The 67,032-nt window shown below is 42.3% G+C and overlaps 2 protein-coding genes and 1 long non-coding RNA gene across 7 annotated transcripts; all 3 read right to left on the bottom strand.

Annotated features, from left to right (window-relative positions):
- Window positions 1–6,332: 6,332 nt before the first annotated feature.
- Window positions 6,333–8,917, bottom strand: LOC107278788 (uncharacterized). Of its 3 annotated transcripts, XR_003238420.2 has the most exons (5): window positions 8,591–8,895; window positions 8,370–8,505; window positions 7,897–7,956; window positions 6,940–7,075; window positions 6,333–6,594 (listed from the first exon to the last, which is right to left on the bottom strand). It is a non-coding gene; the product is annotated as an uncharacterized lncRNA (long non-coding RNA). The 3 variants fall into 3 exon arrangements; XR_001539693.3 differs by lacking the exon at window positions 7,897–7,956 and having other exon boundaries at window positions 8,591–8,917; XR_001539695.3 differs by lacking the exons at window positions 7,897–7,956; window positions 8,370–8,505 and having other exon boundaries at window positions 8,591–8,909.
- A 4,313-nt stretch (window positions 8,918–13,230) lies between these two features.
- On the bottom strand, window positions 13,231–15,994 carry LOC4346523 (protein NOI4). The gene is made up of 3 exons (XM_015795786.3): window positions 15,873–15,994; window positions 14,399–14,593; window positions 13,231–13,494 (listed from the first exon to the last, which is right to left on the bottom strand). The coding sequence occupies exons 1-3, from the start codon at window positions 15,879–15,881 to the stop codon at window positions 13,450–13,452; spliced, it is 249 nt and encodes an 82-aa protein (XP_015651272.1). The 5' UTR covers window positions 15,882–15,994; the 3' UTR covers window positions 13,231–13,449.
- Window positions 15,995–23,064: 7,070 nt separating this feature from the next.
- On the bottom strand, window positions 23,065–42,395 carry LOC4346522 (E3 ubiquitin-protein ligase UPL1). Of its 3 annotated transcripts, XM_015756022.3 has the most exons (17): window positions 42,123–42,395; window positions 39,164–39,259; window positions 38,880–39,086; window positions 32,038–38,709; window positions 30,874–31,929; window positions 30,471–30,788; window positions 29,690–29,888; window positions 29,251–29,516; window positions 28,879–29,165; window positions 26,635–27,739; window positions 26,407–26,553; window positions 26,227–26,307; window positions 25,913–26,138; window positions 25,692–25,831; window positions 24,808–24,914; window positions 24,551–24,714; window positions 23,065–23,397 (listed from the first exon to the last, which is right to left on the bottom strand). In XM_015756022.3, the coding sequence occupies exons 1-16, from the start codon at window positions 42,153–42,155 to the stop codon at window positions 24,612–24,614; spliced, it is 11,043 nt and encodes a 3,680-aa protein (XP_015611508.1). In that variant the 5' UTR covers window positions 42,156–42,395; the 3' UTR covers window positions 23,065–23,397; window positions 24,551–24,611. The 3 variants fall into 3 exon arrangements, with proteins under 3 accessions (XP_015611508.1, XP_015611506.1, XP_015611507.1); XM_015756020.3 differs by having other exon boundaries at window positions 30,874–38,709; XM_015756021.3 differs by having other exon boundaries at window positions 30,874–38,706.
- Between the last annotated feature and the right edge of the window lie 24,637 nt (window positions 42,396–67,032).

The raw sequence follows: 67,032 nt of genomic DNA, 5'->3' as shown, positions 1-67,032 counted from the left end.
TGGACCACAATTCATAATAATAAAAAAAAGTGGTTTTCAAGCAAAATTGAATAAAAAGAATTTTAGTCAGAAGAAGGTTTTGAACCAAATCAAGAAATACCTCAATTTAACCAAATATATTTTTAAATGAAAACCACAAAAGAGATTAAATACCATAGAGGCTTTTATACAAGTCAGTTTTAGGAGGTCCCGCTAATTATACTTTCCTAGGTTTAGAAGGTTGTTAAGAACATAAGAATCAGCATGATGCAAAATTAGAAAATAGTTAAATTTTCAGGCTGTTACACTTGGTCTCTTGAAACATGGTTCCCCTCGTGGAAGAGAAAACACAAATTAGTCAAGCTACTCCTCGAAAGTGTTGCTAGATTTTATTAGCGCCAAAACACTCTCTGAACGTTGGACGAGTCTTTAAAAAAAGTTTTTCTTTATGTACCACAAGGTTAATTGTAGGGTCATTAGTCTACCTATAATGATCACTAAAGTTTCATATTAACTCAAACCAACAGTTTGGGAAAATGGTTTCAATTTCTACCCATCTTTTTTATACACAAATGAACGAATGAGGTTTTGAACCCAAATAGCTTTAAAACTTCCAACTTTTACTTAGGATATACCCCGATTTCCACTTAAGTTGATTAATTAAAATTTCAGGATGTTACAAAGCCTCTTGCAATTCAGCTCATGCTTCAAGTGTGTGTGAATGAGGGAGAGGAGAGGGGTATTTATAGGCCTAGAGGTGCCTTGGGAATGTGGAGATGCTTAAGCATCCAAAGAGCATCTCTTCTCTCCTCTTGACAAGTGTCTATTACGGTTTCTTCAGGTATAAAACTCACAACCGTCATTGGGAGGTCATAATCCCATGTAAAGGTTAAGGATTAATGTGGAATAAAATATTCCAAGATAAAATAAAAGTACACAAATTATTCTAAGCCATACTTGTACCTGTGAACTTTGCAGTGTCTAACTTACCATCTCGGGTAATTGATGAATGGAATGGTCGTGACTGTTGACGGTCGTTATCGATCAGTTTCGACCGTCAATATTACTAAAACAGGACAGAACTAGTGATGCTTGCAATGCATAAATATGTTAGAATAATAATATTCCACTAGCATTAGGTCTACTAACCTTTTGCAGAGAATGACAATAAAGTGAAGGAGAATCGACATCAACTCAGACGATAAATCAATCGGACGATGTCGAGAACCAGACTTGTGTATGGATGGGCCAAGAACGCAGACTTGACACAATGAATCAGGCCAAAATTCACAAGTCTACGAAGTGAAGCAGCAGAGGAGGCCGCCAACCGAAATTGGGCTGGATTGGGCCAGCCCCAGGTTCGGCCGAACCTCCCTCGCCTCCGTTGGATCCAGGTTTTGGCTGGACGGTGGAGATGAAGCCCCAATGACGATTGGAGGGTATTACCGACCATTCCAACCATGACAACCGTCATAGTTCAGCTATAAAAGGACTTCACCTTCTCACTTCACTCACACACCTCAAGCAATAGCTCTCTCATTCCTCTCAAGTTTAGTTTAGTAGTATCTAGCTGGTGGAATACAATTAGAATAGGAATCAGGAGTCCGGAAGCCTTCGGAAGAGTTCGGGTATGGCTCCAGTAGCTTTCCTTTCCTCTTTCGTAAGCTTTGTACTTTTATTAGAATACTCTACTATATACATTTATGGTATTGGAATACAATCCGAGTATACGAGTACCAACTTTACATTATGTTCATGTTATACTGAATATACTGCTAGCTTATCTGGGAGATGTTTTGGTGCGGGTATAGTGTTTCCATATGCAATTACTCTATGTCATAACGATGATATTAGAGTAGTATCTGGTAGTTTAGACGTGGTGTCTAGATTACGGGATATCATTATTTGGGGATATATATTGTGGATGAGAGGTGGGCCGCTGATGGTGACAGCTCAGTACGGGTATTCCTCCGCGTCTATATATAATCCTAAGTTAATTTCCTGATGAGGGTATTCCTCCATATTTAGCCCCGGTTGGATGGTCATGATGGACTGTCGTAAGGAACTCGGCAGTCAGGGGTGGCTTCCCGAAGTACCAGGAGGGCATCGGATAGAGGGTATTAGCTAGTATATCAGTTAACTAGAATGTATGTATACTATGTATATTAGAAGTATAGGAATATATTCTCTTTCTCTTTTCTTTCCACCTAGCTTAGATTATTTATTATGAGGATGAGTAGTTGAATGCTTGTGTGTCACTCTACCCTTGGATTATCTTACTTAGAATATGATTATCATATAAATTATTAGTTGAGTTCTCTCTACATGATCTTCCCATGGGATAAAATAAATATGATACCCTTCGAATACTCTCGGGTGAAATGCTACAATGGTATATCCGTGCGCTTGCGGATGAACTCTGTAACCATAATATACCAGAAGTATTTCCGTGCCATTGCTGGGAATTATATTTCTAGTAATGTCATTAAGAAATACCAACAGTGACTTAAGTGAGAATCCTAATTCGCGCCCGCGTATTACCAGCGACCACTTCCGGCCCACACGGCCCAGCACGCGCGCGCGTTCTTTTCTTTTTTTTCGCGCCGTTTCTTCTCTTTTCTTTTTTCGCTTTCTGTGATTTTTGTTCCTTTTCTTTTTTTGATTAATTTTAATTTTTTTTCGCTTTCTTTTTTCCGTGATTTTTTTTGCTTTTTTAATCTTCCAACAACATGTGTTTTTCAAATGTTTTGTGTTGAAAGTTTTTAAATCTTAACTTATAAAATTTAAATTTGGACTTGAAAGTTTTCAAATCTCGAGTTAAAAATTTTCAAATCTTAAGTTGAAAGTTTTGAAAATTTTCAAATCTGGACTTAAAAGTTTTCGAATTTTGAGTTGAAAGTTTTCAAATCTCAAGTTGAAAGTTTTCAAAATTTTCAAATCTGGACTTGAAAGTTTTCGAATCTCGATTCTCGAGTTGAAAGTTTTTGAATCTAAGTTGAAAGTTTTCAAATCTCAAGTTGAAAGTTTTCAAATCTAGTTTGATAGTTTTCAAACTTGAGTTGAAAGTTTTTCAAATTTGAGATGAAAAGTTGAAAGTTTTCAAAACTTGATTTAAAAATTCAAATTTTTGAGTTAAAATTTTTAAATCTAGATTTAAAATTTTGAAAATTTGACTTCAAATATAGATTTCTTTTCAATTTGTTAGTTAAAAATAATCTCGTGGAAAAAAAATTCTTACTTCTACCATTATTATCCCAAACAGTAATTATCTAAAACTAATTGATTAGTTAACTGTACGTATAGTCCCAGAAACGAGTGTCGGGGACGCACACGCGCCAACTAGGCGCTCCCGTGACTTAAGTCCTTTTTGTTCCTCTTGTAAATCTCTAGGGGTTTTCATATATTTTCGCAAATTAGCTTTACTCCTCAAATGACTCTTTCTCAAATCACTCTTGTGGTTTGATTTGTGGATCCTCACTAAGGCATATTTTGCAGAAATGTCCCTATTTAAAAGGCTGTATAAGTGGAGCTCGGTAGGGATCAATCGGGGTATACCTGCATCACATATTTTGCAAAGCCAAAAGACTGGACCCAAGGAGATGACAAGTCATACTCTAATGTGCATGTGTGTGTATGTGTATGGTTATTCTGTGGGTGGAGAACGGAAATAAAAGATAGCAACTCCTTTAGTATACCTCCTCCTCCATATTTCTCTCTTTGGAAATCTGAAAAACACTTCTTCTTTTTTTATCATGCCCCATACATTGTATGAGCAAGATTTTTTTTCTATTTTCTCTCTTTTTTTCATCAATGCTCCATGCTTGTATGAGCAAGACTTTGTTTTTCCTTCTTTTGCATAGCCATGCCTCACTCTCTTTTTTTTTCTTTGAAAGAATTTTGGAGGAAAAGGCATAAATGACTTGGAGTATTTATTTTGTGGATAATGGATAAAATAAAATAAATGATGGATGAGAGATGCTAGCTTCTAGTGTAGAAGTTTTCCATACATGTGTGTATGTGGAGTGTGCGTGTGATCTTGATCATGAAAGTATGAAAAGCATCTTACACGGGTCACAATAATTTAACAAGGCTCAATGTAATGCTAAGCAGCCTAAACATATACCAGGATTTTGCAATGAGAATCATATATGGCCTTGGTAGCTAATAATATATTCAGTGAGGAGTATTGCTCAAAAAGATTTTTTTATTTTCACAAAATAAAATCCCAAGTATCATGACAGTTGGACATGAATTTCTTTTGTCAAAACCATATCACATATATCAATTACTTAGATGAGTAAGGTTCCCTATCATAGATGGTTGTTCACAAGTGACGAGTGTTAGCAAAGAATAAAAAGTATACATCATTAATCATAGGAAAATTTTATTTGTTGAAAGTTAATGCTTTTTTTTATTTGGAGCCAAACTAAATTGTATTTGAATCTTTCATGCAGGTTTGACTCACAAACATGGGAGGATAAGGAAGAAGACGCGCAAACCTGACCATACGGCGAAGGATGACAGAATCGGGCCAGAAAAAGGTCGAGTAAACACTTGGTTCGGCCGACCCAATCAGGACTTGGTTCTAGCTGCTGAATTTTGTGCACAGGCGTGGGCTGGTGTTCATCATATTTATGTGTCAAGTTGATGTTGTTGCACGTCGGGAGTTCCGGAAAGACTCCCCCACACTTGTTTTGTACCTTGTGTTTATTCAATAAAAAACATAAAAAGCAAATGGGCTTCCACCGGGGTGAAATACCGGTGAGCCAAATCTTATTCAAATAACTCTAGGCGCATGAAGTGCCTAAATTTATTTTATTTTATTTTATTTTTATCTAATTAATTTTTTTAATGGCAACAAGGAGCATGATGAGTATCCTAGCAGGGCGGATATATGAGGCGACGATACACTAGGTGTTTGGGATTCTTACTAGATGGATCTTACCAAGATCAGAACCAAATTTAATGCAACAAAGCCTTGCATTTGTTCTACTTGGTTCCCTGAGCATCCATTGTCCCATGAGACCAAGGAGCGTTATCCGAATCTTGGAGTTATTGTACACTGCTCTCTAGTTATCAATTTATTCCATGCAAAAGGTTAATGGACAACAAATAGGCGAGGGGCTACAATGATTTGAAAAGGTTTTATCGTAGCCTCAAGATTAGTTGTTCACATCCACACTAAAAAAGAATTGGATTCAAAACTTAAGAAGCGTGGATCCCACAAGTTTGCCAATTATTATTATCGTGTTTTTCGAGAGACATATCTTTTATTCTTAAAAACATTTTTTATTCACCAAATTGTTAATTAAGCACAACTTATACAGGGCTTAAGATAAAATTGCACTATCGTAACAAAGGAGCAATTGACAACATATTTATCGTGCACCTTGAAAGGTGATGCGTTACTCCGTTGCATGTTTGCAATTTATTGATTCATTTCCTGGGCCCTGTCTTACCTCCAGTGTGAATTGAACTTGAGGACTCACCCATGAATTTGAAAATCTAGTTCACATGGGATATATATCCAATGTCTATGAACATACTAGCTCTGAGAGTTCATTAATCAAACTCAACTCCATGTCTAATCTGATTAAAGCAAACTATCTTAACCTAAGCACCATGCTTAATTTAAAAAGCCTATAGATGTCTCGTGCAAACACCCAAACCAGAGCATATGCAAATAGACACAAGAAACATAACCATGTATGCTCATGTCTCAATCATATAAAGATAAGTATGAGTAAAAGATGTGGTGAATCTTTTGCTGCCTTTCGTATACCTGAGTGTACTTACCACCAACATGATGTATATGTTGAAACCTCTGAAGCAGTGGCATGATCACATGTGATTGTCGATCTCTCCTCTGTCTTGATGCGAATTGTGGCGGAGGAAGGCACTTTGACCAAACCAACTCAAGCGAGTGAACCAAATCTTTGAACCAATCACGGAGGGCGACGCGACCCCGCACGCACAAACCTGACACCCAATAAAACCACAACTGCTGCACGGTCAGACCTAACCGAAATGGACCCACGCGTAAGGCAAACAGTTGTGTACTGAGCCGGTTACACAGATAACAAAGGTGGTATCACAAAAGGAACCACTCAACGTACATAAACCATAGGCACACAAACGATACACAACGATATCCACTGAGTCTGGGGGCCTATGCACCGTGGGCCCCTACAGCAGCTGCACGACCCCAACATCATGAATCAGTCGGGATCAATCCAACCAGGAAACAAACCCTAAACACCTCGATCTAATTCTAAGCAGAACAATTCGCACCGCGAGGGACACACATTGAGGAGGTGCCGTATGGCATGCCCCCTTTATTCCTGGCAACATAATGACCAGCATAGAGGTGCCGTATGGCATGCCCCCTTTATTCCTGGCAACATAATGACCAGTATAGTTTAACTGTCCTGAATCTGAACTACCAGATGAGCATACATCTGCTTAGCAAGTTACAATTCAGCAAGGAATTATAAAAAAAATGGAGATTACATTTCCTTGGAAGTAAAGTAAATCTAACATAATACTTCAGGGAAGACATTACAACTTTCCACAAGCTGCTCCCATCGAAGCATTTAATCTTGATGAACAAAAAGCCTGCAGAATACAAAATACATGATATGTCAGTCTATGCATGGTATACCAAAGCATCAATTGCAAATTATCTGTAACACTAGGAGATCTATCAGATTCACTGAGGAGCTAACAGGCAGATGCTCCTAACCATTGAACTATAGATACGAGGAACAAACATATGCAACGAAGTGCAAATCAATTCACATGTAAAAGCACACACTGAACAAAACAAAACAATCGAGCCGGAAGCGTAAGAAAGGTACAACTAAGCATGATCTACATGTATTTTTTTTTCTTTTGTCTCAGCCCAAACCTGTGAGTGCTATAAACAAAATCAGATACCTAAATTTCCTGAACAAACCTTACCATGGGTTTATCATCATGTCTCTTACAATAAGTGCCAAGAGCAGTGTATGGCCTGACTCTTTCCTGATAACCAATAACGATACCATGACATCGCAAACAACATGGAGCTCATTTATTCATTTGCCTCGAATCGGTCCTGCAAAGCATGTGATGAGGATAATCATCTTTCACACCCAATTATAATCAGGATAACAACACCAAAGTAATATTTGTGATGCACTCGATTCCCAACACCCAACTACAAACTTGTACCTAGAACAATACCAAACTGCAACATGAAAATATGTATCACATCACACAAAGGTTCTAGCCAAGTGAGGAATGAGAATTAGAATACACAACAAAAAGATAACCCCAAAACCGTAAGTGAAAAAGTAGAACTATGAACATGATTCGCTCATTTTAAATAAGAAACAAAAATAAGAGATATGAGCAACCACAGTACAGAGTATGTTTTTTACCCACACTTTAGACATATGTATAGCTAAATAGATTGACCAACCATATGGCTAATCAGGACATCTAAATATAGGTATGATCTTCACCCATGTGGTAGACCAAGGTAGATCCACTCACATATCCGCTAATACATTTTTTCCATGTGGCTTTATCCGTAACCAACCATGCAACAGTGCGGTATGGATGCTACGTGTTGAAACACATGCCATTGCAATGAAGCAAAGCACCCACCTGAATAGGCCCTAAAAACTAGACAAAACATGAATTGCCCTATTGCAAGCACCAGCACGTAACAGACCATAAATGGAAAAAATGATACAACAGACCTAACAAAACTAACAGTTTATATTTTCCATCTATTCATTGAACCCTGCCATCTTGCAACATCACAAAGGAACACAAAGAGAACCACAACCGTGCATCCATAGAAACTAAACTAACTATAAAACGCAATTGGCTCTTTCCGTAAAACTCAATCATAAAATATAGCCGGCTTACATTATCCTATGAAGAATACTATTCTTGCACTTCCAAAGAGACCACTGCAGTCAAAGCTTTCTGAACAATACATCAATTAATGGAGCTTTAGAAGTATAACCGGGCTTTGCTGCGACAATTAAAGCGCAAACAACCATGCTGGCTTATAGAAAATAGAAGGAAATAACAGAGAAAGGTACTGAAACACATAACTCAACAGTAACCATTACAAACACAAACTTAATGTACTGCAACAACATGATGAACCCTTTTGACTGAACCTATCACAGACAAACATTCCATGTTAAGATCTTCTAAATTGATCAAGCATTCTCATTAGAAATACAATGTTTGGTGGAATTTTATCTCGGATGCAATAGCCAAACAATTCGGGGAAGAATTCTGATAGCAATAGGAAATCATGATACATATGTCAAGCTGGAGATTTGGCAAGAACAAACTCTAGCACTTAATTAAATCTGAACAATAAGCACCTAGAAAATCAATTTATGGGAAAATAGACGGAGAAAAGTAGGAAGCAGGAAAACCCATCCTAAACATCCCATAATCCCCTTATTCTGTCCTCCACACGAGTCCTCTCCCCCCCAACGCATAATAGATGGAATTCCCCTATAATGGAAACCAACCAGCACCGTCAAACAAACAGGTGAAGGAAAAAACATTACTAAGCAAGAGACCATAATTTGTTCTCCACCTTGATTCACCTCATCACACCATCATGACCACATAGGCTGGCCCCGCGCCAGATCACAAGCAACACGCCGGCATGAAGGAGCGGCCAGCAACAGTTTAGGCGAAGACGGAGCAAACACGGAGATCGAAACGGAGCGGAGAAGAAGATGGCACCGGGAAGTGCGCCAATGGCGACGACGGCAGTCCGAGGCACAGGCGGAGGCGGGGACGGGGGAGGGGCCAGCAGCGCTGCTGCGTGGGTCGGCAGGGGAGGGGGCGGCGCACAGCAGACGCAGCTAGGGCTGTGGGCGATGGCCCCGTGACCGCGCGGTGCTCCGCAGAAAAGCCCCTACGTTTCCGTAATTTATAACGCGGTCCTAAATCGCGGTTTTCTCTCCTTCGAACGAAATATCCGTATTTCCGAATGACCCCCACGTAAAGTATCACCTCAGGGGTACTATTCGCGAGGGACGTCGATCGAATTACACGCAAAGCGGAGGGCCCTCTCGCAAAAAAACCACCCCGTGGCACTGCAGCGACTTAGCAAAAGCTTTACGTGGTATCGCGCCTCGGCCGAGCTATGCGCGAGCCTTTTATTTTGGTTAATCTGAAGGGTCTTTTTTTTTCTCAGCTGATTACTATATCTAGCTAGTATCGAATAATTTGATGGCATGGATGATTTAATTCTCCGTATATGATGGCATAAATAAATATTTTTTCTCAGCCCAAAGTCATTACCGTTGAGGTTCAATGTCTTGGTACCGACACCCTAACCTTCTATGGTAGCAAAGTCGCTGATGTAAAGGGGTCGGCAAAAAAAAAAACTTGCGCCAATGACTTATTTATCAAAAATTCCTAAAAGGGTTGAAATATAAATACTTTTTATTACAAATAGGTCCTTAACGCCAAACATACTATCACTAAGAACCTATTTTTTATAAAAAAATTAACATTTTAATCCTTTTTAAAAAATATATTTTACAAATAGGTCTTCAATGCCAATATATTTGGAACCGACCCCTCTACATCTCGGCTACGAGGAGGACGAGGGTGTCCGCGCCGGCATCGTTAGCGCCAAGACGTTTGGACCTCGATGCAAGGGTCACTGCACTGAGAAAAGTATCTATTACTAGAATAAGTTTTTTTAATAATCTATTTATAAAATAAGTTGTTAAAAAGTGTCAAAACATAAAACATACAGAGAACACATGGGCGGGTGCATTGCATAGCAGAGTTGCATGTCAAATATGAGGGTTTGAAGAGTTCAATTCAGGTGTACCATAATTTTCTTGCTAAACAAAGTAGACGCTCACAAATACGCATCCATTCTTACTGTACGTGTACCTCCAAAAAGTTAGAGTGATTTATATTGAGACGGGAATATTTCCTAAAAAAAGGATAAATAGTGATAAATACGAACCCTTGAGCTGAGACAGACATTTAGAACCAAGCGGGTAGATTTCATAGAAAAAACCTTACCAGATGTTCTGTATTCTTTAAACATGTCGCTTGATTTGTTTTGCTGCAGTAGTAATGAAGCGTATGTGCTGTGCAAACTTACTAATTTAAACCATAATTATATACATGAGTTATATGCCAACGCATTCAATTTAGGCTGAATTAATACATAGGTATTCAAACATGACAAGTGTAGCTAAATCGTTGTGATGCATTTCATTTTAAAAAATCATATGCAGCAAACACTTATTCCACGTATACAGGATCACATAAGTGGAAATTACTTGGTTAGGAGGAATTTACCTAAATTCCAAAATGTTTCATAAAGAAAATAATACAATTCCATTCGAACAAAAACAAAGACGGGGTTAATTCTGCTAAAACGATGAAGCAACAAAACATAGTCAGGACTCAGGGCAGCACCATAAGAGTTTCAAAAATTATGAAGCTTTACAATATGGCTAAATACTCTAAAACCAGTTTGGCAATTTGAAGCATAATAATAATAAGAATTTTCATGGGAAACTGAAACAGACATTTGATCATCAGGAAACTGCTGTGATATTTTAATAAATTTAAGAAAAAGTCCAAATATCCCCTAACTTTGGATGGAAATCCATCTAGTACCCTAGAATTTAAAACCAACCCTAAGGGCTTACTTGGATGTTTCGGGTTTTTTTCTTCTCGGTTGTAAATAAAATCACGGGTAACTTTGGTTACCCAAAAATACAGGTTAAAAGAAACTCCTCTGGCTGAGCTATTTGGGAGAGGAAACAAAAACTTTTCTAGCACTATGAACTGCAGAAGGTGAAAACTTTCTTTCCCATAAAAAAGTTAGCATGAACACTGAATAATACATGGAAATTTCAGATCCAAACCCCAATCTAAAGCAACAAATCTGGATAAACCAATAGTAAATTCAGATTCAGACATCGCTGTTCATAAAAAATTAGAGCAGAACATCGAACAGGAACAAGAAAATTCATATTGAGAAGAAGATATATGAGAATCATATAAAAAATTGGAACCTAGAAAAGAATCATACATGTCACCTACAAAAATTGGAACCTGCAGTTGCACTAGAAAATGATTTGCACACAAAAGAAAATTTGGAACCGAGTGATGGAGACACAATGCAACTCCAAGACGATGCTGGACAATCAATCAGGAGATCGGAGAAGAGGGAAGGGCTTCCGGTGAGCTCCAAGATGATGCGGTTCCAGTGAGCTCGAGAGAAAGTGGATGTGTCCGGTGGCAGCAGCGGCATCTGGGAGGAGAATGTGGTGGTGAAGAAGATCCCGGCGGTGGAGAAGGATCCGGCTGGCTTGAGAGAAAACGGATCCTGGCGGAGGAGAAGGTTAGAAGGGTTCGGTGGCGCCAGAGATGAGGATGGCGCCGGTGCAGAGAGAAGTCTGTTTTTTTGGCCTCGATAGCAGATTTTTCTTTTCCCAGTGTAATGGGCTTTTTGGGCCGAGTTATAATCCGGGATACAGGCCACCCCAGCGCGATTTTACGGTCCGACTAAAAATAAGTCACAAGCCGGTATTTTAGGAAAAAGTACACCGAAGGTCCCTCAACTTGTCATCGAGTTACAAAATCGTCCTCCAACAGCAAAACCAGATACCGGACGTCCCTCATCTAACAAAACCGTTCGATTTAGATCCTTCGGTGGTTTTGACCCCGGTTTTATCCGACGTAGTGGCTGAATCAGCGCGTTGGCCCCTCATGTAAGTTGAGGGACCTTCAGCGGTTGACGTCCGGTTTTGGGCCTAAGACAGGTATTCCAAGCATGCCCTAGACTTTACAATACCATTCGGAGTACACATTCGTATTACTCGTAAGATGTTTTTGCGTATTCAGAATTTTAAACCAACGGTTTTGAATAACAAATATAATATTTTTATATATCATAAATCGTAGGTTATCAGTTAAATATATAGAATAAGGTCATACTGTCATTATGTTGTTTGTTTGTAGGTGAAAATAAACAAGTGGTACAAAAAAATATTTGAGTGAAGATTTTAATGTGTGTGCAATGCAGATGTCACATGATCAAACTCATCTAACCCATATCTTAGCATTGACAAAGTTATCATGAATGTCTCACTAATGACAGATATGTTATATATCACTAAAAGAATAATAGTTGAGTATAGTTACGAGCATATGTGCCAATCTAGGACTAAGCTTAAATAATTCTCTTGGCAACCCACCATAAAAAAAAGTAATCCTCTAGACGATGCATTGTTGAGTCCCAACCTTTATATTGTCATAAATATTCTTTTAGAATCCTATAACTAGGACCTTGCATAGCTCCACAGATATATGGATCTAGCGATTATATTAATAACATATGAATGAGTTTTTTTTTATATATTTTAGAAGAAATATAAAATTTGCAAGAACTTCAATTTAACTTACAAAGTTTAAATTGAGCATGGATCTGAGATTTAGAGCTGTGTGAAATGGAGCCTAAAAGCAATGGCACAAGTTGTTATCTTACAGAAAATAGACCCAAAAATGTGAAAAGAAAAACATAATTCCACTTCTCCCGTGGCACGAGCCATCACAGTTAGGGATGTAAGTGGGTAGTCCCGTGGCTACCCACATAAAAAACCCTTGCTAGTTTATTTCTCGCATGTTAGTATAAAAATTAGAAGAAAAAATAAACTAGAAGTAAGATAAACTGAAAAAAAAAAAAAGCCCGCTTGCCCGCCGCTTGCATCCCTAATCACAGTTTATTAGTTAACACATACGCACTGCTTTCACAGCTGGAGTACCGCGCAGTATACGAGCCAATCCATGATATAGAAATATGTCATATTGCATGATCCTGAGACCACGTCGACACGTCAAAATTTGGCTTGATTGTGACATCACAACTAATATAAGCATAAATTGCATTACATTCGTGATAAATTATAATCTGCAAGATCAAAACCATACTTGCACCAACTGAATACCTATTATCAAGAGGTAAACCCGCTGTCTCATGCTGAATGCAACAGAAAGTCATCTCACTCAAGAAAAAGGAGTAATAGAAAGCGTCTGTGCACGAATAAGTCCCCTCTGTTGTGGAAAGCAGCATATAGGTCAGCACACAAAAGAAGAACATGCACATCCAAGTTGAGAGGCCTTTCGGTGTTACTTTTGCCTTTTCTTCTCGCCCTTTTAAACAGAATGAACATTCAAGAATTGAGTCAATTTGACGAAATACCAACTTTATGCATCAATATACACCACTGATGTTTTCCCACATATATAGGTTGTAAATAATGTACACACCATAGAAGTAATATTACATGTTCCGCCATAACATCTTCACCACACAGTAAACCCACAAACAAGTTCCCATGGATATCGTGGAGTTTTTTCTGATTTTAACAAGGTAGACGCTTCCACAATCCAATCAGCCCATGATCTTCAAGATTCAGCAGCAGTAGGTTGCATGCAGCAGAACCATTTCTTCTGCAAATAAAAAAAATATTTACATCATGATAAAAACAACGAAACTACTTACCAAGTTAAAAAAGCATTCCAATGCAAGAGTTGCAGGAGTAAAGTTATGTTTCAGGATAACCTGTTCCCTTGCACTATAAGAAAATTATCCAAGGACAGTGATCATCAAATATTTATGCATGACAGTATCTGAAATCTTGCCTATTAACCTATTAATGAGCTCAAAGATTATCTATGAGCCCAAAGGTTAATAGGTAGTCTTCACATATGAGCTCAAAGATTACCTATCAACCAAACACTTATGGACTTGCAAGGTAAATGAAATCACCAGAATTGCCTGGTAGGTAGAAACAGTTGTGTACTTCAGCAACCAAATTTCTATGCTAAAACAGACGGTTGTGGTTCCAACAATATTGCAACAACATATGCTTGCTCATTTCTGATTGTTAGACAATTCATCCATGTTAACTAACTTTTGTTATGTAATTACGGTATTCCAAGAACTTGACATCCTACCTGAACATTAAATAGCATACCCCCTGAACCTCGATCAAAAAAATACCCCCTGAACCAGCAATGATGGCCTTAGAAAGGTCTCATTGGCTTAAACAACCACACACCACCATAGGAAGCGTACAGCATAAATATCATTAATTTTCATTATAAGTACAGCTGCAACTCAGCAACAGCATATACGATCATTCGCGACCAGATTTTGATTGAAATATGCATGTGTTTTATTGAAAAAGAAATTTTTTTTATCAGAAAATTGGCCTTTTGCCCACAAGATCATGACAGGTGTGTATTTCCTTCTTAATTGGAAGTTTGGACTTCGGAACTCCATTTTATCATTACTCAACATGAAAGAGTTGGAAAGCCCATGAGAAGGAAATGGAAAGAACAGAATACTTACGGAACTGTTCGGTTTTGCTGGATACAACCCTTGTCCAGATGGCTGTTCACTTTTTGCGGCCAAATCTTGTCCCTGTGAATTGCCACCAGTCTTCTTCTCGTCTCTAGCTTTGTTAAAGATTACAGTGAATCCCTCAGCTGAAGCAGGATCATTGACATCCCATTCCCCAAACTTCGGCAACGGACTTCCTTTTTCCTGCAAGTGCAAAGGGGTCCCTTGTCAGACACTATCATATTAGATATATCTGAATGCTTGCTCAGGACAGGAGGAAATAGCTGAATAGCCATCATTAACGAAATTGTATTGTGTGCCGTGTGCCAAAAAGAACAAACCGGATATTAATTGAAGGAAAAAATAACAAAGATACCACATTATCACTCTATTAGGACCCGCAAGAGTTCCAGTAATTTGATTATGCTTGCAACAGGGTATAAAGAAAATCAAAACTTTAAAGCAAGCTGTCAGCTTTATCTCAATAGTGGGGCATAGCAAAATATAGCAACACCCTAATCCACTCAAAAACCACATGTAGGATTGCTTTTAGTTCCACAAAACAGAATATTGTGACACCCTAATCCAATTTAGACACCACATGTATGACCACCTGGGGTTCTGCAAACAATTAATCACCTAATGCAATCAGAAGCAAAAGATTGTCCCACTAACTAAATATAGACACCCTAGTCCAATTTAGACATCACATGCGTGACTACTGTGGCTTGTGTGATACAGTAACCAACAACATCACAGAAGCTGCACAGCAACAGGATGTCCTTCCTAGTTACAACTGCCAGGCAACTGCACTAAACATAGAAAAATTGTCACAGAATCTCCTTGATAGCAAATAAACCTACTTACATTCAGTTCACGAAAGCAGAAACTACAATGAGAAGTTAATCTCATCCCCCCTAGTTCCGATGAATGAAATTCGCAGTGTGCACAAGCTACATACATGCCAAGTTACCAATCAACCATTCCAGGAAATCCAACTCCAACATCACTCATCCTCCCAAGCAGCTAAGCTCTCAACATAAACACAGAATCCATTCCCCAAACTTGAGAAATTCGTGGAACCAACCCTAAAAATAGCACGGAAGTAAGCAGCCACGAATCTCAAGTGCCCCCTACGAGCTGGACGTTGGACTTCACGGGAAAGGCCCCATTCTTGGATCAACCACAACCAAGAAACCGCCCGATTCCAAACCCTTACCCTAAACCAGAAGAAACGGCTTCAACACCAAGCTGGTAACCTACAGCAAACCCTAGCCCCACCTAATCCGCAACCAGCCGCCGATCACCGCCGCCGCACCCGTTACCCACGCAGATCAAACCAACCAATCAATCCGCTCCAGGAGCAGCTCCAACCCGGGGGATTTCTACTCCCCCGCACGCAACCAAATCAGCGGAATTCGGGGAAACAACGACACAGCGATAGGACGAGAGGAGGGTCGGGGAAGGGGAATCGGAATCTCACCGCCGCCATCGCGATTCCTCTCTCCGTCTCCTGCCGCCGCCGCCGCTGCTGTGGTCGAGGAAGGAAGGGTGGGGTTGGGAGCAGAGGAGAGGAGAGGAGAGGAGAGGAGAAGAGGAGGAATCGGTTTGGTTTGGAGGGTTTGATTAGATTAAGTGGGGGGCGATTAAATTAGTAGGGTGATTTGATTTTGGCTTGGTATTAGTAGTAGTTGTTGGTGTTGGGGTTGGGTGGTGGTTTGCGTTGCCTGCCTGCCTGCCTGCCTGTAGGCTGGCTGGCTGGCTGTCAGCGCTGCAGTCTGTCAGTGTCTGTGTTTGTGCGTTTGTGTAGAGGAGAGGAGAAGAATCCCAGTTTTTGTGCAGGATTGTCCATGGCAGATGGGCCAGCTCCTCTGTGTCTGGCTGTGTGGTGTGTCATGTACTCATGCGTGTGGTGTGGCTCTGTGGACTGTGGTCGTCCAACACTACCCAGGGTGGGGATAGATAAAACGTCCGACTCACAAGTTACAACTCCCAAAGAGGGTCATGAAGAAACGGAGTTTTCTTTCTCAGTGAGGATTATCATGAAGTTATTCGCTTTTTTCTTAATGTTAATAAAAAAAAAGAAGAAAATTCTTCTTTTTTCTTTCCTTTTTGTCAAAAATAAAAAAAATAAAATAGAATGTAACATATTCTAATACTATAAATCTTTATAGATAGTTATTTGTCTAAATTCGTAGTATTATAGTATATCACATCATATTGTTTTTTCACGGAGAGAGTGCACTCTAGGATTAGCAAGTATGATAATTTTTTTTAAATCGCTAGGGCCCGATTTATGGGAATCAATCAGTTTTAGCTAGTTTTCATAAGGAGTTAGACTGAATGTCATCAGTTTTTATTTGTTTTCAGTAAACCGACATGGTTTATCCTGAAAATAGAAATGTAACGTCGGCCTGCGCTAGGTTAATTATTTTGGATAGAACCAATGGTGGATCTAGAAATTTTTTTAAGACTGGATAAAGATGATAAATATGCACAAATCTATAAACTATATATCACAGTTGCAAACAAAATTGGCCTCGTGCCGCACCCAAGTGATGTGTGATTGCTGTTTTTGGCTTGCATTAGAATCAGCAGATCAAGTAATTAATCTTGTGCTTATGTCTTGCACCATAAACCGAATGACCAAAGTAGTAGGATCGATAGAGCAAGAATGGGAATGATCGACTACAAGCACATTACGGATTGTGGCAATAATCAACTAGGTTGGAGTGAGTAACAGCATAATTAGAGAAGGGCCGTTACTATGACACTAGCGGTTTGGGTGCAGGAGAAGCGAGGTGACAATAGAACCACTGATTGTGAGAGGGTGCCAATAGTGAGGAGGTTGGTGGCGTTAATGCCATATATAGGGGAAAGGTTAATTAACTTAGCCAATTCAACACTCGATTATCTTCTCTTCTTCTTTTTTTTCTTCAAAACAAAATGGTGTCTGTTTGCAATTACTATCACATAAGCAAATTCGACCTTAGCGCGCGTGTGTGTGTATATATATACACACTTGATCCCTCAAGTACAAGATAAATCATTGTTTTGTAATCCGTGCAGTGAAGATAAGGTTACTTTGACCATAATTATTGGATAGCATATAAGTTTTGGACATATCAAACTGGTATGGTGTGCAACCATTTTGAGTTTACGCCGAAATATTTGGTAATCCAAATTATGTGCTTATTGATTTTGAAGAGTCTAAAATGACGTTCTTTGGTGACCGGAGGGACTATGCATTTTTAAAAAAACAAATGTATTGAGTTAGAAATGGAAAAGCCGTTGCAAGTATATATGCTCATTTTGTAAGTACATGTTGCCTTATCTTACAGTGTAAATTTTCCCTGAAAATAATTATATATGGAGTTCGATATTAATTAATTCCCAATTTTCTTATGTGTCCTGCAATTCGACGCAAATTATTAGCAAGGCACTTGACAAGTTGACAGGATACTTGCACTGATAAAGGCTCTTAGACTGTCAGCTTGTCCATGCAAAATGTGCTGGAGATATAAAGCCATCAATATCAAATGGCAGATTAGATATATAGCGTACTCCTACACTACTTTGGTTTGACCTCGTCTGCACTCCATGTTGTAGTACATACAAATCTCTGGCTAGCTGCTGCTGCTGAGTTGTGCGAGACGACACGCTAGCTACTTTAGTGGAGCAGCACAACTTGTTGAAATTGAAACTGTTGCTAATGAATACGCTCATGCAAATGCACACCAAAAAACTCAAGTTCCCCCCCCCCTCCTCCCAAAAAAAAAAAAGAACGATGACAAGTATATCACTGCAGATTAACACCAGGTTAGGAGGGCTAGTGGCATAATACTAATCTTGGTTTTATAATGTTTTTTTAATGAAAATGTTACAGTTTGTGTCGAATATGTGTACGTAGTCAGTTACAGTTTAGGACTTGGAATTGTAATAGATATTAGGACTAGAGTATGAGTCGGACTCTATCCTAAGATCTCTCATAAATAGAGGGACGTGCATATTGTAACCGCATGGCGACATAGCGTAGCGAGAGGGAGCGGCTGCTGGCGGCGACCGGCCGTGAGTCGTTGTAACTCTGATACGCTGTAATATGCTGGATCAGGGAGGAGTGCCTGTAATCAGTGCCCCGGAGATGTAGGCCTCGGCTGAACTCCGTTATCAAATATCGTGCCTCGATGTCGTCATCATGTTTGGATCTCCTATTGCGTTTTCTTCCGCGATTTGGTTTCCGATGTGATTTCAAGGCCGGTTTTATAACAAGTGGTATCAGAGCCTAGGTTTGGAACCCGGAACAATTTCCATGGGTCACATGGTGGGGAGGTCAGGTAACAAGTCTTCGGGGTCACATGGGTTGATGTGATGGGGGAGATTGTTGGGCCCGATGTGTGACAGGGGAGATTGTTGGGTTTAGTCCCACATCGATAATTGATGATGGGAGAGCATGACTTAAAAGGTGGGGGCGGTCCTCACTCATCATACTATTCTTTTGGATTATATAGGCCCAGGACCTAAAGTTGTGGCTCCGGTTAGGCCTGTGGTGAAGTAGGCCCAATGTAACCTGGGTGGCTCACGGTTGGTGGGTCGGGCTGTATATTTTAACAGAAAAACTATAAGAGAATCTATGTATGAAAGAAGAATCAAATGTTTTCTAGGCATCGTAACATGAGAGGTTTTAAGCTATCTTTGCTCTATGAATAACCAAGGCAAATTCCTGTATGAATTTATCTATGCAAATTTGAAAAAGGGGAGGGATATTTCTAAAAATCTTGATGTTTCTTGTGATCCAAATGCTCCCCTCCAAGCCATCAAAATTAAAATCTCCATTGAAAAAGGAACTTGCAACTTTATTCGCATATCTTCTACTGCTTCTTGGACTGTATGGTCTCTTCTCTTTCTGGGGCAAATGAAATTCCAACAACATTGAGAGAATGGACAAGTCAGGAAGAGGTGTTGCAGTGTCTCCTCATGTTGTTGATTGCAAAGTACATAATTATAGTTAGCCCTCTCGAAATTTTCCTTCTCAGCAGATTTCTTGTATTTAGCCTATCATTTAACAAAAGTCAGAAAAAACCTTGTGCTTTGATTGCACACAACTTGCCCAGAGCCACTTAAAAGATGGAGGCAAAACATTTATATGCCTTCACTGATGTGTAAGTCCCATAATTCCAGATATATGTCGAAGAGTCTTTTTTTTTCTGTTAGGATTATATTGTCAAATATGTGTTGCATTTCCTGAAATTGTTCATAAGCTTCGATTGAGAGTGGCCGCTGAAAAAATGAGCTTTTGTCTTCAAGATTCATAACTTCTCTTAGAGTAATGTTAGGGCTGTTTATGAATTAAAAAAAGATGTGGCAATTTTTTTTCCTGAGCAAATGTCCATGCCGACAATCTTTCCGAAATAACACTGTATTACCACTTTTTGGTTGGCAATTGGCCAGAACTTTATATAAATCTGCAAGTTTTTTATTATCCTTCCACCAAAAGGATCCCTCATTGATTCTGTGTGGAGGTCTATCGGCGTAGCATAGCTGCCAGAGGATAATAAAATATGACAAAAGCTATACCAAAAATTGGTTCACGTAGGAAAGTATGTATTGGTTTGCGTAGGAATGCGCGTTTTAGTTTACGGAAGAGTGCACGTAGAATAACAAAAGGAGTTATTCATGTTCAAGCTAGTTTCAACAGTACTATTATAACTGTTACGGATCCGCAAGGTCGGGTGGTTTTCTGGTCCTCCGCGGGTACTTGTGGATTCAAAAGCTCAAGAAAAACATCACCCTATACTGGTCAAAGAACAGCTGTAGATGCTATTCGTATAGTGGGTTTGCAACGAGCAGAAGTTATGGTAAAGGGTGCTGGTAGTGGAAGAGATGCCGCATTACGAGCCATTAATAAAAGTGGTGTACGATTAAGTTGTATACGCGATGTAACACCTATGCCGCATAATGGGTGTCGACCTCCTTAAAAAAAGACGTCTGTAAAAGAATTAAACCCATTTCAAGAGAAATAAACGATTCAATGATCAAATAATAATACTAGTCTATATGGTTCGAGAGGAGGTAGCAGGATCCACTCAAACACTACAGTGGAAGTGTGTTGAATCAAGAGTAGATAGTAAGCGTCTTTATTATGGTCGTTTCATTCTGTCCCCGCTTAAAAAAGGTCAAGCGGATACCGTTGGTATTGTCCTGCGAAGAGCTTTACTTGGAGAAACAGAAGGAACATGTATCACACATGCAAAATTTGGGAGTGTGCCACACGGATATTCTACAATAGCAGGTATTGAAGAATCGGTACAAGAAATTTTACTAAATTTGAAAGAAATTATATTGAGAAGTAATCTCTATGGAGTTAGAACCACATCAATTTGCGTCAAAGGTCCTAGATACATAACTGCCCAAGATATTATCTTACCGCCTTCCGTAGAAATCGTTGATACGGCACAACCTATAGCTAACTTGACAGAACCCACGGATTTCCGTATTGAGTTACGGATCAAGAGAGATCACGGATATCACATTGAAGTCAGAAAGAACACTCAAGATGGAAGTTATCCTATAGATGCTGTATCCATGCCTGTTCGAAATGTGAATTATAGTATTTTTGCTTGTGGGAATGAAATGTGAATTATAGTATTTTTGCTTGTGGGAATGGAAATGCAAAATATGAGATACTTTTTCTAGAAATATGGACCAATGGAAGTTTAACCCCTAAGGAAGCGCTTTATGAGGCTTCTCGTAATTTGATTGATTTATTTCTTCCTTTTCTTCACACGGAGGAAGAGGGTACTCGTTTCCAAGAAAATAAAAACAGGTTTACTTCCCCCTTTAAGCTTTCAAAAAAGATTAACTAATCTAAAGAAAAACAAAAAAAGAATTCCACTGAATTGTATTTTTATTGATCAATTAGAACTGCCTTCTAGAACATATAATTGTCTCAAAAGGTCCAATAGCAATTGGCTGTATCAATCTAGTTATAGAACTTATTCAGGTTTTTCTGTTAGAGTGTGTAGCCCGGCTCACCAACCGTGGGGCCACCCAGGTTACATTGGGCCTGCTCCACCACAAGCCCAACCGGAGCCACAACTTTAGATCCTAGGCCTCCACAACTCAAAAGACTAGTCTGATGGGTGAGGACCGCTCTCACCTTTTAAGTCGTGCTCCCCCATCATCAATTACCGATGTGGGACTAAACCCAACATTTTCAACAGTAAAGCATTGTTCTGTAAATACAAGTTAAGGACTCCCAAACCTCCATTTCTCTTTGGCTTAAAAACTTTATCCAAGCTATCATAGGAGGTCATTTCTTGTCTAGATCAGAACCTCTCCATAGATTGTTATGTGGAGATTTCTATTCCCAGAGACGCGGGAAGATGGTACCGAAGTAGTGGTGTAATGGTGACAGGATTTGCTTACGATTGAATTTGTTTCAATAGAATTTAAAAGTTGAGTTTAAATTTTTTTTTAGATATTCCATGATCAGAATTTATCAAACCCAAAATTTAAGGGATGGGAAGGTAAACGTGCAAACCAGTGTGCAGTGGGTGTAAGAGGCGAGCAATTGTTGTGCAATGAATGCTTCGTCTTGTCTCGTGAATGTGTAGGCATAATAGTTAAACACGGACATGGGTGATCTTGGAATGTGAGTGTGCAATATAAACACAAGATCACCCGAGTACACATATGCTTAACCGAACCAGTATAGTCTTAGACATTGTTTTTTTCTTTTTGGAAATTCCACATATATAGTAGAAAAAAATTAATGAAACATGAAGAAATCTAATGCAAACAATTGAACAAAATTAACTTGGCTAGTTTAGCATGCGGGGCTCTAAGTCAGTGATAACAGGCTGATTCAGTTAAGCACCAGCGTACTAGGTGGTTTTTGTCGCAAAATCGAGTGGGGTTGATCATTTGCAACAAAATAACTTATGAGGTGAAATATCAAAACTCAAGTGACTTTTGGGTTGGTTTTTGTAGTTTTACCTAACTTCGGACTTATATACTTTATCCATTTTATATTATAAGTTGTTTTGACTTTTTTTTTAGTTTAACTTGTTTGAGTTTAGCCAAATTTATAAAAATATTAGCAACATTTACAACACAAAATTAGTATAGCTAAAACTAACATTTAATATATTTGTTTTGTATAAAAAATATTGCTATTTTCTTAAAAAATAATTAATCGAACTTTAAAAAGTTTAACTAGAAAAAAAAAGTCTCAAAGCGACTTTTAATATAAAATGGAGCAAGTATAACATACATAGAAGTAGCCATATTTGGGTTAATTAAAACAGAGGTAATAGAAAATGGGACTTCCCTCTTTCTGCGTTCCCTCTATCAAGTAACGCTATAACATCTAAAATGAAAATATTATAATTCCAAACCCAGAACTACTGCAAACTGACAACCTAATTTGCTTACGCAGATAGTACCGTGCAAGTACCGAACCTGTCTGAATTGGAATCGGCAGTTGTAGTAAGCAAACTTTCCCACCTGGCACCGATGACCGATCCATCGCAACGCTTTCAACCTCTCAAACCAACACGATGATGAGCCCAACGATACATTAAACTAAGACGACTCCAGCTGATTTGAGAGAGTTAGGTCCAGCAGCTGACACAGCAGAGCATGAGGCCATTTGCACACGAGCAAACGATGGCATGTAACCAGAAACTAATCTTATTTATTTGCAAACTGCTTTTGGCCCCATAATCTGAGGATCGAAGCAGTAGGAAAGCAATGGTTGGGATTAAGCATTCAATGAATTTACACTCCGCCCTTTGACCACACAGGGCAAATGGAAACAAGTTAACATCTATCACCACTGTTGTAGTCAGAGCTCCCCCCAGCTATACCCGCCTGGCATCCCCCGATCAACTACTCCAAAATTTTTTGGATTCTGACGCACATCCAGGACATTCTCTAAGCGTTCTTTTCGCCTGGTTTATGCAATGTGTAGCATCTGGTGACCATGCTCTCAATTTTGCCGCCAAAATCTGCAAACAGCGGTACAGGGAATCAGAAATCAGAACACGATAATAGATAATGGAAATTGAATCGTGATGTGCCATGCTTAATTCTATGAAGACAACAGCAAAACCACTGTGCGACTATTGGTTAAGGTTTTCTAAAGCAGGTAAAGCCTGCACGTCCAGGACTAGTGTGGGACTATGATTTGAGTTTGCATGCATCTTAAATGAATCTGCTGTTCATGTAAGCAAATTCAATCAGCTAAGAGTATCGACCACAAGCTTAAGCTAATTTAGAAGTTCCCGAAATGAAAATCCTGGGCAATTTCAGCCTTAGGAACACACAATGTACAATTTATTTACTAGCATCTTGTTTGTTAAAATGATGGTAGTAGTAGCACCAATCAACCAAGATACCAACATCCAAAGCTACATTTATCAATGCCACTATAGCTTATTATCACTAAAGAATATACAGCAAACTCTTCTAGAAATTTCCAAATATATCGTGCAAACGATCTAGTTTGGACAAAACCAGATGCCAAGACCCCAACAGCTATGTTCATGGACAGAATCGTAGGCAGAGTGAGATGGACCTCAAAAAGTACGGTATGTTCATGGAAAAAAAAGCACCTAGTTAGACCTACACAGGCCAGATGACAAACGTGTTCTGTGAATTACTCTGAAGATAAGCTAATGGTACATCAGAGCAAATTCTTCTGGAAATTTCCAAATATATGCGCAAACAACCTAGTTTGGACAAAAGAAGCAGGATGCCAAGATCCCAACAGCTATGTTCATGGATAGAATAGTAGGCAGAGTGCGATAGACCTCAAAAAGTATGTTCATGTAAAAAACGCCTAGCTAGGTTAGGTCTACACAAGCCAGATGACAAATGTGTATACTTCTGTCTGTGAATTACTCATGAATACTTCCATTTTCTTTCAGATGGCAAACACATGTATACTTCCATTTTCTTTCAAGATAGTTGACAAATTTGGATTTGTCAGGTAGCTCATTTTCTTTCAAGATAGTAGACAAATTTGGATTCAAATTTGGATTTGTCAGATAACTTATAACACAACAAAGAAAATGATACGAAATGAAACATAAACTTGGACGATGACAATGGAATCTTGCCAATAGTCAATAAGATTACCAGCTTATAAGACACGCATACCTGTACATGGCAAACAGAAAACCAATGACCCAGTGCATACACAATGCACTTGTTCAATACGTCAGCCAAAACCAAAACCTTCGCTTGCCTCATGAATGGCAAGAAGTAAACGCTCTTCTAGTTGCTCCTTTGAGGAATACTCTGGTAAATCCAGTTGATTAAAGCTGCACATTATGTATGAAATGAGCATCATTGAAACAGCATAAACAGTTACATAATGAGTGTTCTAGTCAGTGATTGAAAAATATAAATATTACCAAGTATGGGCAGATGGAAGCCTCTCTGGAGCTCCATAAGCCTTGTGAATCTGGAATCTCTGAGGACCAGAAATACCTTGTAGCGCTTTGAAACCTTCTAATGGTACCTGCAACACCATCACATGAAGAGAAACCAATCTTAAGTTCTTAACATAGCAAATCACATAAGGATTCGTATGTTTTACCAGAATATCTAGCTCTATAGTCAACTTGCATCTTACTTGACATGAAGAGAAACCCATCTTATTAATACAGCAAGGGAAACTGCTAGTAAACGGAATAGTTATATACTCCAAACTTTCAAGTAGGCCAACTAGTTTACCCTACAATCAATGTACACTGGACAACACAACAATTAACAGTATATGAGGTTTCCCGGTAGTTTTTACACCTAACAAAAATATTTTGATAGAGGACACTAAACTAGGAAGAGACAGTGGGACGAACAGAGGATTCTAATTATGATATCACATCAGCAATGACTATCAAAACCACTGCCACATCAATGTAAAACAAAATTCATTCAGGGCTCAGGGTTTGTTTCGTAAAAAGGGGTTTCAGAGTTTAAAGCTGTAAATTGCAATGTTTCTTAGTTCAGGAGGAAAATGAATGCAAAATTTCAGGGTGACCTTTTCCAAATAATTTAAACAACTAATTTTAACAGAAAAACAAACAACCAATTCATCAACTATATGTAAAATATACAAGTGAATAAAAAACATCGAATGCAACACTTCACTGGATATTCACATGCAGTGTTTCTAACTTCAGCCAAAAAAATGAATCTCTACAATATGTTAAACAAATAATATGAACCTTGATGTATGCTTTAAAATGAAATAGATATAACAAAATCAACTGTCAAATGAAGTTTTTTTTTTTACTTTTGATGTTCCTGTCACAAATTGTAGAAATCTTGCCATGTCCTCCTTGCTGAAACCATTAACTACTTCCCAGAACCACAGGATGACCGGAGATGCAGGCGAATACCCAATATACTCCGCATTTGCTTTCAGGTCATCAACTGACAAATAATAATAACAATAATAATAAGACGAATGTAAGAAATAAATGTAAGGATTTTTAACTGAGATGAAGCTCTTACAGTCGATTTCAGGAAGTCCACTGATCAAGAGTTCAAGTTCTTTATCATGAAATAGGGAAATGAGCTCCCTTGGAACTAATTCTGTGAATCCTTCAAGGAAAGCATTAATTTGAGGGCGAATTGCTGTGGTCAATATATGTTCAGCCACAAGATCGACATACTCATGTTTTGTTTCTTCAGTGACCCTGATGTTTCTCCCACCAGGTTTGAGCTCATAATCAGTAACCTGAATTACAGATTCATTAAGTAACAGACCATAAGACATGTCAACAGTAAACAAGCTTTGGGTAAACAATAGAAACTCATCTCTCTACCTCATTTTTCTCATAAAGAATATGTTTTTCTTCATCAGGGTCCATGCTGAATGTCAGGTCAGGAATATCACTTACATCATTCTGTTAAAAAAATATATATATACATATATATTCAGTTCTGGAACAGCACACAAATGCACCTGACTTATTCCCACAAAATAATGGATGGTGAAACCATACCTCTAGCATCCACTTCAAATTTTTGTAGTAATCAGGATCAACAGCCTCTATATCATGATAAGTCACTTTAACACCAAGTATGTGTTTGTAAAATGAACGGGTAAAGTGAACATCCAATAATTGGCCATCAAATAAGGCTTTGGCAACCTGCCCAAAATCCCAGATAACAGGGTCTCAAAAACAAAGATAAATGTATATAGTTCAACAAGGACATTCAAGAAATCTTACCACTCGACCAACAAACTTGAAATAGGAAAGGTGCTCTGTTTGATAAACTGAGTTGGGGTTAGGCTGGAAAGTTGCATTGTTCCCAACAGTGGTGAAGAGCAGAGCTCCTTTGTCAAAAATAACTCTAGATAGAAGTTGATACCACTCCCTAGTTAGTCCACCAGCATCAATCCCCTCCTCTCCTTGGAATTGCACAGTCAAGCGGCCCTTAAGATCCTGGCTACGACGTAACCTCAACTGATTGTATGAATCCTCCAAAACATATGCCCGACGAACGCTAATCCGCAAAGGAGCAGAAAGATGCTGATCATGTTGCTGCCTAATGCGTGATCTAAAGTAAGCACGCTTGTTGTCAAAGTCTATCAGCCTTGGTACTTTCAACATCATAGAAAGTGACTTTTCTAGCAAACTTGGATTCTGTCGAATGAACACATTGAGGAGGCGCCGATGTTTTTCTGCCACCCTTACAAAAGTAATATTGCATACTCCACCAGTCTTTAGTGATGGGGACGATGAACTCCCAGCAAGTTCTTTCACTTCTGTAGCAGTCACATTGGAATCAGATGGCACAACTGCTTGGCTTGTTTGAAGCTTCTCACACAGAACAAAAAAGGATTCTATAAATGGCAAAAGGCGTTGTGTGCCTGGAGGAAGAGGTGGGGAAGTAGAGGATGAGGCACCAACTTCTATTGCATCCATCAAAGGAACCTGGGGATTGAAACTTGAATTATGAACAAGTTTTGCCTCTGTAGTGCTTATACAGTCACTTAGTTCTTGCCACAAAGGCTCAAGTGATATATTCAAATCCCACAAAATAGACTGTTCTTCCTGTCCCACAGCCTGATCCTGGCTATTACCACTCATATCTGAGGTCAATGTAGATAGGACCTGTAAGACCCGCAGGATGGCAGCCCCAGCCATAGAACAAGAATTGAGCCCAAGCATTTGTGTGTTCTTCAATGTTACAAGCTCCTCTACTGCTGAAGAACTTAAGCTCTGAGCAGCACTGGCTAGCTCCATAGAGAAGAATTTCCGGTGGGATACCGCCACACTAGCCAATTTTTTTACCACCTCCGCAGCAAGCGTATAGACTTTATCCGGAAGACTGGTTTCATTTCAAATAAAGAAAATGTAAGTTTATCATCTAGAAAAATGGAAAGATAAAAGTTTGTTAAATTATTCAGAAGCTGTTACTTCAAAGAGACTCCCAGCAAAATAGCAATCAGAAAAACTAATTAAGAATACATAACAGGTATGTTTTGTATTAATATTCAAGAATGACGGTATATTCCAAGACCATCAATTCTTGCAACAAATGTCAGATAGAATGTTACAAGATCAGTGTTTGGTTCAGGAAGAGTACTTGGCAAGATCAGGATTCTGGATGGTGCCATGCTGTCATCCAACCAATCTATTTGGACAATAAATAATATTATGATGCAACATGTCTTTTCAAAGTGAAGTGCTCAAAACAAGGAAAACTGACCTACATGTGCATTACCTAGTACTCCCTCCGTTTCACAATGTAAGTCATTCTAGCATTTCCCATATTCATATTGATGTTAATGAATCTAGACAAGATTCATTAACATGAATATGGGAAATGCTAGAATGACTTACATTATGAAACGGAGGAAGTATTCTACTAGTAACATACCTGTGAAACAAAATCTCTCAATTACTCATACCATGTATGGCAATCCCTAGATTAGTCAGTAACTCAGTACTAACAAGTGTCGACAGACAACCAATATAATTATCATACACTAACACTGCTCTATTATATTTTGCAAAAGAAACAACAGAAAAATATCAAATTTTCTGGAGCGGAATGTTCAATCACATGTCATCAAATGGAACCTTGATTACAATAAACAAGAACAATGAACAATATCCTATACTGAAATCATTTTTTATTTGTATCTAGTACTACCTCCATCCCCAAACAGAAGGGATTTTGCCTATGTAATTATCCTTATATTCGGGGAGGTAGTCTAATATCCATTATTAAGGAATTCAGCTATTCTTAGTGACAAAATATAGTTTCATGTATGTGAAAGTTCAGTGGCCTAATTTTATACACCTATACAGAACCAACTTCCTGTATTTCCATCAGGAAAAAAAACATTATCTATTCCCACACTGCCCTTGGAAAATAATTTTCAGACCAAAGAAATCAAAGCATATCTGACATAATTGAAAGCAATCGATTTTCTAGCATAATTGGCAGGGTGAAAAACTAACCCCTCAAGTGCAAGAATATTGCACAGATTATGTAATTCAGAGTCTGGAAGTTGAGTAAGAATGTCATGCACATTAATAGACTGTTGGGGACCTGATGCTGGCACCACCACATCTTTATTTTGACTATTTTCTTGGATAGGAACTTGCTCCATAGTAGATGGTTCTCCATGTGTTTCAATCGGTGCCCTGTTTTCATCCACAGAAGTGCTAACCATTTGCCCTGAATGAGGTGGATAATCGACTTTGGAAGCAGCATTGCTGACCACTACTTCAAGCAAACACATCACCTAAAGGAAAATAACAGAATTACGGATAATTATATGACGAAATAGTCTAGGCCTATGGCTCTGTATAACAAATTCCGAGAAATACCTGCTCAAGATATACTCGACTTCGTAGAAACAACGGCTTGTTTAAGAGCTTAAGGAATAGCAGGATAGGGGTATAACCCTCAGATGACGTTTTCATCATATCCGATTGTAGCCCTTCTTGAGATAATTCTTTACCATGCTTTAGGATCATACAGTTTGAACTTGTTGAAGGGTCAAAGTAGACCAAGAGACCTGCAACAGATGGATGGTTTGAAGCAAGGTATGTAAGCACTTCAAGAAGTCGTCTTGTCACCAGCGGAGGTAGACCTGTACAGAAGTAGCAAAGTATATTATTAATACAGTGGTAGCACTATTGAATAAGATAACAAACAACCCAAAAAGGACAAAGATAAAACAGAATATTATAGGAAGAATCAAGAACCATTCAGAAAACAACTACCAAGAATCAAAATTGCAACATATATAGAGAAAAACATTACCATTTGCAGATTGTGGTTGTGCATAAACAATGTTCCACTGACATCCATGTAACCTATATGTAGTCATGCAGTCCCATCCATTAAGCCCCTCAGCTTCAGGTTTAATAATGTTGAGTAAATGGCCAATCAATGTAGCACGCGTAACACTGTGCGCGCAAAGATTGAACATAAGCCTTTGAAGAAGGCCTTTGCTGAGTGGCTGCAAAAAGAGAAGTTAAAACAGAACAGCTGGAAATGCAACAAGCTACTGCAAAAGAAAAGAAGAAAACACACACAATGTATGGGGGCAATTCTCAATATACTGTTGTCTCTTAACTTATTAGGGAAATGTTTTCTGCATAAGAAAACATCCTGTTTTTGTTAGGGAAATGTTGTTTTTGCCACCACAGACCTTTATTTTTGCCACATAACATGAAAATACTTCTCACTTTTGCCACTCATTAGGAAAATAAAATTCACATGCAACAATAGGAAATTTTTATTTTTGCTACTAAGGAATGATAATACCACTTGTGGCATGTGTATCTTGCTTTCGCCACTGACTAATTTTAAAAAAATCTCCCTTTTATTATCGTGAATATCTTGCGAGATGGTAGATGAATACATCACTAACTTATTGAAAAATCTACTCTTATCAATTATCATAAATGTGATGTTGCAGAGAAAACAGAAGACAAAGCAAGCAGGATAATGTAGAACTTGTTGAGAATAAATCATGTCCAAATGATTAAGAAAAAGAGACACCAGTTCACAGCTAATATGAGAACAATATAGAAATTACCGGAGCTAGCTGCAGAAGACGAATAAGTGCTTTTAGAGCGCTAGAATCCAAAAGTGGGGTCCCTTCCACATCTTTACCCTTAGCGCCTGCCGACACAGTAGAAATAACCCGCCTACCAACAGTCACACCAACACCCCTGTCCATAACAGCAGTCTGATTGTCTGTTGGTAACCTCCTCGCTCCAAGCCTGTAACTTCCTCCAAAAAGGCTTCCCCTAGCACGGTAACGACTCAACTCTCTGTCGCGAAGCATTTGAGCTTCAGCAAGTAAAGCTGAAGGTAAGGCAGACAAAACTGCCTCTGACGAGGTCAAAAGCACCTGAATGAAGTAGCATAGGTCAACATTATTAAAGTTCAAATACGACAAAGCAGAGTGGAAACACTTCAAATTGAGTAAACCATACCTCTTCGCGTAGATCAGGGGGGAAAGTTGCTATAATCGAAGCATTATCCATGTCAACTGGCTGCCCAATGGGTTGAGAATGAGCGATCCGCTGTGCTCGCTGCTGAGCCAAAACCTCAGCTTGTATTTCTGGGGGGAGAGCAGCCAAAAATTCAGGATCTATTTCTACTGCAGCTGGTGGAGTATAGGAAGCAGTTGGTGCAGCGCGATTCTGTTGAGAAGCAAGGACTTCCGCACGGAGATCCTCAGGCAATGCTTCAAGAAATGTTGGATCGATTTCATTTGTACTAGATGCCTCATTGTTAGCATTCAATTGATCAGGCTGCATAGTCTCTTGAGGAGCTCCTTCGTCTAGCCTAACAGAAACAACATTGCCATACAAACCAGGAGCTGAGTTTTCTACTTGGTTCTCAGAAATATCAATGCTATTCATGTCAACATCTGTATTCATAGTGGTGGAATCAACATGAGCATCGCTCAGCTCAGGAGCTGCACTTGTGGAAGTGAGAAGAGCATGACAACTTGACTCCAGATCAGATGGGTCCCTAATATCATTACCAATCTGGCCACGTTGAGGTATTTCTACCTCATCCTGCATAACATGATCATAACTTTGCAGATTACCAGACAGTGAGTCCCTATCAGGATGAGCAACATGCTGTCTGTCAGCAGTATCCTCATTACTCTGAGGTATAACATTCATGTCATCAGCTATTTGATGCATCTCTTCTTCAGTACGAACATCTGCAACATCAGCTGACTGTTGACAAATTAGATCATTCATAGGACAGACATTACCGTTTGCTTGGTTGGTAGTTCCAAATTGTTGAGGGCTACTAGTAGGCAAAGCAGGGGAATCAGTTGTCACATGTTCTGATATGTCATCATCCTGTGATGGTAAATCGTCATCTACATCATCGCCAGTTTGGTCAGGTTGCATATCAAGCACACGATTGCCAGTGTATGGAATTGCATTATTTAGAAAAGTAGACACATTCAACTCTGTAATAAAATGATGCTCCAAAGCCTGGGCAACAGCAGCTGCATGATTACCTGCCTGAGGTTGACCATCATCAGTCCATAAATTATCTCCAAGGCCCCGCCTAATTCGGAGAGATTCCATACCAAGAGAGAAATCAATCAAAGGTGGGGGAGCAGTACTTACAACACGCTCGCCAAAAACCGGAGCAGAAGTTTCAGGTGGCAACCCAGCATCTAACATGTAAAAAGGAATATCTGAAGTCCCAAAAGAAAATGTGTGCAAATCTCTTGAGGGTGTTCCACTAGAGGACCATACCGAACCAATTCCATCTCTAGATTGCACTGGCCTGGAGAGTAATGGATGCTGGAAAGCATTTCCATCAGACCTTGATCGATCAGTAAAAGACCTGCTTCCACTTTGGCGACGTCGCTCAAGACCAAACGGACGATGCAAATTAAACATATCGTCCGTCCCAACACCACGAAATGCCTCAGCAGATATGTCTATAAAACCACTAGCATCTCCACGACCCCTGGAAACTCTCAGATGACGATTCATCCCAGTTAATGTTTCCCTCCATCTCACTTCTATAACACGGTTCTCAAGAAAATCGTCATCTTCTTCATCCATCATATCATCATTGTAGTCATCACCAATGGCAGTATTCTCCTGGTCCTCAATATCTGTGTCAGCTATTGACATCAAACCAGCTCCTTCTTCTGCTATTTCCTCCTCGTCCTCATCCTCATCTTCATCCTCACCATCCTCCCCTAGATCATCCTCCTCCTCAACCATTTCGTCATCAGCTTGGTGCTGAGCTGAGAAATCCAAACCAGCATCAGTCGTAGTAGTCATCAAGTTACCTACAGTGGCTTCCTCTCGCATGAACTCCACACCACCCGTTGAAGAGTTACCAGCAGTATTCTCAACTAAATCTAGTCTCATCTGCTCGACAGGCTGATCTTGGCCAGCATTATTGTTCCCATCATCATGAGATAATTCCTGGACTTGCTGCCTTGTAGATTGAACAGTATCAATAGTACCATGTCCGTTACTAGTACCTTGTTCATGGATTACATTTTCATTAGCCACATTTGTTTGTTCATGTGACCCAGTTAGTTTGTTCTTAGCATATCGATCTGACTTTTGGATTTGATCACTTGCATTTGCAGTCCTTGTGAGGCTATCCAAAGCCTTCAAAATAAGGTTGACAACCTTTGGAGCGTCTGGGTGGTCCAGGTCAATCACTTTGAGCAAACCAGAAAGAGACTGCACCATGCCACCATCTATCATAGACTTCGCAATATCAGGTGAGCAACCAAGGACAGGCAAGTTGTTCTGACTATTTCGAGACAATATTGAATTTATCAGCTCAGAGAAAGCTAATACTTTTTTGTCAGGTATCAAAGACCCTCTGGAGGTGCTGCTTGCTGAATCTATGAAATAATTAAACGCCTTCATGATTTCAGAAATTACCCTTCTACGGCCTTCAGTGGATCTGCAGCATAAAGCTACCAAGAACCAAGATGCTCTTTCAGATAACTTCCCCATCCAATTATCAGACACATCAGCAGATCTGTCAGAAGATAACAAATTAAATACATGATACAGTAACCCACTGTGTCCAGCTACTTGATCGCCACCCCGCAACTGCGATAACTCCGTATCACGTTTAAGTATTATCCCAACTGCATGTACATACATGAGTAGTATTTCACTCATCAGCTTAAGAACAAATGCCAATTTCGACATCAAGGCAGATTTCTCCGAGCCATCAAGATTTTGTTCATCATTAACTTTTGACTTCCCTTTTGTGTTTGGTTCATCAACATCCATAGGAGACAGCATAAAGTAACCATCAGACCTCTGTTCTTTCTTTGGGGATGAGTAGCTCATAATGATCACCAGAAGTTGGTCGATAACTTGGGAAAGACTAGTTGGAACCTTTTTCTGGTTTCGTGAACATCTGTTCACTGTATCAATCGTCTTAGTATCAGCAGTCATCCGAACAGGCTCATTACCCAGTGCACCACTTTCAGTTGTAGAAACTTTCTGTTTCTCCTTATATTTCTCCTTCTCCTTCAACAGAACTACATTCGTTCTACCTCCTGAGCAATCTAGTTGGCAAACTAAAGTTACAGCCCTCATGAAGATCACAGGATCTCTAGATATTAGTGGTGACATATTTGTCAGAAAAGAGCGCGAGGCATGGCTGCCACGGGTACTTAGTGACTGTCGAATTTCCAGTTCCATAGCACTCTGCAGAGTCTGGGGGTCCTCAATGAGGTGACGCACGATAGCAGATGCCAAAGTCTCATATCCAGGAAAGATGCAAGTCTTCGGAAGATTCAAAAGAGATGCAAGGCTTCCATTTTCAGAAAATTGGGCAGCGAGGGTATGTGTTTTTGTCAAACGGGCAGAAAGTTGCAGAACAGCTTGCATAACAATTGCTGGCACGTGTTGCTTGATGAATTCACAGCACAACAACAGTATCTTTTGGCTCTCCTGGTCAGTCAAATAGCCAATGGATCTTCCCATAACCTTTTCAAACACATGAACATTTGGATATGTTGCTGAATAATCAGTTTCAGTTTTCTTCTCAGCAAACAGAGATGGATTTACCTTGCAATCAGCATTTGATGCATCAGAAGAAACTTTAGAAGTCCCTTCCGGCATTTCTATATCAAGTGCTGGAGCATATTGTATCATGTTGTCCAATATAAGCAACAAAGCACTGATAGAATTCCAAGTTTGATCTGTTTTCTCTGTCCTTGATTTAAGGTTTTCCAATAAATTAAGAACATGAGGGACCACGCCATTTTCTGCACCAATTTCACGAATGCTACTGTCTTCACTCAGAAGTAAGGCCAGCAAACGGGCAAAAGAATATAATGCGCCTGCATCAACTGAAGAATCTGATGGAAAACGTTTAAGTTGCTCAAAAAGATATAAGATAACCGGCTGACGGTCATCTCCCTTATTCTGGTTGCACAGTGTAACTAAAAGATCAGTCAATGGGAAAGCCATGTCATCACCAGAAGAGAAGAGCTTTGTTGATACAGCAAGAATGTCATCCAAAGGAAGCAAGATGACACCTTTATCTTCAACGACACTTGGACCATTCTTATTGCAACCATCTTCCTTGGATGCTTCAGTGGTGTTTCCAAGTGACAAAGCTAATGCCTGTGCAAGCTGGACATCTTCTTGAACAAACTCTTCTGGATGGCTGAACAACCAATCTGTTGCCATTTCGACACTGTTAGTTCTGACACTTCTTAGGGCTTCTTCTGCCCTAGCTCGCGAAAATCCCATCTCAACAATTGTAGCAATAGAGGACTCATCAAGAGGGGGACTCGTAAGACGCTGGTTCGCAGCTCCAACACCTGCACGGCTTTGTTTTAGAGCACCAACACCAGAGCATATATGGCTAACAATGGAGATCAAGGAAGTGATAAGAGACGGGCTACACTCGGGGAACATTGTATGATTCCAAACAGGTAGGACTGCTTCCAAAACTTGAGATTGCAGAATACGAACAAATGATTCAGGCTCTGAGGGCACAGGGAACAGATTAATGGACAGTTCAGTGACCATAGGCTGAACAAGAAGCTGATTATGAGAAGGAGACAATAAAAATGAAGAGTTCACACAATATTCCAGCAATTTACAGTAACTCTGTAATGTATCCAGCAGCCATGAATTGTGAGACACCTTTTCACTGATAGAGGAAGCTTGGTCTGAGCCAGTAGTTGGGACTGAGAAAGGTAGTGTCCAAAGTAACTGACTGGTAGCTTCGAAGGTGGTTAGAAGCTCCTTGAATGTTCCGTTCACATAGAAACTATTAACTATTGCAGAATTGCAAGATCGACGCCTGCTGTCAAAGGTAAGTGCTGCCATGTCTTCCACAACTTTCCCAAGATATCGGCATTTCACAGATAATGACATCTCAAAGCCAGCAGTAGAATGTCCAGAATAACCAAGAGCAGTAAGAAAAAGTTGTGCAAGAGCAATCACAAGACTTCGAGAGGCTGGAGTCAGACTTGAGTCAGCACGACGGCGAGCTGGTAATCCTTTGACAAGGGTAGAAAGGAAGGAACGCATCGTGTGTCCAAGCTTCGTCAGGAGTTCAGAAACAACAACATCAGGACTCTTTTTTATAGTATCATGACTTTGTGAACTTTCTCCTGGAGAAAAAGGACTGTCTATATCAGTATGTGCTGCATCCATAGCTCCACTAAGGCGACCACGTATCCTTGATAGCGTGTGCCGACCATGGCGATGTATGCTGGCAGCAGAACGCACTGCTGATATAATATCTTGTTCCATATTCCATGGTGATACAGAGGACGTTCTCACTGAAACAGGATTCATATGTCTTGTAACTGATGCTGCATTTGTGTCATCATCACTATCCCTTTCAGATAAATTTGAGACTGAGGCATCTCCAGGCACATCATCTTGTTCCATGTCTTGCTTCTCCACCTTGGAATCACTAAGTAAAGATATCTGCCATGTGACCTCAATATAAACCTTACCTAGTTCCCTCAATATCTCAGCATCAGCAAAAGCCAGTTCTGAGACCATGAAGGCGTTTCCCTTCAGAAGAAAATTGCAAAGAGACAATAACCCTTCAAGACTGGAAAGTGCTTTCAGGAGAGGTGATTGCTTCACATGATCACTAATAACCAGCTTAGTTCCAGAAACTGAACCCAGCAGTCCATTAGTCAGCTTAAGATGATCTCTACAGAATGAGCAAACTGCTCTGGCGAGAGAAACTGAATGCTGAGATGAGAAGTTTTTAAAAGCAACTGAAATACTCTGTCCAACTGAAACAGATACCGGCATTAATGGCAATTTGAACAGCTGAAGAACAGCTTCAATGCCCTTTTTCTCACTGAACAACCTACACGTGTCAGAATTTTGCAGAATAGTTTCAATAAGACGACCAACATTGCATATGCATTCAGGAAGATATGACTCGATTGACGATGATGTTGCATCTAGGGAAGCATCTACCATCTTCTCAGAACTTCCCACCTCAGAAGTTCCAACCTCACTCCTTGAAGTACCTCCCTGCACATCAGTTTCCATGGGAAGTGGCGTAGAGGAGTTACCAGATTCTGTACAAGAACTAGACTCTCCGCCACACCCAACTTTTGAGATGGTGTTCAAGATTTCAATAAGCATGTCCACTCCAGAAGATCGCAGTGACGATTGATGACGCAATAATTCATCAAGTCCAAGTGATAAAGCCCCTGCAGTGTCCCCACCCAGAGCTTTCAGATATGATCTGGAAGTAAAGATTTTCACAAAGCATCTTAAAGCGTTGTGGTCCTTTACTAACTGAAGCCCACTGCTGTTTAAGCAAAGTGCGTCCAAACACTGTGGTATACATGTGATAGCATCAGAATTATAAAGAATGCCACCCATGATGGCATCAATGAAGGCTTGCGGCAAACCAGCTGCATCAAGGACAGTAAAGCAAGTTGGATCTTTGTGTATGAGATCACTCATGACGGTAGCAGCAAGTGAGAACACCCCACCACCGAACTCCTTGGCTCTCCTAAATATGGTGCATAAACAAGGAGGCAATACATTCTCTTCTGAACCATCAACACGAGCAGAGCTACCGGGCACATATGTTGCCAGAGATATGGTACGCAATAAGGCTTTCATTAAGTTCCTTCGATTATAAGAAATTAACGCTTCAGAATGAACAGTCTGCATATCTGGCGGAGGCAAACTACTTTCAACTTCTTTACCTTTACTCATAGACTGAGGTTCTTCTGATTTCTTTGAACCAATATCAACCTGCGACACTTCTATTTTTAAGCGTGCAATAGTGTCATCTAGACCACCTAGATCTCTGAACAATGCAGAAGAAGGGTTGTGGTAATCCAAGAAGCCCTCAATGACATGTACTGCAGTACTAACTAGATGTAGATGATGTGTGTCTGTGTCTTTGAGGAGGGGTAAAATAGTGGGTATAAAGCCTGCTTCTTGAAGAGCTAAAGAACCTGGAGTTGATGATACCAACATGGAGACAAGAGATAGAAGCTCTTCAGCAAATTCTGTGGACCATTTTGTCGAACCATTGATGATTGAATCCACTGCCTTTTGCATGAGACTGGGAAGGATACCACGATGACCACCAGAAGTTACTGAGGACAAAACAGTAGGTTGATGTGACCTATCTTGGCACAAAGCAACCAACGAAAGGATCCCCAATCTCCTAATTTTCTCCGGTATCTCATCTTCATAGCTTAGTAACGATAATAATTCATCAATGAATTCTGGTTCGTTGTTCAAAAACAATGCTAGGCTTTCTGAGTCATGGCTTGCCTGCACAAGAACGATAAAAGCAGAAAGGCGAATACAGGTATATTGGCGACGATATGCCAGAGAGTCAAATGCCCTTGCAAATCTCAATCTTGTAAGAAGAGAAAACCTTAAAGATGGTGGCACACTGTAATCCTTGACCAACTTTTCCAATATTTCAAGATCATTCTCCTTGCAGCTTATGATGCTCGGTAAATGTATGATTTCCAACCTGTGACAATTATCTATAGATTGGGACTTGTCAGATTTATCAGCACCTCGATAGAACTCAAAGTGGAGTGTGGAGCCAATCTCAGTGGCAATTGGATCACATCCACTGGGTAGAGAACAAGCTATTAATCCAAGACCACCTTCTTTACCACCCCAACCTTGAGAAAAGGCAAATAACTTCGATGTGAGTGATGCGCTCCGTATAGAGCTTTTACCAACTGATTTGTTTACAAATGCCCTCAATGTCTCTAAGCTTCCCTCAACTATATCCGCATCTGTAGATGCTAGTAGTGAAGAAAGATGCTGCTGTAACCAGTAAAAAGAAAAATTGACACAAATCAGTACTGTGAAAAACAAACTAAGGAAACACACAAAGCTATGTTGATGGAAATTTGAGATAAGGTCCATAAGGATGGATGATTAATAAACAATAAATGGATTTACAGAACAAAAGGAAAGAGGTATAGAGCATTCACCTCAAACAAACTATAGAAGTGCCTATTTGTACAGTTCTCCAATATTAATCTCGAGACTCGAAGGATTTGGACAACTGCTTCCCTAGGAAATGGAGGGTCCACCTCAAGAAAATCATCTTCAAGTTGTAAATCTTTCCTTGGTTTTATATAACTTTCAAAAAAAGAATCAAAGTGATTAAAAAGATCCAGCCAGTGATGAAAGTCCCCCTGCAGATGTTTGATGAGAAGATATTAGAAGTCGTCTTCATAAAAGTACTTATCGACAGCTGGTAGGGCATCCATACCTTGCCAAACTCCCACACAAAATCTTTCAACGGGGATTCTACATTCTCGAGAGGAGTGGCAGTGACACAGTCAATGAAAGATTTTATATTTGGAGGCTACAAATCAAAGAATGTCACTGATAAGAAACGATATATGAGAAGGGAACAGCAACTAAATCAGATTAATCAATGGTTTTGCAATTAGGTGCTTAATTAATGCAATAGCAGCCCCTATTCTCATGCAATATCAGACACTAAGCAAATGTAATTAAATGATTCAAGTGAACATAAATTTCGGAGAAGAAGGCATCCTCTAGTCATAAATAGGAACTGAAATCCTGACAGAGTACAGAAAAAAGGTTAAATTTGAATTTAAATCAAAAATAAAATGAAGGTTCATATTACAAGTTTACAACTCAAATTTGTGTTGTAAGTGACAGTCATATGCTGTACTTTCTCCTACAAACTTCATAACAAATTTTTAGCTCCCCAAACACTGTTCAAAGTATTTAGAGTCCTGACTAGAACGTAAGAGATAAGATTCAAAAACCAAAAGCTATTTTTTTTTATTATTACATGCATGTCCTCATCTTATTTTGTAACTGTATTTTTTTTTAGTATTACATGCAAAATACTGAAGATTTGATAGCATCGATGTAGATCGTATCACATCAGAGGTTTAAGGAAGATATGACGTCAGATCAAACCCACTTTAGCCCCCAGTCTAGAGGTGCCTTGTTTGCCCTGGTTTACCTCGTTACGTAAGCTTAGGCAGAGAAATATAACTGGTCCCTGTCAATATCTTCAGGAGCAAAACAAAGGTACATGCAAATATCTAAACTATAAAGTTCAGAATCAAGGTTTTCAAGGTTTATACACAAATTGCAAAGAAATAGTTTTTTTCAATCAAAAATACGACTGGTAAGCTACGTCGGAGGTATCAAAAATCAGCAAAAATCATATGAGAAATTGCAAGGTTTGTCCAAAGCAGAAAAAACAATTTTATGTTTGGAAAAATAAGACTGCGAAAGACAAATAGGTCATGTAAGCAAGTTGTTACATATATCAAGGAAAGCTATGGCTGTTAAGTGTTTTCGAAGACTTTTCCAATCATATATAACATATACACCAACCACAGTAGGACACAATCCTGAAAACTGTAATGTATTTTGTAATTGTAGATGGAGGTGTAAGTTCCGTAAGTTGTGCTTCGGACATACATAATCAACCATCTAATAAATTCAATCAAAATGCATTCAAACACACACTCCAGAATATATTAAAGCAATCTATATAATCTATACCTAGGACTTTGAATACAATCATACAGGCATAGCTCTTACACGTTCATTAATGCATGTAATATATTATTCTTTAGTTCATGCATATGGCAATAATAATGTAACTTACAGATTCAAGTACTTTGAGTGAACTTTCACTTCTTTATCAAGTACTCCCTCCGTCCCAAAATATAACAACTTTTAGCCCTCAGGATTTGTCCCAAAATATAACAACTTCTCCACCAACATTCTCTTCCCAACCAATCACAACCCTCCACCATTCACTTTTCCCACCTACCTCCACTACTCATCCAATCACAACCCTCCACCACTCACTTCTACCTACTTTCTTAATAACCGTGTCCAATCCTAAAACTTCTTGTATTCTGGGACTGAGGGAGTAGTATCTAAAGTGCATGTGGTCTAAACAACAGATATATTTTACCGGTACTATCTTAATGCCCGTGGTGCTTGGAATGGACATAAAGAATCATCAATATCCTTATATTGTTCAAACAATGTGATCAAACATGTTCTTCACTCTTTTTTGTTACAAAAGAACTTGGTAGCGTTCACATGTGCTAATTGTGAAATTAACTTATATGTTCAGACATTTTAGACTTGTCATTTTAAATTGTGATTTTAGAAAGCCAAATAAGAGAATAACATATAAAAGGCCTAGTATGTAACATTAAAAATATGTCAGGGAGTCCATAAAAAATGTAGTGGTAGGAGTTGCAGTGGCAGATTCACCACCAACACTGTTTCTTTTTAAAGAGGTATAGATAGAGTCATAAACATAAGAGCATTGATAGTGATCAAAACACTATTTCTTTTTAAAGAGGTATAGATAGTCATAGAGCATTGATAGTCATCAAAACACTAGCACATATTCCTCCTACTACTTAAAACAAGAACTATTCTACGCATCAAACGTCCAACTAGTACTAGGAATAAAAACAAAATATTCCAAACATAATACATATACAGGGAGGCAAGTTATATATGTAGAACATCTCACATGAACAAATGGGAAATGCAAATCCAAATTTATAGCAGGCAAGTTGAGCAAGAAAGAAATAAAGCGCAAATAACCCAACCACATCTGGTTCTGCACTTCTGCTTGATGAGCTGCAGAAAACTACTCCCTAACAAAATCCTGCAAGGTCCGATCGTCTTTTCTTATAGACATGAGATCAATCATAAGCATACTGGTTACAGACAAAACATAAGCCTTATTGTCGATTCCCCACTGAAACCCTGCAGAACATCTTTGTGGGCACTAATCTACGAAATTGCTTATTGGTTCCCTAACACATAGCTTTTGCATCGACACAAATACACAGACTAAGTAATCGGGCAAAGTCAGCCAGACTTAAGTAATCAAGCAAACAACTCCTCTCCTGATCAAACAAGGAGAGGACGATCACCTCACTACTTAAGCTCTTAGCACGCACCAGGAACCCTCCCCGCCAGAAAACCACCCACATGATCGAATCTCCCCCGCAACCAAACCACCGAGAAGAGTCACATACAGGAACCGAGAATCCTCCAGGCCCAATCCAACCGCTAAAACCTCTCCAACCCACTGAACGCGACCGCGTACCCCACCGGGAAATCGGCGCCCGCCGATCAGGGTGATCGGGCCCCAGATCGCGGCGATCGAGAGAGAGGACGAGGGAGGGAGGGTCGCCACGTACCACTTCCACCGCGCGTCGCCGCTTGAGCTTCATCCCGCAATTCGCATCGCCGGGCGGGGCGGCCGCCACGAGGGGCCCCGAGGCGTCGTCCGCCGTCTCTCCGGCGGCGGTGGACCACCGCCGGGGGGGAAGGGGCGGGGCGTGGGGGGGGAGGCAGTTAGGGTTTTGGGGAGGTGCTGCGATGCGATGCGATGCGATGCGAGCGCGTGCGGTGCGGCGCGATCGGAACCGAAGCGAGGGGGAGAAGAGGGGGGAGGATGGAGATGCGCGTGTGAGAGAGAGGGTGGAGGTGAGAGGGGAAAAAAGGGGAAGGGAGAAGAGTTAGGGGACGGATGGAGGCTGCCGTGCCGCTGCTGATGCGCACGCGTCGCGTACGACGGTGGAAGGTCGGTTAGTGTTACACGGTGGATGATGCACATGGAATAGAACGCGCCCACGGTGGTCCCCAGCGGTGCCAAACGGTTGGGATGGTTCATGAGATTGTGCTATAGTACTATTTGTATAGTATACCTCTTATATTATTAAAATAATATGTAGTTTTCTGTTAACAACCAGATTTGGTAACATCAGCATTAGGAAAGAAGATTAGATCGAAGCAAAGTTGGAGGCGGAGATCGAGTTCGGAATCAGAGCAGGAATCGGCTGGAGTCCGGATCGGCTACGATTAGGATCGGCTGGGTCTGAGTCGGACTAGGAAAGTCGATACAGCCGATTCCAATAATACAACTTGACGTGTGATGTCGGGTTGGATTGAGGTGCTTCAAGGTGATTGCCGCACGTGGATAGAGTCCTGAGGAGGCAATTGTATCTATTAATTAGGATGTTTTATGTAATTCCCTTAGAGATATGTTTGGCAAAAGTCTGCCGCAAAGACTTATGGTATCTTAGAGTTTGTTAGAGATAGTAGTCGTGTCCGTTATGGACATATCTTGTAATTCTCGGGTATAAATAGACCTGAGCCCTATGTAACTTTCAACACACGTTCAATACAATTTCGGCGCATCGCCACCCTTTTTACTTTAGTTTTGTTTCGACGATTTCTTACTTTCGGGTTGAGCTGCATCGGTTTCGATCTTCAACAAGAGGTAAAACTCTAATCTTGTTTATGTGATTCGTCGAGTTATCATATATCTTACATAATCTCTGGCAATATCGCTATCTAACCTACAATCGGCTAACATCTATCGAGGAAGGCAGCCGATTAGGTTAGATTCTGACGTTGACTCAGATTATATAAGATATCTACCACTCTATGAAATTTCCAGCGGCTTGATTATCTAGATATTGTTCTTCTTTTCATACTTAATGCTGCATCAGTTGAGTTTGATCTATTAAGTCGTGCTTAGAATATCAATCTCTAGCTTGTCTTCTGGTTGTCGATTAGGGTAGTATCGGAGTGTCAGCCGATTTTATCTGATTTAATTATATTTGCTCTATATGCTTCATTGACATGTTAAATCTGCCCTCTATGTCAAGATATTGTTGTATTTAAGTATATTAGGCTTTTGTTTGATATATTTTACCTGTTTTAATATCCTGATATAGAGTAGTATCGGAGTATTAGCCGATACATGCTAGATCTATCTGATCGGCTATGCTATAAATATATATAGTCATGTTATTAATATATATTTTGATCTATGTGATTTATACTGTCTCGGCATGGCGACCGATCTATCCCAATCACTTGATTTAAGTATATATCGACATAAGAATTATATATTAGAAATATCTACAGCCGATCGAATAGATTTAGTTCTTTATTGTTTATTTGCAACTGCCGATCGATTCACATATGACATCGGCTCAAAGATAAATGATATGTCATCGGCACCTAGCCGATCGGCTATCATTTATAGATTTAACCGCGGTTTCTTTGCTTCTATTTATTGTTGATTACAGGATCAAATCAACTGACACGCTAGCACACCTGAAGGCGAGATTTGGACCTGCACTGGAGTTAAGAAGATCTCCCAGGCCTCGTGTTTTTTGTCAACATGCTTTTGGCACGCCTAGTGGGACACTAAGAAGTCAGCCAACAATCCTTTCTCATGGCCGAAAAACAACTACCACCGCCATCTAGCCCAGGCTCTGTTAAGGAAAAGATGCTGAAGTTGGGATTGACTGACGTCAATGAAGGAAACGTCGTGCCGGTCGATCCAGAAAAATTCACACCTGAGCAGAAAAAAGAGTTTGAAGCAATGTTGCAACAAGCACGGGATCAGTTCTTGAACTCGTTCATGCAAACCCGCAAGGGGACACTTGTTCAGAAGTACAAAATAAAAGTCGTTGTTGATGATCCTAGGACCAGTTCTTCTAAGGATAGAGATGGGAAACAAGCTCCAGACGGCTCGGCTCAGCCGAGTATCAAGGGTGCTACCGACGGCTCTCTAGGAAATCAAGGCGACAATTCTCAAGGAGTCCATGGAGTACAAGGTGACGGGGTGCATGGAGTTCAAGGTGACGGTGCTCAGGGGCTGCAGGGAGGAAATCTTAATAGTGATGTGGCACAGGACTTTTTCAATAACTTCCAAGATCGGATTGATTACGCTGTGCGTCATGCTTTGATCAATCAGTCTGGGGTGTTAGTCAATACCCTATCAAACATGATGAAGTCGATAGCCGATGGTTCAATAGCTGAACATCAGGCTGCAGGCCCGGTTTATTTGCAAGGAGGTGTCTTCCCAAATTATCGGTCTTTGATCACCGATGTTCAGCCATCTATTCAGGCAGTTTCCTCCGTTGCACCCACGACTTAGCCGACAGCGCCGGCATCAACTCCCCTACCTGCTACATCAGCTATGGCGCCAGGCCAGCCGATGAACCCTCTGTTGTTAATGAGAGAGCATCCACAGCATAGTGGGCAGGTTGCGAATCGACCAACCCAAGATCAAGTTGCTGCCATGTTTTTGCCGCCTCAACATGCGGTTGATCCAGTTCAGCAGCAGCCGATTCAACAGACACCTCCAATTCAGCAGGTTGTAAAACCAATCCAGCAACAGGTCGTGCAACCAGTTCAGCAAACACCACCAAGGCAGCAGCCTCTGCAGCCGATCCAATAGACTCCGTTAAGACAGCAAATCGTTCAGCCGATTCAGCACCAGGGGTCAATAAGCGCATCGGCCGGGTTTGCAACGCCTGGTGGTCAGCCTGTACAACAATGTTTAAACCAAGTTGTCCCGGAACATTTGGTTCACCACGTACAGCCGGATGGCACAGTAATGCCTCAGGTTGTTCCTGAGCACTTGGTGCGTAATATCCAGCCGAACCTTCATAATTACCAAGGGGGTAACTTGAGTTATCAATATCAACCTCCTTCCCCGCAAGCCCAATATCAGCCAGGGGGATTGGCTCAACCTCAGTTTGCATCTCAATACGGTCAGTTCGAGCCCATGCAGTAACAGCCACAAGGTGCAGCTCAGCAGCGACCGTGGGCCGATGTGATTGCTGATGTGATGAGGGAACAGTTTGGGCTTAAACCAAAAGAGACTGGAAGCTTGTATCCGCAACCTTACCCTGAGTGGTTTGAGAGAGTTCCTCTTCCCAATCGGTTCAAAGTTCCGGACTCCTCCAAATTTTCAGGACAAGATGGTGTGTCGACTTATGAGCACATTAGCCGATTCTTGGCTCAGTGTGGTGAAGCATCGGCTGTAGACGCTCTGAAGGTTAGGTTAGGTTATTCTGGTTGTCTTTATCTGGATCGGCATTTACTTGGTTTTCCTCTTTGCCGTATGGGTCGATCAACAGTTGGGCCGATTTAGAGATGCAATTCCACAGCTATTTCTACAGTGGGGTTCATGAGATGAAATTATCTTACTTGACAGCAATTAAGCAGCGGCATGATGAACCTATGCACAAGTATATTCAGAGATTCAGGAAGATGAGGAAGAAATGCTTCAGCTTGAGTTTAACTGATGCCCAGTTAGCCGATCTAGCCTTTCAGGGTATGATTGCTCCGATCAGGGAGAAATTCTCGTCTAAAGACTTTGATAGCTTGTCGCATTTGATACAAAAAGTAACCTTGCACGAGCATAGGTCTATGGAAGTCAGGAAAAGCTCTAGGAAGGTTAATCATGTTTGTCCGTACATGTATGGGTCAGATGATGAGGAGGACGACTCTGAAATAGCTGCAGCCGAATGGGTGAGGAGTAAAAAGGTCATACCATGCCAGTGGGTAAAAGTCCTGGAAAAGAGGAGAAGTATGACTTTGATATTACTAAAGCTGACAAGATCTTCAATCTGCTACTCCGAGAGAAGCAGATTCAACTTCCTGCTGGTCATACGATCCCATCGGCTTAGGAATTAGGCAAAAAGAGATATTGCAAATGGCATAATTCTGGGTCTCATTCTACTAACGATTGCAAGGTTTTTAGACAGCAGATTCAGGTGGCCATTGAGGGGGGCAAGATTAGATTTGATGATTCCAAAAAGCCGATGAAGGTCGATGGTAATCCTTTTCCTGTTAATATGGTGCATACAGCTGGCCAAACAGCCGATAGGGTCCACGCAAAGGGTTTTCAGGTGAATTCGGCTAAGATTATCAATAAATATCAGAGGAAGTATAACAAGCAGCAGGAGAAGCATTATGAAGAATACGATGATGGTTTTGATCCTCATTGGGGTTGTGAGTTTTTTAGATTCTGCTAGAATGAAGGGATGAGGTTGCCATCTATTGAAAACTGCCCTGGGTGCAGTGATATCATTGGGTGCAGTTTCTGTTCATCAAAGATTGGGTCCGGTGAATCAAGATCGTGGCCAAGAGGACGAGGTAATCAGGAAGAATCAATGGTGTCCTTCTGATATTTTCACGAAGAATCAGAAGAAAAGGGTTCAAAGATTGAGGAACAGAGAGCACTTCCAGGAGGTTGAACAAGAAATTAATCATCGGCTGAGAAAAGCAAAGCCAAGACAGGAGTGGCGTGTTAAGAATCAGGTTCCTGTAGCCGATGATGTTGCAGCCGATGAGGCAAAGAGGTTGGCAAAAGGGAAGAGTGTTGTGACAGCACCAATTAACATGGTCTTTACCTTGCCAGCTGAATTCAGGATCGATTAAGCCGATGTCGACGAGGTTGAAGAGGAATCGGCTAAGTTGGTTCTGTCACCAGAACAGGCAGTGTTCGAGAAACCCGAGGGGACAGAGAATCAGCATCTTAAACCATTGTATATAAACGGCTATGTCAATGGGAAACCGATGTCTAAGATGATGGTTGATGGTGGGGCCGTGGTAAATTTGATGCCTTATGCTACGTTCAGGAAGATGGGGAGAAATGCCGAGGATCTCATCAAAATAAATATGGTGCTCAAAGACTTTGGTGGTAATCCATCGGAAACCAAAGGTGTTTTGAATGTGGAGCTGACAGTCGGCAGTAAGACTATTCCTACGACGTTTTTTGTCATCGATGGGAAGGGTTCTTACAGCTTGTTGCTTGGAAGGGATTGGATTCATGCTAATTGTTGCATTCCTTTGACTATGCATCAATGTTTGATTCAATGGCAAGGCGACAAGATAGAGATCGTGCCAGCCGACAGGTCAGTTAATGTTGCCAGTGCCGATTTAGCCCTTTGGGAGATGGATGGCCTTGATTGTTTATCTGGAAAAGTCTGGGATGGAGATTTTCTAAAAGTGTCCGATTCTGATATACAGCCAATTGAAGATGGAGAACCCAAGCTATTATTTTGAGGGCATCGTGGAGGGTTCAGATGTCTACACTAAGGATACAGTAGATGATCTCGATGACAAGCAAGGTCAAGGTTTCATGTCGGCCGATGATTTGGAAGAAATAGACATAGGTCCAGGCGATCGGCCAAGGCCGACATTTATTAGTAAGAACTTATCTCCGGAGTTTAGAACCAAGCTAATAGAGTTCTTAAAAGAGTTTAGAGATTGCTTCGCTTGGGAGTATTATGAGATGCCTGGACTCAGCCGATCGATTGTTGAACATCGGCTACCTATCAAACCAGGGGTTAGGCCACGCCAGCAACCTCCGAGGAGATGTAAAGCCGATATGCTTGAACCTGTCAAAGCTGATATTAAACGATTGTATGATGCTGGTTTTATTCGTCCTTGCCGATACGCTGAATGGGTTTCTAGTATAGTTTCAGTTATTAAGAAGAATGGCAAGGTCAGGGCGTGCATTGATTTCCGAGATCTGAATAAGGCCACTCCGAAAGATGAGTACCCAATGCCAGTAGCCGATCAATTAGTTGATGCTGCTTCGGGACATAAGATTTTGAGTTTTATGGATGGAAACGCGGGATACAATCAAATTTTTATGGCCGAAGACGACATTCATAAGACAGCTTTTAGGTGTCCTGGTGCAATCGGCTTGTTTGAATGGGTTGTCATGACTTTCGGCTTGAAGAGTGCTGGAGCTACATATCAAAAAGCCATGAATTATATATATCATGATCTAATCGGCTGGTTGGTTGAAGTCTACATCGATGATGTGGTTGTTAAGTCTAAAGAAATAGAGGACCACATAGCCGATTTGAGGAAGATTTTTGAGAGAACCAGAAAATATGGCCTAAAGATGAATCCGACGAAATGTGCTTTTGGTGTATCGGCTGGCCAGTTTTTGGGATTTCTTGTTCATGAAAGGGGGATTGAGGTAACTCAAAGGAGTGTTAATGCGATCAAGAAGATTCAGCCTCCGGAGAATAAGACAGAATTATAGGAGATGATCGGCAAGATAAATTTTGTTAGGAGGTTTATTTCTAATTTGTCTAGAAGGTTAAAACCTTTTACACCATTGTTGAGACTGAAAGCCGATCAACAATTTACTTGGGGGGCAGAGCAGCAAAAGGCTTTAGATGATATTAAGGAATATCTTAGCTCTCCTCCTTTTTTGATTCCTCCACAGAAAGGAATACCGTTTAGGTTATATTTATCGGCCGGTGAGAAGTCAATCGGCTCAGTCTTGATTCAGGAGTTGGAAGGGAAGGAACGAGTCGTATTTTATCTTAGTCGTCGGCTTTTGGATGCTAAAACTCGGTATTCCCCTGTGGAGAAGTTATGCTTGTGTCTGTATTTTTCGTGTACAAAGTTGAGGCATTATCTACTATCTAACGAGTGTACTGTTATATGTAAAGCCGACGTAGTCAGATACATGCTATCGGCTCCAATATTGAAAGGAAGGGTTGGGAAGTGGATATTTTCCTTAACCGAGTTTGATCTTCGGTACGAGTCTCCGAAGGCAATTAAGGGACAAGCTATAGCCAATTTTATTGTGGAGCATCGTGATGATTCAATCGCTTCGGTTGAAATAGTACCATGGACTTTATTCTTTGATGGATCGGTGTGTACTCATGGCTGTGGTATCGGCTTAGTCATAATCTCCCGTAGGAGCGCATGTTTCGAGTTTGCTTATACTATTAAACTGTATGCGACTAATAATCAAGCTGAGTATGAGGCAGTGCTCAAAGGGTTGCAACTACTCAAGGAAGTTGAAGCCGATGCCATTGAAATCATGGGGGATTCTTTGTTAGTAATCAGTCAATTGGCAGGAGAGTATGAATGCAAGAATGATACATTGATGGTTTATAATGAGAAGTGCCAAGAACTAATGAAAGAGTTTCGGCTGGTTACTTTAAAGCATGTTTCTCGAGAGCAAAATATTGAAGCTAATGATTTAGCCTAAGAGGCATCGGGATATAAGCCGATGATCAAAGATGTTAAAGTTGAAATTGCAGCAATGACAGCCGATGATTGGAGGTATGATGTGCATCGATATTTGAGTAATCCATCTCAATCGGCTTCTAGGAAATTAAGGTATAAGGCATTAAAGTATACATTGTTGGATGATGAGCTTTATTATCGGACGATTGATGGAGTATTACTTAAGTGCTTGAGTGCCGATCATGCTAAGGTTGCAATAGGCGAGGTTCATGAAGGAATTTGTGGTACTCATCAATGGCCTCATAAGATGAAGTGGTTGCTTCGGCGTGCAGGGTACTTTTTGCCGATTGGTACTCGTGACAGCAAATTCGGCAAGTGGTCGCCGAATTGGGAAGGACCGTTCCAAATTTATAAGGTTGTGTCTAAGGGAACATATATATTGCAAGGGCTTGATGGTGAAGTCTATGGGCGAGCGCTCAATGGCAAATATTTGAAGAAATATTACCCAAGTGTTTGGGTTAATGCATGATCGGCTTGTATTGCCGATGCATGACAGCCGATGTGTTTCCATCGCCTTGAGATGGCCGATATAATTATATCGCCCTTAGTTGTTTTTATGGTGTAATCGGTTGTGGTTTGCCGATGTCCAATGGCCGATATAGTTATATTGCCCTTAGTTGTTTCTATGGTGTAATCGGTTGTGGTTTGCCGATGTTCAATGGCCGATATTGTTATATCGCCCTTAGTTGTTTTATAATTTTATCAATGCTTTTGACATTGTAAAATTAGGGGGGCACATATATATCAAAATGCAATGCAGCTTACAAATTTTTTGAGCAAATTTCAAAGTCATATTAATCGGCACAAAGGATTGTCAAGACAGTAAAGTATTATAACGTCTTAGCCGATTACATAATTTCTAAGTTCAATTACATATAAGATATTGAGACAAGTATTGCTGGATAGTCGATATAGCCTTCTGCCTAATCTGTTCCACTTCTTCTATGGCTTGGGCATCTTGAGCGTCAGTTCCAGGGATAACTTTGCCTTTTGTTCTTCAAGAGCTTGCGGGAGATCGGCTAGCTTTTTGTGCTCCATATCCAGCTCGGCATTGCATTCTTGAAGTTGTGCCATGAGATCAATCTTTCGAGCTTCAAGCCGATCGATGTTTGACTTGATTGGGCCTTCAGACAGCTGGTCAAGCTTGGACTTCTCTACATGCACAAGCTGCCGATTGTGCTGGATTGTAGCTTCAATGTCTTTGCGTTCCCGGCGATCGGCTAATCTCTGCCTAGCCTTCTCCAGTTTGAATCGGTGTTGCTCAAGGTAAACGGCTGGAGTAAGGACATCAGCTAGTTCATCTGGGAGTAGAGCTTGGATGTCCGTGAACCTCGCCCGGATCGAGCCACAGTTGGTCACCAAGTTATCTAGTGATGCTTCTAGCCAATGAGAAATATCTTCCAGTATTTTTCTCACATCATCGGATAGGGGAGCTAAGGCTTTGCTTGAAATATCTTCTTCTGCTTCATCAAGGTAATCTCTGATGTCAAAAGAAAAAAGATCGGCTAGAACCTGTAGAGATGGTTTCGGAAAGAGTAAGAGCTGGGTGAATTATAGCCGATCTAATTGTTGAGACAAAGGAAGACTTACTGGGATAGCAGGAGCAACTGGTTGTTCTTCCTCCTCGATGTGATGACTTCCCGCAGCCGATGGAGTCTGGTCACTTGATTTTTGCCGTACAGGAGGAGAAGCAGGCGAAGGCTGTAGAAGAGACAAGTGTTATATAGAGCCGGTTGAGTTTGATTAAGTAAAAGAATTAAAGACATCTTACTGGTGGAGTCGACTTGGTAATCATTGTTGGTGGCTTTTTCTTGACAGCAGTTTTCTTTTTCTGCAACCACAAAGTGTATGGGTAATTAGCTGAAGAGGGAAGTAATTTTGGTAGAAGTCAAAAAGAGATGCTTACTCTTGTAAAATGAACTGGGGTGGAAGGAGTTGGAGGCATTTGCTTGGGTGAAACCGATGGTGTTCGTTCTGTATCGCTTACTTCGGCTGCAGCCTCATCAACGTCATCTTCAATTATTTCTTCATCCAGAGCTTGTTCAATGGATGGATCTAGAGCAGGCAGATCATCAGCTGGTGTAGTTTTCTTTGTCTTAGCTGTCTTCTTTGGAGCTGGGGCTGAAATATTTACAGCCGATGATCTGGTCTTTCTTTTCTTGCCGGCATCGGCTGGTTCTCTGATAAGCCCTTAGAGAAGAGCTGAAGTCTTGGGGGCATTATAGCCGATGACGGGGGGAGATGGCCCACCTCCGTTGGGGATCAGTCCTGGGGCATACTTGATATCCCTGCTGCTGTTGCTTTGGTGAGGGGGCGAAGATTCTGTTGTCTGCAAATCAGGAGAAAGGTTAGCTAAGGACTAACCGACCAAGTAGTTGTTCAAATAAAATCAAGTGAGTTAGGACTTACTTGAGGGACAATATCTGGAAAGAGATCTGTCATATACATGGAAGCCGATTGGTGGAATTAGTGTAGCTTCCATTCACCCCACCATCTGTCAAATGTTTTGCTCCTAAAGGTTGCCAGCTTTATGGTGTCAATGCTGCCTAGAGGAGGTCCTTGGAGATTGAGTAGCCGATCCATCAATAAAGATGATGAGATTTCTCCTCGGCATTGGATCTTATCGGCAAAGAATAAGCCGATTAGGAGTTGGCCCATTCCAAATTGTCTGGCAGAACTCATTGGATGATAAAACTCGTAGGAAACTCGGATGTTTCTCCCTTGATGAATGCCGACTGGAAGGATGCATGGGGTGATTGCAGATAAGAAGATTTCTCTCGGCTTTTGATATATGTCATTGTTGATGTCTTCGAATCTGAAGTCCCATGGATTTTCCAGAAGTGTTGAGCCTCCATAGAGAAACCAAACTCGAGCATCCTTTTAGAACCCCTTATAAAAGCTACAAAATCAATCTTGAGCAGCTCGGCCGATAGTTTATCTCCTGCATCAGTTGGTGTAGAGGCATACTCTCCATATGATGTGCATCTCCAATGAGTGAGTTCCTCTCCGTCATCGTTAACAGTCGGCTCTAATCTTGGGAAATCAGTTTCTGTTACAGATGGCCGATTGACAACCTTCATAACTATCAGGTTTAACCAAGTTTGCAGCAGCCACCATGGTCCACCTGCTCCAACTATTGAGCCGACAGCTATTTTAGCCGATGCATTGTTCAACATTTGGTACAGATAGCCGAGAAGAATTTTGCCCAAAGGAAATTCTTTCTTTGATTCTAAGGCCTCGGCTACAAATTGCCAGTTGGTTGTAGGGCCACAACTGGATCCACAGAAGAGGAACTTTTCCAACCACATGAGTAAGAAAGCTACATGCTCTCGAGGGGTAACAAACCCTTGGCCTATATATGCCGCCACATAGCCAGACCAGCCACCTATGCTTTTGGTCTTGAAGTCAAATTGGTTCTTGGTGTTCATACTCATAGGGTTAGCCGATGAAGTTACATCTAATCCAGTAATCATGGTGATATCGATTAAAGTTGGAGTCATCGGCCCTTGATTAAATAAAAAGGCATTGACGGTGTTTGACCAGAAGTAAGAAGCAGCTGCCATCAGGGGTTCATCTTTGGCCGAGTTTGCTATAGTGAGGTCAAGTGCTTGGCCGATTCCAATTTCATCCCAGTGAACCCTTTTGCTTGCTGATACACGTTTGAACCATGTGGTCCAACTTTTTTCGGGTGGAACTTTCTCTAGAGACGGCCAAGATTTGAAGGTATTCTTCCAGTGACCTAGATCTGGGTTGGTTAATCTGAAGGGGATCCTATTGGTTTCACCAATAATAAACTCAGCGGGATCAGGGTTGCCGACTGGGCCGAGAAAGTAGTAGTTTTCGTGTGAGAGGCTTGGAATCGTGACTAGATTGGAGAGATGCTACAAATCCAAAACAACCGAGAAAAAGAGAGCGATGTAAGATAGGAGAAAATCGATCTGCTGCTAAGAAAGGGGATATAGCCGACGGGGACTTATCTCAGCGTACTTGGCTGATGGCACATCAGATGGGTTGGTGGAGGACGACATCGCTGCGGGCGGAAATCTCGCCGAAGATGAAGTTGCCTGGAAGTCGCTTTTGCGTCGGAGGAATCGCCGGAGAGAAAGAGGACAAGGTTTCGCTTGAGCGGTGGAAACGGAAGTCACAGTGTGAGATTTCTCGAAGGTGACGGTTAGTATTTAAAGCTCGGCAATAACGGTCGGAAAACAGAAAAGTGCGAAATTTGCTCGGAGTTGTTTTGCAGCAAATCCGAAACATTACCAAATATTCCGGACTTGGGGGGCATGTGTTAACAACCGGATTTGCTAACATCAGCATCAGGAAAGAAGATTAGATCGAAGCAAAGTTGGAGGCGGAGATCGAGTTCGGAAACAGAGCAGGAATCGACTGGAGTCCGTATCGGCTACGATTTGGATCGGCTGGGTCTGAGTCGGACTAGGATAGCCGATACAGCCGATTCCGATAATACAACTTGACGTGTGATGTCGGGTTGGATTGAGGTGCTTCAAGGTGATTGCCGCACGTGGATAGAGTCCTGAGGAGGCAATTGTATCTATTAATTATGATGTTTTATGTAATTCCCTTAGAGATATGTTTGGGCAAAAGTCTGCCGCAAAGACTTATGGTATCTTAGAGTTTGTTAGAGATAGTAGTCGTGTCCGTTATGGACATATCTTGTAATTCTCTGGTATAAATAGACCTGAGCCCTATGTAACTTTCAACACACGTTCAATACAATTTCGGTGCATCGCCACCCTTTTTACTTTAGTTTTGTTTCGATGAGTTCTTGCTTTCGGGTTGAGCTGCATCGGTTTCGATCTTCAACAAGAGGTAAAACTTGATATGACGGCTTGTGTTCTTGAGATTAGCGCTTCCATCTTTATGATACTCTAATTTTGTTTATGTGATTCGTCGAGTTATCATATATCTTACATAATCTCTGGCAATATCGCTATCTAACCTACAATCGGCTAACATCTATCGAGGAAGGCAGCCGATTAGGTTAGATCTGACGTTGACTCAGATTATATATGATATCTACCACTCTATGAAATTTCCAGCGGCTTGATTGTCTAGATATTGTTCTTCTTTTCATACTTAATGCTGCATCAGTTGAGTTTGATCTATTAAGTCGTGCTTAGAATATCAATCTCTAGCTTGTCTTCTGGTTGTCGATTAGGGTAGCATCGGAGTGTCAGCCAATCTTATCTGATTTAATTATATTTGTGTCAGGGTTACGGGTTAGGCATACCCTTTACCCTTCGATATACGTTACATATCGATATGGTATACCCACGCGCATGCGGATACTTCCTGTATATTCTAAGAAAACCTTTCACGGAATCTACAGACGGGAAGAATCCTACTCGGGCAGAACTGGGTCGTTGACGTATCGTATAGGGTCTGATACCTCCGAGTTCTACTTGGAGACCTCCAGATCTGCGATATAAAAGGGACCCCCCGGGGAGGGTTTAGGGGATCGAATCTCAGAGCCAACACAACCCACACAACCTACGAAGTCGGGGCCTACGAGGAGCCAAGTCATCGAGAACTAGTCGAGACAACTCGACTACAATCTCGCCGGATCCGACAAGTTCCCTTGTTCCCTTTGTAACCTATGTTTTCTACCATATAATCCCACATCAACTGGATTAGGGTTATTACCTATCAAGGGGCCTGAACCAGTATAATTCTCTTCTTTTGTTTGCTTGATGTCGTACTACGTAGATCCTTGTACCAACGTACCCCAATACCCTCTATATCCGGTCTACGGGTATCACCCGTTGACAGTGGCGCGCCAGGTAGGGGGCCTTGGTACTCAAGGTTCTACTACTATGTCATCCAGCTTCGTCGACAACAACGTCAGCACCAGCCTCAGCCAAGTACTCCCTGCTTCAACAATGCTGGTATAGACTCAAGTCAGTGAAATCGTCTTCCCGGTTTACACCACGACGCCGATCTCAACCGGTCCTCCAATGACCGGAGACAAGAATGCAGTGGCTACGAACCAAGGCGATTCCATGTCGAAAAATCCTCCCGTCGAGACGAAGAACGGAACATCGACGACATCCAAGCTCGAGAAGGATTCTGATACGGCCAAACCTTGTCCTTCCGACATGAACCACGAGCCGACAAATATGACTTCCGAAGCCACAAGGTCTTGGTGTCCTATCCACAAAAAAACCAAGAAACACACTCTGCAAGATTGCTGGGTTTTCCTCAACGTCTGTGCTGAAATTCGCGCCTGCAAAGAACGTGGAATTCAGCGTACTTCTCCAACTCGGGATGTCTATTGTCCTATTCACAAGACAAAGAATCACGACCTCTTGAGCTGCAAAGTCTTTCTCGGCACCATGAAAGCTCCGTCTCCTAAGTCATATGTCCCCATCAGGGATAACGGCATGGAACAAGGAGCGACTCCAACTTCAGATCGATTCGTTGGGGTAATCGATATCGATCCTCACGAACCATCAGTCTTACATCTCCTCGAGGACTATGGGTCATCGAAAACAAGCGCGCCGCGGGAGGTATTGGCAATCGATGACGTTGGCACGTCAGCGCACGCCAACGCAGAAGCGGGAAATCAATCGACTACTCCAGCCCAGCACATCAGGGCCGTTCAAGCGATACTGAGGGAAACTCCTTAACGATCCCGTTCTGAATGATGACCTCGAGCGTTGGACAGAACGACTACGGGAATCGGTGACTAACCTCAGCAACGCGTTTGAAGAAGCCGCTACCGCAGCACACCAGAAGCAGCCACCAACTGGTGATGCCAATGGTGAAGATCCGGAACGGAGGGAATCACCTCAATGAGCTACCCCTCCACCTCGCGGCACTGGCGACCTTCGAGATCAAATCAACGGCCGCCGAGAAGCACGACGCACACGAGACAACGTGAATCGCTCTCGGCGTCATGTCTCTTCACGGTGCCATGATAACAAAAATCGAGGAGACCGCTCAAACGAGGACCGGGACCACGACAACCACCACGATCACAACGATCGTGAACGACGGGTGCCAGACAATACTGGTCATGGCCGCCGCCGTAACGACGACGATGATAGAGTTCGGCGCCGAGACAACAGCGGAAGACGACGACAGGATTCCCGAGATCCAGGCCATCATCCTCGTAATCGTACGCCGGAACCAAGCGACCCATCGTCATCGTCATCATCCGCGTCCTCCTCATCGTCAGACAGACATCCACGAAGGACACACGACCGCCGACAACCCACTGCCCCCAACGCTGGGTGTAGGGCTTTCGGTCGTTCCCTACGTGATGTCCGATGGCCTAAGAGATTCCGACCCCGAGCAATAGAAAAGTATGATGGGAGCACCGACCCAGAGGAGTTCCTTCAAGTCTACTCCACAGTACTCTATGCTGCCGGAGCAGACGACAACGCGTTAGCGAACTATTTACCAACTACGTTGAAGGGTTCTGCATGTTCATGGCTGATGCATCTTCCTCCCTACTCAATCTCTTCGTGGGCAGACCTGTGGCAACAATTCATCGCCAATTTCCAAGGAACATACAAGAGCCACGCGATCGAAGACGACCTACATGCGTTGACACAGAACTCGAGTGAATCATTGAGGGAATATGTTCGACGCTTCAACGAGTGCAGAAACACAATTCCTAAAATCACCGACGCTTCTGTAATTCGCGCCTTCAAATCCGGTGTCAGAGATCGCTACACTACCCAGGAGTTGGCGACAAGACGCATCACAACCACTCGGAGATTATTTGAGATCGTTGAGCGATGCGCCCACGTTGATGATGCGCTAAGACGCAAGAACGATAAGCCGAAGACCGGGGGAGAGAAGAAACTAGCCACGGACGCATCTGAGTCAAGAAAGAAGAAAAATTGCAAAAATGGGAAAAGGAAAGCTCAAGCGAAAGTCCTCGCAGCAGAATACGCGAACCCTCCCAAACGCCCAGACCCACAAAGCAGCGACACAAAGAAATCATGGTGCCCCATACACAAGATGGACAGACATTCTCTGGAAGATTGCCTTGTTTTCAAAAAGTCGCTCGAGAAGCACATGGCATTTGAAAAAGGCAAGCGAGTACGCGTTGTCGAGAAGAACAAAGAGACGGCTCCTCACGAATCGGATTCAGCGTATCCAGACTCCGACCTCCACATCTCACACATCTTCGGTGGTTCCACAACGTACTCCTCCAAGCGAGAATACAAGAAAGTGGAACATGAAGTCTGCTTGACATGGCAGGGGGCTGCACCCAAGATGAAGTGGTCTGAGCAGAAGATAGAGTTCTCGGAAGAAGACCACCCCAAGACCACCGTTATCCCAGGATGATATCCGATCGTGGTCGAACCCACTATTCAGAATATCATGGTAGCGCGAGTTCTCATTGACGGTGGCAGCTCAATCAATCTTCTTTTCGCCAGCACTTTGGACACGATGGGAATTCCGCAAAGCGAGTTGACACCAACTGATCAACCTTTCCATGGAATTACTCCCCAATCATCGTCCTGACCTTTGGGCAAGATTACGTTGCCCGTGACTTTCGGCCAAGCCAACAACTTCCGAATAGAACAGATCACCTTTGATGTTGTTGAATTCGATACAGCTTACAACGCCATCATCGGGAGAACTGCACTTGCGAAGTTCATGGCCGCATCTCACTACGCATATCAAGTGCTTAAGATGCCGGGACCGAAGGGAACAATCACTATTCAGGGGAACGCAAAGCTGGCAGTGCAATGCGACAAGCGAAGCCTCGACATGGTCGAGCAAACGCCCAGCCCACCCGCCACGACTGAGCCACCCAAGAAAGTGACCAAGACAATCAAGACACCGAAACTAGACGGCGCCATCAAGATCGTTCCACTCTCCAGTGCCAACCCCGACAAGACTGTCAAGATCGGGGCGACACTAAACGAGAAATAGGAACTTGCGCTCATCACCTTCCTCCGCGACAATGCCGACGTGTTCGCTTGGCAGCTGTCCTACATGCCGGGGGTCCCAGGGAGGTGATTGAGCACAAACTCATGGTGTGACCCGATGTCAAGCCAGTAAAGCAAAGACTGCGGAGATTTGCACCAGACCAAAAACAAGCCATACGAGAAGAGCTCGACAAACTTCTCAAAGCTGGCTTCATCAGAGAAGTACTTCATCCTGAGTGGCTAGCCAATCCAGTCATGGTGCGAAAGGCCAACGGAAAATAGAGAATGTGTGTCGACTTCACCGACCTCAACAAGGCGTGCCCCAAGGATAACTTTCCACTCCCTCGAATGGACCAACTGGTGGATTCAACAGCCGGTTGTGAGCTATTGAGCTTCCTCAACGCTTACTCTGGCTACCACCAAATCAGCATGGCAAAAGAGGACGAAGAAAAGACAGCATTCATCACGCCGTTCGGGGTATTTTGCTATGTTAAGATGCCGTTCGGACTGAAAACCGCTGGGAATACTTTCCAGCGCACGGTCCAGGGCGCACTTAGCAACCAGCTTGGCAACAATGTCGAGGCTTACGTCGACGACATCATTGTCAAAACCAAGACAGGCGACTCATTGATTGACGATCTGCGGGAAACGTTCGACAACCTTCGACGATATCGCCTCATGCTCAATCCTGAGAAGTGCACGTTCGAAGTACCGTCAGGCAAGTTGCTCGGATTCCTTGTCTCTGGCAGAGGAATAGAAGCAAACCTCGAGAAGATCAAGGCAATCGAGAACATGAAGTCGCCTACAAGACTCAAGGAGATACAAAAGCTAACTGGATGCATGGCAGCACTAAGCAGATTCGTCGCTAGGATGGGAGAACGAGGACAACCTTTCTTCGCTCAATTGAAGAAACAAGACAAATTTGTATGGACACAGGAAGCCGAAGAGGCATTCATTGCAGTCAAGCGCTACCTATCAAACCCCCCTGTACTTGTTGCTCCCCAACCTAATGAAGAATTATTCCTCTATATTGAAGCCACGCCATATTCCGTTAGCACTGTCATTGTTGTCGAGAGAGAGAAAGTACAGCGACCAGTTTATTACGTCAGCGAAGCTCTCCACGACGCAAAGACAAGATACCCACAGATCCAAAAGCTGCTTTACGCAGTCATCATGATATCAAGGAAGCTACGCCACTACTTTCAAGCCCACAGAGTCACAGTTGTCTCCTCTTTCCCTCTTGGCGAAGTTGTGAGAAACAAAGATGTTGTCGGCTGCATTTCGAAATGGGTAGTCGAGCTGAGCCAGTTTGATGTCCACTTTGTGCCACGAACAGCCATCAAGTCCTAGGTACTCGCCGACTTCGTTGCCGATTGGACTATGCCAGATAACAAATCAGACAACCAAGGCGACAATGAAACATGGACAATGGCGTTCGATGGCGCACTCAACAGCCAAGGAGCAGGGGCAGGATTTATCTTGATGTCTCCCTCGGAGATCAATTCAAGCACGCAATCCACCTCAACTTCAGGGCGACCAATAACACTGCAGAATACGAAGGACTACTCGCCGGGATACAAGCTGCAGCTACACTTGGGGCCAAGCGACTAATCGTCAAAGGGGACTCCGAGCTAGTCGCGAACCAGGTGCACAAAGATTATAAATGCTCTAACTCCGAGTTATCCAAGTATCTCGCAGAAGTCAGGAAGCTAGAGAAAAGGTTCGATGGGATCGAGGTCCGACACGTCTACCGCAAGGACAACGTTGAGCCAGACGACCTAGCACGACGTGCGTCCAGAAGAGAATCGCTCGAGCCCGGCACTTTTCTCGACATCCTGACGAAGCCATCGGTGAAAGAGGTTAGCGGCGAAGTCAGCCCGAACACCCCCGACATTAGCTCGGAGGTCACCGAGGCAGAACGCGCCGTTGCCGACATCGAAACCACAGATGACTGGCGCATCCCACTAATCAAATTCATCAGCAGCGAGGAGTTGCCCGAGGACGATACAGAGGCCGAGAAAATAACCCGTAAAGTAAAAATCTACTGTATGGTCGGCAACGATCTATACAAGAAAGCGCCAAACGGGGTACTTCTCAAATACGTCTCGACCGACGATGGCAGACACCTCCTCCTCGACATACATGAAGGCATATGTGGGTCACACGCCGCCGGTCGGACATTGGTCGGCAAAGCATTTCGACAAGGCTTTTTCTGGCCAACCGCCCTTAAAGATGCATGCGACATGGTCCAACGATGTGAAGCCTGTCAATTCCACAGTAAACACACAAAGCTACCCGCACAAGTGCTCCAGACTATCCCTCTGACTTGGCCATTCTCGTGCTGGGGGCTAGATATACTTGGGCCATTCCCACGAGGACAGGGCAGCTACAGATTCCTATTCGTGGCGATCGACAAATACACCAAATGGATCGAAGCAGTACCCACGGGGGAAATCAAGGCCGACAACGCCATCAAATTCATCAAAGGGATATTTTGTAGATACGGGCTACCACACCGCATCATAACTGATAACGGCTCCCAGTTCATCAGCGCCGATTTCCAGGACTACTGCATCGGGCTGGGGGTCAAAATATGCTTCGCCTCGGTCTCTCACCCTCAAAGCAACGGACAAGTCGAGAGGGCAAACGGCATAGTACTACAAGGGATGAAAACCCGTGTCTACGACAGGCTCATGTCACACGACAAAAAGTGGGTTGAAGAACTCCCATCAGTACTATGGGCAAGTTCTTTGGTCTTAGTATTGATAATATTAGAGGTCAAGGTTATGATAATGGCTCTAACATGAAAGAAAAACATAAGGGGGTGCAAAGACGTTTGCTTGATATTAATCCAAGAGCTTTGTATATGCCATGTGCTTGCCATAGTCTTAATCTCACTCTCTCTGATATGGGTAAATCTTGTGCTAAAACTATTTCATTTTTTAGAATTGTGCAACGGGTATATGTGTTATTTTCTGGTTCAACCAAAAGATGGAAAGTTTTGCTTGAACATGTTCCAAGTTTGACAGTGAAGTCATTGTGCAATACTCGATGGGAGAGTCGAATCAAACGTGTTAAATCAATTAGATATCAAGCTCGTGAGATAAGATCAGCTTTGTTGCACTTAAGAGAAGCTAATGATGTCGAAGCCAATCATAGAGTGATGCAAAAAAAATTATTTGAGGTTGTTGGTACCTTTGAGTTTATACTTGGTATGATTATTTGGCATGATATTTTATTTGTTGTTAACACTGTGCGCAAGAAATTGCAGTCACCATCCATGTGCATTGAGTCCACCTTACAGCAAATAGAAGGCATAATGAGTTACTTTGACAAGTACAGAAATGAGGGGTTTGCTTCTAGGTTGATCATAGCCAAAGACATTTGAAGCATCTAGGCCCCCGTTGTTAATTTTGGTAATTAATGACAAACGCTAATTGTGGACTAACCGTTGCTATTGAGATAATATTTTAAGTTAGGTCCACGTCATGTGTGCGCATGGATGACTATCGATGGATTAAAATTGACGGCGCAAAGCAAAGAGAAAGAAGACGGTAAAACTAGTGCTTTAATTTAGAATTGATCAAGGTGTAGAGCGATCAAATTTGCTAGTTTTTTTTTTAGTTTCGCCGTACTATCAAGGGGGGTAGTGACCTAGCAAAGAGATGATTAAATTGGCACATTAGGTCATTGCATTTTCACTTGTGCTCACATTTTCATCACACACACACAAACACTTTACTTTCACTCGGCTCGGCCTGACCAGGGGCGGTCTGACCGGCATAAATACTTACAAAAGAGGCACTTAGTCCTCACACCGAAAGAAAACGGCAGCAGCAGAAAAAGGCGATCCTAGCGCGGCTTTAGCTCCACTCCACAGGCAAAACTCAACTGGGGTCTGAGCCTTGGTCTTCTAACTTCGTCTTCAACTCAGAAGCACTACACTTCTGAAAAGGGGGAATAATAGCAAGACTGAGTACAACCACCATACTCAGCAAGCCACACCAACGATGCAGATGTGCAAGTGGAACACAAGGACGGTTTGTGGCTATTTGCATAAAGGCGGTTGTAAAACATTTTATTGAGCAAACAGTAAAACAGTAGAGTAATTAAAGTAACATTAAATCTCCACTGATCAACGCTACACCACGTTGAACAGGCCCAACCAACCCACCTGAATTACAGTGCATTGAGTCGATTTATTAAGGTGGGACTAATCACGGTGAATCTGGTCGACCGCCCATAACCGCGGGCAAGGCTATTCGAATAGTTTTTCTCTGATCAGAGGTGTACAACTGTACCCATAAGACACAGCCCCACGACACGTTCCCGTGCGCCGACATGCCACCACGACATACCAGAAAGAGGCTGTGACAGGACCCTTCGCATAACCCCCTCTAGCCAAGCACACCACACCTCAGGTTTCACCCCCATCCCCAGCGGGCAACGGGCAGTCCCCTCTCAAGCCTAGGTAAATCCGGAAGCGATAGAGGCCGTCGCAGGGCCCACCCCGCTCCATCACGCCCACCCTTGCATGGGAGCGTCGGCTAGAGAAAAGCTACACTACAAGCCCAGCCGTTGCCCACGCTGGCTTGTGGTAAGTAAGATAAGTTCTTCTAGGGTTTCCCACGAACCGGTCCTTAAATTCCATGGGTGCGACTAGCAAAACCATGCACCCATAGCCCACCATTCAGTCACATTTTAGTTCGATAATTATGACCATGAAGCATGGCCAGATGTCTCGAGCACGCAGCTCATTCTGATACTAAAAAGGTCTAATACTGTAATTACCCCATCAACTGAGCTAATGGTAATTAAGTATAGCTAAGCATATAGTTCTAGCTAGGTCACATAAGTAACATGAGCTACTCGATTTATTACCCAAGGTTGACAAAGGACAGATATCAAGTAAATATAGCACAAGCAAGCAGATAGGTAAAACCCTGATCCCATGTAATTAGCAAAACATGCATGTTTCTTTGCAAACGTTAAAACATTTATAAATTGGGATCAACATGCTCAAGGGGAATGTGTGACTTGCCTTGCTTCTTCACTTCGATCTTCCGAACTCTTTTCCTCGCGACCGCTGGCTTCCGAAACGATGGATTCTACACGCTGGCACGCAAAACAAGGAAAAAATCTAATAAAAACCAAGAAAGCAGTACATAAAAAGTAAACAAATTGGTAGATCTCAATTTTAGATGAATTTTGCAAGTTGAATGGCCCAATTTGGAGTTTGTATGAATTAGATATGAATTTTAGAAGTTTTGAGCCATTTCTGGAATTAATATCGATTTATTGCGCAATTATTAATTATTTTTCAAAGGAAAAGGGGGTTGCTGACGTCATCAAGGGGGAGGGGCGGCGCCGACTAGCGGGCCCCATGGGTCAGCGGCACAAAGGCGCCGGTCCACCGTGGACCAGGGCCACCGAGGCGGTCCACCGCCGGTCCACGGGAACCGACGGCCTGGATCGGGCGGCCAGGGGGAGGCGCGCTGGGGCACGGGCGCGGCTCAGGCCGGCCCGCCCGAGTGACGGCGCGCGGCGGCGCGGCCACCAGCAGCGACGGCCGGCGACAGCGCACACAGGTGACGGCAGCGCACGCGAGAGAGCGGAGGCGTGACGCGGCAAGAGGAGCGGCAGCGCGTGCGGCCGGCAAAGAGGAGGGGGAGGAAGGAGGGGTTCTCATCGGTGTGGCGGTCGGAGCGGAGGGAGGCGACGACGACGGCGAATGGTGACGGCGAGCGACCGGAGAATGACAATGAGGGGCGGACAGCTCCGGGAGGGCCTGAGGAACAAACGAGAGGGGTTAGAAGGAGAAGGAGGCGGTCCACGGCGAGCGGGAACGTGGGCTGAGGGCGGCGGTAATGGAGATGCTCACCGGTGCGTCGAGGGGGACCCAATTCTGGAGACGATTGGAGAAGGAGGAGGGGTGGCCGGGCTGCGGGTGACGGCTGCGGTGTCGGGGAGGACAATGGCGCAGCACGGGGTGGACCGGAGAGGCGGCGCGACGCGGCTGGAGGCAGCAAAAGCGGTGCCGGCCTCGGGCTTGTGGTGGAGGTGGTGACTCGGCGGTGGAATGGGCAAACAAAGTGGAAGCCAGCCTTGCCCTTGCGACGGCGAAGCCAATGGCGCCAGCGGCGAGCCGCGGCGACGATTGGAGCAGCGGTGACAGGCGGCTAGAGGCGGCGAATGGCGATGGAAGCTCGGCCTCGCGGTAGGAAAGGCGCTGCAGGGTGGAAGAGGTATGGGAAATGGATGCCGGGGTGAAGCGTGGGGCGGCGATGCCGATGGTGGCGACGGTGCAGCGTGGCGATGGCGAGAGCGGCGGCTAGAGGCGGCCGGAGCTCGCCGGAGAGCGGCGGCGCGCGGGAGCAGCGTGGGGGGAGCAATGGAGGGCGCGGAGGACTCAGGTAAATGAGGGAAACGAGCGAGGGGAGCACGAGGGTCCCTTTTATAGGCTCGGGAAGGTGGGAGAGAGCCAGGGCGAGGTGGAATCGTGGCGGCAACCGGCCGGCGTCGTGGGAGGGAGAGAGAGACGGCACACGGCGCCGATTTTTGCGGGGATAGAGGGGTAGGAGAGTGGGGCGGTTGCGGCGCGAGGTGGAGGGGATGGGTGGCGATGTGGCCCGCGCGAGGGAGGTGCGAGGTGGCCGGAGAGAGCGGCAACGTGGGCGGCAATGGCGGCATGGGCGGTTTCAGCTGGGGCGGCTGAAGGTTGGGGATGACAGGTGGGGCCCACGGGTCCCACCTGTCGGGGAGAGAGGGAGGGGAAAACGGGCTAGGGAGGCAAAGCAGACTTCGCAAGCGGGCCAAAGGAGAGAAAGGAGGGAGGAGGGAGCGGGCCAAGGAGAGGAGAGGGAGATTGGGCCGCGGGGAGGGAACGGAGGATTGGGCCGGGAGCGGCCCAAAGACAAAGAGGGGAGATTTTATTTGTTTTCTTTTTATTTTAATTGGTTAAATGAACTTTGTGGCTTTAAAATTATTTCTTCAGCTCCGAAAATTCACGGGAAAATTTCAGAGAATATTTAGGTCACAAAGAATATTACAAAATATTCCCGGCCAATGATTTTTTTAAAGGAAAATTTTAATTCTCCCATTATTTCACTTAATTAAATTGATTTAACTTTTATTTAATTTCTAGAAAATGGATTATTAAATGATTTTTAATCCCGAACGAAATTCGGGGCGTTACAGTACAGCCGCAGGAAGGCAGGAAGCCGACAGCTAGGCAACCAGGAGCTAGCGTCACAAGCCAACAACGACATCAGTCCATCTCCACCAACTAGGGATGGCAATCGGGTGTGACGGGCACGGGTAGTGCCTACCCATACCCATGCCCGTGAGATTATTTGTGCCCGTGGGTATACCCATTACTACATGACGGGTAAGGATGGTTGCCCATGCCCATTGCCCGCAGGCGCCTTATGCCCGCGGGCGTGCCCGTTTACCCGCCACAACAAAAGCAGTGGAACAAAAAGTCTACAAGCTACTAACTTCGAATCGAACTTAAAACATCAAATATTCTCCACCTCGGTGTCGTGTCTCTCCTCTGGCGGCGATAGAGTAAGAGGAGAGAAATAATAAGGGAACTAAAAGGGAAACCGTAGAAAACAAAGAACGTGGCTTATGTATTCTAGTGGATTTTACTCCTAGCCTACATGTAAGTTAGATTTCGCGGGTAAACGGGCAAAGCGGGCATGGGTAGTGATTACCCATACCCATGCCCATTTACCCATCGGGCATAGCTTTTGAACCAATAAGATACCCATGGGTATAAAATGGAGAACAAACCCAACCCTAATAGGGTTTTTACCCGTGGGTAAACGGGCAAACGGGCACAATTGCCATCCCTACCACCAACTGATCAGCACACAACCACAATGTGCGTTAGTAGAGCCAAGGTAAGAAAACATGCTTCATCTATTTCTTTTTCAATCAATTTGATTTATTAGAGACAAAGCCCTAAAATTTTTATTGGTTGTTAAATTTAAATTGTAGGATTAGGAGGCTAGTAGGCTTCAATTTGGGGTCCTTCAGAATCGGAGTAAGATTGCAGATTGGAGGAAAAATTTGAGAATTTGAATTGAAGGTGCAATTTGGATGTAAGTCATGTAAATTTTCATTCTATTTCTTTAGTTGAATGAATGATAAAATCTCTACACATTTACATCTTCATGAATCATCTTTTGCTCATGGGTCAGTAGCCATTTATCAATGTTATTAGGGGTTTTCTTCATTTTTAAAAAAACAATGTTTGTCACTTCTTTATTTTATTGATGCATGTATGTCTCTATTGTTGATGTCAAAAATTATCGATCAGCGG

This window comes from Oryza sativa, chromosome 9 (assembly GCF_034140825.1).
Source record: "Oryza sativa Japonica Group chromosome 9, ASM3414082v1".
Classification (NCBI taxonomy): domain Eukaryota; kingdom Viridiplantae; phylum Streptophyta; class Magnoliopsida; order Poales; family Poaceae; genus Oryza; species Oryza sativa.
Note: the sequence above shows the minus strand (reverse complement) of the source record. Positions and strands in the feature narration are given on the sequence as shown.

Coding starts and splice junctions, on each gene's coding strand:
- LOC4346523 (XM_015795786.3), bottom strand. Junction 13,495..14,398: donor CAGCAAAACCGAACAGTTCC/GTAAGTATTCTG, acceptor TTTTATTTGCAG/AAGAAATGGTTCTGCTGCAT.
- LOC4346522 (XM_015756020.3), bottom strand. CDS start 42,155: ATGAAGCTCAAGCGGCGACGCGCGGTGGAAGTG. Junction 29,889..30,470: donor GTCTTCTGCAGCTAGCTCCG/GTAATTTCTATA, acceptor CTCTTTTTGCAG/CCACTCAGCAAAGGCCTTCT. Junction 24,915..25,691: donor TTGTGACAGGAACATCAAAA/GTAAAAAAAAAA, acceptor ATGGTGTTGCAG/GTACCATTAGAAGGTTTCAA.